This window comes from Mustela putorius, unplaced genomic scaffold (genome assembly GCF_011764305.1).
Source record: "Mustela putorius furo isolate JIRA1106 unplaced genomic scaffold, ASM1176430v1.1 tig00000585_pilon_pilon_pilon, whole genome shotgun sequence".
In the NCBI taxonomy this organism is placed as follows: domain Eukaryota; kingdom Metazoa; phylum Chordata; class Mammalia; order Carnivora; family Mustelidae; genus Mustela; species Mustela putorius.
Genome location: NW_025421424.1, coordinates 5,674,823 through 5,746,911, shown reverse-complemented (window position 1 = coordinate 5,746,911; position 72,089 = coordinate 5,674,823). Strand labels below are relative to the sequence as shown.

General features: G+C 43.7%; 1 protein-coding gene across 1 annotated transcript; it reads left to right on the top strand.

Moving 5' to 3' along the window:
* Positions 1–29,787: 29,787 nt before the first annotated feature.
* On the top strand, positions 29,788–57,294 carry MAB21L3 (mab-21 like 3). The gene is made up of 7 exons (XM_004771081.3): positions 29,788–30,769; positions 31,368–31,613; positions 40,446–40,586; positions 43,300–43,591; positions 46,591–46,769; positions 47,249–47,443; positions 52,782–57,294. Exons 2-7 carry the CDS (start codon positions 31,566–31,568, stop codon positions 53,013–53,015), a joined length of 1,089 nt encoding a protein of 362 aa, XP_004771138.1. The 5' UTR covers positions 29,788–30,769; positions 31,368–31,565; the 3' UTR covers positions 53,016–57,294.
* Positions 57,295–72,089: the final 14,795 nt, after the last annotated feature.

The window sequence follows — 72,089 nt, the reverse complement described above, 5'->3', positions numbered from 1 at the left end:
GGTTGTTTTTCTCCATCCTAGATGCTGGTAGAATTCTTTGCTTATCATTTTAATTACAGAGATTTTCTTGGGCATGCCTAAATAATCCTGACTCTTCATTTATGTTGTAGGGAACATGAGTCCTTTATTCCCTGGAGGAAAGTTGTTATGCCTTCAGGTTTTATTTTTTTGATTGAGATATTCATGTACAATAAAAATCCACTCTTTTTTAAAATGTACAATTCAGTGTTTTGTTTGTTGGTTTGTTTGCTTTTTAAGATTTTATTTATTTGTCAGAGAAAGAGAGAGAGAACGAACATGTGCAAGCACAAGCAGGGGGAGTGGCAGGCAGAGGGAGAAGCAGACTTCCTGCCAAGCAGGGAGCCCGGTGCAGGGTTTGATCCCAGGACCCTGGATCATGACCTGAGCTGAAGGCAGAGGCTTAACCCACTGAGCCACGCAGGCGTCACAAGTCAGTGGTTTTTTAAAAAAGCATATACATAAAGGGTGTAAACATCATGACTGTATGGGGTGAATATTTTCATCACCCCAAAAGAAACCTTGTACCCGTTAGCAGTCACTCCCCATTTCCACCTGCCCCAGCCACTGCCAATTACTAATTTACTTTCTGTCTGTATGGATTTACTTAATTATAGATACTTCATTGTGACTTCTTTTGGGTCTGGCTTCTTTTGCTTAGGTTCATTCATGTTGGAGCATGAATGTAACAGCATTTAATCCTTTTTTATTGCCAAATAATATTTCACTTTGCCATTGCCAATCAATATCCCTTACAAATAATATACCACATTTTATTTATTCATTCATCACACAGTAGATAACTGCGTTGTTTGTACTTTTTGGCTATTATGAATACTGCTGCTATGAACATTTATGGACAATTTTGTGAGAATGTAAGTTTTCACTTATCTTGGGTATATATCTAGGAGTGGAGCTGCTGGGTCATATGGTAACTCTAAATTTTTGAAGTATTGCCTGGGTAGCTCAGTCAGGAGAACATTTGACTCTTGATCTCAGGATTGTAAATTCAAGCCCCATGTTGGGTATAGACATTACTAAAAAATAAACAATTTTTTGAGGTACTGCAAAAGTGTTTTGCAGTGTGGGTGTACCACATCACACTTCTGCTAGCAATATATGAGATTTCTATCTTCACATCCCCCCAATATTTGTTATTGTCTATCTTTTTTATTATAGCCATCCTAGTGGATGTGAAGGGTCATCTCATTGTTCTTGATTTGCATTTTCCTGTTGACTAATAATATTGAGCATCTTTTCATGTGCTTATCTGTCTTCTTTACTGAGATGAGTATTCATATCCTTTGCCCCTTTCTTAATTGAGTTAATTGTCTTTTACTGTTGAATTTTTTTTTTAAAGATTTCATTCATTCACTTGATAGAAGACACAGGGAAAGAGGGAATACAAGCAGGAGGAGTGGGAGAGGGAGAAGCAGGGTTCCCGCTGAGCAGGGAGCCCGATGCGGGGTTCGATCCCAGGACCCTGGGATCATGACCTGAGCTGAAGCCGGACACTTAATAACTGAGCCATGCAGGTGCCCCTACTGTTGAATTTTAAGAGTGCTTTATATACTCTGGATACCAGACCTATCAGAAATATAATTTTTAATTATCCTTTCCCATTTTGTGGGTTGTCTTGATAGTGATCTTTAAAGCACAATCACTTTTAATTTTTGTGAAGTCTAATTTATCTATTTTTCTTTAGTTCCTTGTGTTCTGAAGTGTCACATCTAAGAAATCAGTGCTATTCTTAGGTCATGAAGATTTACACCTAGACATTCTTCTAAGAGGTTTATAGTTTGAGCTCTTATGTTTCGGTCAGTGTTCCATTTTTAGTTCATTTGTACATGGTATAAGGTAGGGATCCAAATGCTTTCTTTTGAGTATGACCATCCATTGTCCCAGCACCATTTCTGAAAGGACTATTCTTTTTCATCTGATTGTCTTGACATTCTTGACCAAAATTAATTGGCCATAAATGTATGGAAATTTTTCTCCCTGAGCTCTGAATTTTATTCTATTGTTCTATATGTTCATACCTATGCCAGTATCACAGTCACGATTACAGTTGCTTTGTAGTAAGCTTTGATTAGGAAGCATGAATTCTTCAATTTTGTTTTTCTTTCTCAAGATTTTTTGGACTATTCTTCGTCCCTTGCATTTGCATATAGATTTTTGAATTAGCTGGTCGGTTTTTGCCCCAAAAGGTAGCTGGAATTTTTATAGAAATTGTGTTGAATTTGTAGATAAATTTGGGGAGTATTGCCATCTTTTTTTTTTTTTAAGATTTTATTTATTTATTTGACAGAGAGAGATCACAGTAGGAGAGCGGAAGGGAAGAGATCACAGAGAGAGGAAGGGAAGCAGACTCCCTGCTGAGCAGAGAGCCCGATGTGGGACTCGATCCCAGGACCCTGAGATCATGACCTGAGCCGAAGGCAGCAGCTTAACCCACTGAGCCACCCAGGCGCCCCGTGCCATCTTAATAGTGGTAAGTCTGCCATCCAATGAAAGTGAGATATCTTCTCACTTACTTAAATCATATTTAATTTCTGTCAGTGTTTTACAATTTTCAGTGTATGAGTCTTACACTTCTTATGTTAAATTTAGTCCAAAGTATTTTTAAAATTCTTGATGCTGCTATATATGGAATTATTTTCTTAATTTCATTTTCAGGTTGTTCAGTGCTAGTGTATAGTAATGAAAATGACTTTACTGATTTTTGTGAATTGATCTTTATCTTGTATATACCAACTTTGCTGAACTTGTTTATTAGCACTATTATGTTTTTGTTGATTCCTCATGATTTTCTATATATAAAATCATATCATCTGCAAATAGAGATCATTCCTTTCCAGTCTGGATGGCTTTTATGTTTTTTTCTTGCCTAATTACCCTGGCTAGGACCTCCAAAACAATGCTAAATAGAAATGGTGAGAGTAAACATCCTTGTCTTGTTCTAATCCTAGGGAGAAAGCTTTCAGTCTTCACCATCAGGTATAATGTTAGCTGTGGGTTTTTAGTAGATGGTCATTTACATATGGCCTAACAAACTTCACAGTTTGTTGATTATTTTCTTTTCTTATCATGAAAGGTGTTGGATTTTTGTCAAATGCTTTTACTGCCTCTACTGAGTTTATCATGTGGGCTCTGTTCTTTATACTGTTAATGTGATGTCTTACATTATTTGGTTTTTATATGTTAAAACCACCTTGCATTCTTGCAGTAAATGAGTACCATTTACTCATCATATGTGTCTGGTCCTTATATATGTTGCTGAATTTGGTTTGCTAGTATTTTGAGGATTTTTCAGTCTATACTCATAAGGGCTATTGGTCTATAATTTTCTTTTCTTATGATGTCTTTGTCACGTTTTTGTATTAGATTAATAATGACCTCATAAAATAAGTTGTAAAGTATTTCCTCCTCTTCTATTTTTTTGAAGAATTTATAAATAATTGTTATAAATTCTTTTTTAATTATTTGGTAGAATTCACCTGTGAAGCCATCTGGTCTGAGGTGATTTTTTTTTCTGGGAAGTTTTTTGATTCCTAATTAAAACTCTTTGTTTTAGGTCTATTCAAATGTTCTAGTTCTTCTGGGATCAGTTTTGGCAGCTTGTGTCTTTTACAGAAATTTGCTCATTTAGGTTATCTAATTATTAGCTACAAATGGTCATAGTGTTCTCATATTATTTCCTCTGTACTTCTATAGAATCACTGCCCCCTCTTTCATTCTTGATTTTGGTATTTAGAGACTTCTCCCTTTTTTTCTTGATTATTCTAACTAAAAGTTTGTCAATTTCATCGATCTTTTCAAACAACCAAGTTTTGGTTTCATTGATTTTTCTCTGTTACTTTTCTATTTTCTGTTTCATTTAATTCCATTCTCACCTCCATTACTTACTATTTATAGCTTTTCTTGAGTTTAGTTTGCTCTTCTATTTTTAGTTTCTTCATGTAGAAGTTCACATTATTGACTAGAAATTTTTCTTTGTTTTTAATGTAGGCATTTACAGACATAAATTTCCTGCTAATCAATGTTTTTACCTGCAGTCTGTATGTATGTTATGTTTTCATTTCTGTTTTTACCTGCAGCCTGTGTTTATGTTATGTTTTGTATGTTATGTTTTCATTTCTACTCATTTCAAAGTATTTTAAATTTTTCCTTGTGATTTCATTTTTGGCCTGTTTGTTATTCAGGAGTGTGTATCTTAATTTTTACTTCTGCTTTTTAAAAAAAAAAATTATTCATTTATTTGAGAGAGAAAGCATGAGTCATGGGAGAGGGGCAGAGGGAGAGGGAAAAGCAGACTCCCCACCAATCAGGGAGCCTGACATGGGCCTTGGTCCCAGGACCCTGAGATCATGACTTGAGCCAAAGGCAGACACTTAACTGGACTGTGTCACCCAGGTGCCCTTTTACTATTTTTGAATTTCCCAAATTTCTTACTGTTACAGATCTTTCTTTCTTTCTTCTTTTATTTCTTTCATAGGCTCCACACCCAGCATGGATCCCAATGTGGGGCTTGAACTCACAACCCTGAGACCAACACCTGAGCTGAGATCAAGAGATGGATGATCAACTGACTGAGACACCCAGGTGCCCACTGTTACAGATTTCTAATTTAATTCTTTTTTGATTCAAGAACATACATCAAAAAATATTGATATTTTATTTTTGGCCATACATATAGTCTCTTCTGGAGAATGTTCCGTGTACTCTTGTGAAGAAAGTATATTTTGCTGTAGATAGGTGAGTGTTTTATAGATGTCTATCAGATCTAGTTTCTTTATAGTGTTGTCCAAGTCTTCGGTCTGCTTTTTGATCTTTTGTCTACTTCTTCTATCCATTATCAAAAGTGGGGTATTGGAGTTTTCAACTATTATTGTTTAATTGTCTTTTTCTCTCTGTGTCAGTTATTGTTTCATTTATATTAGGTCTTTGTTGTTAGGTTTAGAATATGTTTATAATTGTTATATCTTTTTGATGAATTGACCCCTTATTACTTCAAACTATCTCTGTCTCTAGTAGCAATTAAAAAAAAATTTTTTTATAAACATTTAATATATTATTAGCCCCAGGGATACAGGTCTGTGAATCACCAGGTTTACACACTTCACAGCGCTCACCATATCATATACCCTCCCCAATGTCCATATCTAGATTGATATAACCACTCCAGCTCTATTTTTGGTTACTGTCTTTTGTTTTGTTTTGTTTTCACATTCTTTTACTTTCAGCCTATTTATGTCTTTGAATTAAAGGTATGTCTCTTATAAATGCTATGGAGTTGGATCATATTGGCTTTTATGAATTGGTTTTAAAATGTATTTTGTCATTCTCTGCCTTTTCATTAGTGCTCTTAATCCATTTACATTTAATGTAATCATTGATAAGTTAGGATTTACACTTGCCGTTTTTCTATCTGTTGCTGTATATTATGTCTTTTTTGTTCCTCTGTTCCTCCACTACTGCCTTCTTTGTGTTAGGTAGGTATTCTGTAGTATACCATTTTATAAATTTTTTGTCATCTCATTTACTATATACTTTTGACTTATTTTCTCTGTGATTTCCTTGAGGGTTGCAATTAACATCTTAGCTCATAATAATCTAATACAGATTGATGCCAAATTAACTTGAGTAGTATACAAAAACTTTGCTTCTATATAGTTCTATTCCTTACCTTCTCCCTTTGTGCTCTTATTGATGTATAAATGATGCCTTTATAGTTTATGTACCCATCAATACAGATTTATAATTATTGCTTTATGAAGTTATCTTCTAAATCAGATAGGAGAAAAAATAGTTAGAAACTAAAAACATATTTATATTTTATTTTTCCTTACCTGTGTAGGTACATTTACCATTGTTCCTTATTTTTAATATGGATTCAACCTACTGTCTAGTGTCCTTTTATTTTAGCTTGGAGAGCTCTTTTTAGTATTTCTTTAGGACCAGTCTGATAATGATAACTTCTCTCACTTGTTGATTATCTGTGAATATCATTACTTTGGAAGGATAACATTATTTGATTTAGATTCTTTGTTGACAGGCTGGTTCTTTCTTTCTTTCTTTCTTTCTTCCTTTCTTTATTTCTTTAAGATTTTATTTATTCACTTGGCAAAGAGAGAGATCACAAGCAGGCAGAGAGGCAGGCAGAGAGAGAGGGGGAAGCTGGCTCTCCGCTGAGCAGAGAGCCCAATGTGGGGCTCCATCCCAGGATGCTGAGACCATGAACTGAGCCAAAGGCAGAGGCTTTAACCCACTGAGCCACTGAGCCACCCAGTGGCTGGTTGGTTTTTTTCTTTTCCTTTTAATATCTCACATATGTCATTCCACTACTTACTGGCCTCCATGGCTTCTGATGAGGTGTCAGTAGTTAATCCTATTGAGAATCCTTTGTACATGATTTATTACTTCTCTCTTGAGGTTTTCAAGATTCTTTGTCTTTCAGCATTATGATATGTCTAGGTGTGAATCTCTGTGTTTTTCCTACCTGGAATTTATTGGGCTTCTAGGATATGTAGAATAAGGTTTTTCATCAAATTGGAATTCTTCAAATATTCTTTCTGCCTTCTTTTTTCTCCTCTTCTTCTGGGATTCCTATAATGCATTTGTTGGTATATTTGATTTCCCCACAGGTCTCTGAGGCTCTTTTGATTTTTCATAACTGACCTATCTTCAACTTTGCTGATTCTTTCTTCTTCCTGTTCAAATTTAATATTGATCTTGTCTAGTGAATTTTTCATTTTAATTATTATGCATTTAAACTCCAGAATTTCTATTTGGTTTCTTTTCATATATCGTCTTTATTGATATTTTCTATTTGGTAGACATTGTTTGCATACTCTCCTTTAGTTCTTTAGACATGGTTCCTTTAGTTCTCTGAACATATTTAAGATCATGGACTTAAAGTCTTTGTCTAATAAATCTAATGTCTGGGTTTCCTCAGGGACAGTTTCTATTAATTGCTTTTTTTTCTTGTGTATGTGCCATCATTTCTTTTTTCTTTGACTGTTTCATATTTTTTGTTGTTGTTGAAAACTAGACCTCTTAAATATATAACATGACAACTGTGGAAATCAGCTTCCTCCCTTCTCCGGTGTTTACTGTTGTTTCTACTTGTTATGATTATTGTTGTTTGTTTAGTGATTTTTCTGGACTAATTATGTAATCTGTGTAGTATGTAGTATGTGGCCACTGAAGTCTTTACCCATTTAACTCAGTGGTCAGCTGGTGATTTGATAGAGATTTTCTTAATCACCTGGAACCAATATAATTCCCATTCTTTGCCAAGGGACTCTTGTGTGTTGGGGTATTCCTTCAACAGTCAGGCAGTTTACAACTTTGCCTTAGCAAGCATTTCTTGCTTATACAGAGCCGCAAGTCAGCCAGAGGTGAGAACATAGGGGCTTCACAGCTCTTTTCTGAGCATTTTTACAGTCATGGGAATGTGCACAACCCTGTGTATAAGCATAGCCTTTTAGATTCCCAAAAATACACAGGATCTTTCAAAGCTTCTATGAACATCTCATTCACCAGCTTTTCTTTTTAAGTTCTTGGTTAGTCCATTGTTTGCTCCAACTATTATTCACCTTTTCAGACAGCCCTGAAGTTAAACAATTGATTATAATTATTTTGACAAAGGTGCTTAGGGAAAAGTCTGTTTGTACTGGAAGAATCTAGAGTGGCAGTCAGGTCAAATATAGACAGCAAATGAGGTCAGATATTGACAGCAAGGACAGGAACTACTAGCCAGATGAAATAATGATAATTCTCTGGGAATGAGGCTTTGGAGGAACTCCAGCCCCGTTCTGTTTCCTCTGGTGGCTGCAGTCTGCTAGTTTTCACCATGAATAGAGTATGTTAATTTTCAAGGCTACTATAGAGTTGGTAAGTGAAATACAGGAAAAGTTAAAACATCACAAAATTCTATCTTCTTAATGAAATTTAGCAGGTGTTCTTGAATAAATCCTGCCCAGTTTGCTGCAAGGCTTTTGTTAATTTACTGATTCCTGAAAAAGTTGATTCTGCACAACATTATTTTTCTGGAGGAGAGAATTTTTGAAGATCTTTACTCTGCCATTTTCACTGGCACCACTTGCTTCCATGCTTTTGAGGCTGTTGTTTTCCTTTCATGAACATCCTTCCCTTCCTAAACACCCTCATGAAAACTTTTCACCTTTAAGACTCAATCAAAATGTTCCTTCTTCAATGAAGTTTTCCCTAATCTGTCAGACAACATTGCTTTTATTTACTTTAACACCATCAGTTGTCTTGTGTGTATTTATCTCTGTTGTACTTATTATCATGCTGTGTTACAAATAAGTGTCTGTATTTCTCTCATCATTAAAATAGGTCCCTTTCATCTCTCTTCAGTGAGTTTGCAACTTTTCAGTGTGATGCCATGTTTAATGTAAAGAAAAGTGTTATCAGTGTCCTATAGCGTAACTTAAATATACACAACTATTCTACAGACTTTACTTAAGACTTTAAGGTAAGAAATGCAAAATTAACTTATCAAGAGGTTAAAATCAAGTTATTGATAGGCACTCAAATTGCAGACAGATTTGTCAATTATGTATTTTTCTGTCTACTTTACCAAGCAGTCTTTCTAGAAGTAGTTGGCTTCTACCAAGTTCAGGGTTATCAACTATATGAAGAATAATTACTGTGTCCCACAGCTTGTGGAGAAAAACTATTAAAATTCCCCAGTAATTACAGCCATGGTTTGTTATATTTAACTGGATCACCTCAATTAACCTGAAATATTTATAACAGATATTTTGGTTTAGGAAGCTTCTAGAGATTGTTAATCAAAAGAAGTTATGGTGAACTGTTCTAGGCCCTCAAGCTGGAATACAGAAAACTCCAGATGTGGTTGACCTATATGCTGTTTTTTTCCTGTCCTTTTTGACAGGGCTTTTGTATAATTTATTTGTTGCATGATGTCATTCAGCACTGCCATTTATCTTAGATCCTAAAAGTTTCATTTAATGATTGAGGTATAATTAGATTGAGCTGGAAAGCTGAAGATTTATATAATCTTTTTCTTAACTGGATATTGAAGAGGAAACCAGAATCTAAGCAGTCCTTGGTGCCAAGAGCCCAAGAATCTTTGGATCTCCCCAGTGCTAATGACTGACTACTCAAGGTTGGAATAAGGTAAGAATTTACAGAGAAACAAGATTATTATTTGAAACAAAGCCACATGAGCTGGAGATAAAGGTTTAGTCTTTACTTCCTGGTTGTTCTGGCTGCTTATGACTGATGAGGGTTGTCATGGTAATGGGAGAGAATGAATTGGGAGGTGGCTATGATAGGCATTGCAGTGCAGAGGGGGGATTTAATGTACATATCCTTTGTTAATAGGACTTTGTTGTAGTCTTCCTCTGCGTAGGGCTTGAAATACCACATCGACTCTCCTGATGCTAGAGTGCAAAATGAAGACAGTAAAAATACACTAAGTTCCGCAAATCAGACTTGTCTCTGTCTTCACTCCATTATCCCATGACCCCAAGGAAGCTTAGCTATGAGGCAGAAAATTGGTAATGAAAAATTTTTAGTGTTTGTATGATAAGTTTAGGAACTATAGTCAAATAGAAAAGAGTTATTTCAATGGGTACTAGTCATTTGGCATTCTGTTCCACCAGGTTTTTTTAAAATGAAATGTTTAATAATTAAAGACTCGTTGATGTTTAGGTATCAGACTTCATTAATTGTTTTCTATTTTTATTGTTGTTATTGTTTTTTATAGACGGTTTGACCTTGATCATTATTTTTATTTTTAGGGGCCCAAAAGGCCAAATTTTATTTTCTCAATACCAACTGTAGATTATAAACTTCCATAAACCTATGGTAAAAAGCTACGATTTCCTTGACATTTGGTTTCCTTAATCATGTTTCACTAACAAATATTGTGGTTTCTGAGTAGTGAAAGAGAAGTGGAGTCTGAGTGTTCCTTTCGGTGATGATGCCTCCAGTATGTACTTTGAGAGGTTCTTCCTTTCTCAGAGGAAGGATAAGGTATTTTCTCCTATGTAGCCTTTGTGGACTTTCTTCATTTCTTAAAGTCCTGAGGGAAAGCTCAGAAGGAAAATTTTACCTTAGTAGATTCCTGATTTGGATGCCTCCATCAAGAACTCTGTGTTGCCAAGACAAATCATCAGGAAATTCATTTGAAGAGTATCTTCTGAAGAGAAATAATAAAGGGGTAAGTAGGGTGGTGGTAATAGTGAGCTTCCTGTGGTTCTATCTAAGATTGAAACTCCTGAGTAGAGAGGAATGGTAATGCTCTCCCCAACTTCTGGGAGAGGTGGGAAGAGTATCAGAAACCTGTTGCAGAAAAGCAAACACACATGCACACGCGCACACACACACCTCACCCTTCAGAAGGCATTAGCTGAAAGGTTGTTCCACCTTCCTGGGGCAACTGGTTGACTGATGGATGGAGGGGACAACAAAGAGTGGTGTCGCTAAGATGTTTCTCTCCAGCTCTGGGAAACCCAAGCGAGTGTGCTAGTCTGCTAGAGCTGCTATAACAAAATACCACTGACTGGGTGGTTTAACCAAAGAAACTGATTTTCTCACAGTTCTTTTTTAAAATTTTTATTTTTAAAAGATTTTATTTATCCATTTGATGAGAGAGAGAGAGAGAACACAGGAGGGGGAGCAGCAGGCAGAGGGAGAGAGAGAAGCAAACTCCTGAGCAGGGAGCCCAACTGGGGGCTCAATCCTAGGACCCTTGGGTCATGACCTGAGCTGAAGGTAGATGCTTAACCAACTGAGCCACCCAGGTGCCCCAATTTTCTCACAGTTCTGGAGGATAGAAGTCCAAGGTCAAGGTGCCAGTAGGGTTGGTTTCTCTTGAGGCTCCTTCCAGATGACAGCCTTCTTGTGTGTTCTCACATGACCTTTTCTTCATGTAGACATCCTGGTTTCTATCCTTTGCTGCAAAGGACACCAGTCAGATTGGATTAGAGCCCACTCAGAAAGTCTCATTTTAGTTTTATTACCTCTTGAAAGGTCTTGCCTCCAGTACAGTCACATTCTGAAGCACTGGGAGTTAGGAATTTAACAAATAAATTTGGGAGGGACATAATTCAGTTCATACCAAGATGGGATGGGAAACTCTACCACTGGGGAGCTGGGGAGAGGGAAGCTCACAAAGAAAGGGAACTGTAATCTACATGGCAACTAATGATCATCTAGTTATAATCAAAGTTGCTGAAGTATAGTTGAAAGAATTGAAACCTCTGGGATGGTTGGGATCCTCATCCCAATTTGTCTTTCTCCTAGAGCAACAGGAGAAGGTGGCAGCAGCAGTGGGCATGATATAAAGGAAAATGGTGATGCTCCTGAGCGAAACAAGGATCAGCAACATATCCAATCAGCCATAGATAGATCTACTGAGCAGTCAAGAGAATAAAAAGGTGTAAGACACAGTCCCAGACATTAAAAACTACAAAATATTATTCAAGCACAAGGTAGGAGCATGTGGAAAGTTATTAAAGAGAAATGATCCAAGCTGTTACCAAGATTTTTGGAGACTCCTATGTGCCCAACACTGGGCATGACCCAAAGAATTCAGCGCAGAGCAAACAGAGCTGGTCCCTGACCTCTTGTGGCTTCTACTAGAGAGAGACTAGCAGCTACACAAATAATTTCAAACTGTGATAAGTGCTTTAGAAGCAAAGGGCAGTGGGACAGGATTGAGTGTGAGACAGAACAAATCCAACTCAAGCAAATTCTGAGGAACTGACATGGAAGCCGAGGCCTCCAAGGTAAGAGTTAGCCAGGCAAATAATCAAAGGGAACTTGTTCCAGCAGAGAGCATTATGTGAGCTAAAAGCAACACATCACTTAAAGAAAATAATAATGTGAAACTTTTTTCTAATTATAAAAATGATGTAGGGTTATAGAAAATATATTTAATACAGCTAAGTATTTAAAAAATTACCTGAAACCGCATTCCTTGAGATAACTACTATGAGAATATGTGTTGTTTTATATGGTAAACTGCAGCTGAGAGCCTCTTTCTCTGTTTCAGTTTCTCTCCATCCTGTCTCTTCCTCCCTCTCTGTCCCCCCGTGTGAGCCATTTGTATCCCATTTCTTAACTAATGACCACATCTGTATATTTCCATACTTTTTCCAGGTTATTATATATATACTACCTATATATACTACCCTCAGATGCTGGTTTAATTGGTTTAGGGGAGGGTCTACACACCTATGTTTTTTAAAAGCTCTCCAGATGATTCTATGTGTAGCCAGGGTTGAGAACCACTAATTCTAATTATGCTTTCAAATAGGTGCACACTGTCGTATGATGTGGATGGTCACATTTTATTCGGCTGTTCCACCATTGATAGGCAATCCTTTTGTCTCCATCATAAATAATGCTCTAATAGTCATTCTTATACTTTTATTTTCTAGCTCACTTGTAAAATGGAAATAATGATAGCACTTATCTCTCTATTGGCTTGTTGTGTAAATAAAGTGGCTTAATATTTGTAAAATATTTAAAACAGTACCTGATATGAAATGTGTCTAAGATATGTTAACTATTATTATTGATGATATCATCATTATTACTTGTATCTGATACGATTATATATGATTATTTATTGGGGGGGTTGAATTCTGAAGGGTGAGATTTCTGGGATATATTTTTTTATAAAATTTTGATAGATATTGCCAGAATACTTTCCAGAAAGGTAACAATGATTCATACTTATACTAACAGTGTTTCAGAAGGATAATTCCCCCTAATCCTTGTCAGCAACAGAATTTTCTACTCTTCTTAGCATTTGCCAGTCAGATTGGTAAAAAGTGATATTACTTCTTTAATTCCTTACTTTATTTTACATTTCCTGCACTATAAGATGATCTTAATGTCTTTCCTGTTTTATTGGTCATTTTGATTTATTGTTGGTGGTGGTGATTGTGTGTGTATGTGTGTGTGTGTGTGTGTGTGTGTGAGAGAGAGAGAGAGAGCACATGCAGAAGAGAGATTCTCCTTTTATTTTGCTTTGCCTATATTTTCTATTGGAATATTTGTCTTTTTCTTATCATTTGTGAGAGCTCTCTGTTGACACATATAGTGACCTTTTTTCTTCATTTACCTTGTGGAATATTTTATCCCGAACCATTATTTACCTTCTTAGTTTTTTGTGGTGCCTTTGTTCACGTAATCAGTTTTAATGTTTGTATCATTAAATATATCTATATTTTCAAAATGCCCTCTGGGTTTCTTGATTGAAACCCAATTCCCAGATTTTAAATATATTCTTTTAAAATTTATTTCAAGATTTAAGGAATTTGAATTTATTTTACTTTAAAAATGTGGTGTGAGGTAGGATGAAGGAAACTTAATTTTTTTTAGGGTAGAGAGCCAGTTTTTACACCAGCATTTTTAAAATAAGGCATCCTTTCTAGCTTGGTGCTTTTAGAGAAATACAAAAGATAATTGGAGCTAAAATGTTATGGGAATGGAGGAGAGCAGTGGCGAGAAATGAGAGCTGAGAAGTAGTCGGGCTTCAGGTCACAAAAGATGGTAGGCATAAAAAGGACTTTGGAACTTACCACAAAAATGCGATTCCAAGGGTGCCCAGCAGTTCAGCATCTGACTGTTGATTTCAGCTTGGGTCACGATTTCGGGAGTGTGGGGTTGAGTCCCGCATCAGGCTCTGTGTTTTGCCAGGAGTCTGCTTGTCCCTCTCCTTCTGCTCTTCCCTCCACTCATGTGCATGTGTTCTTTCTCTCTCTCAAATAAATAAATATCATCATTTAAAAAATTATTTAAAAAGTACAATTCCATTTAAGAGTTTGAGCAGGAGAGTGATGTGGTCCAATGAAAATTTTAAGATTCCTCACCCCAGGAGTCTCATATCTCTTTGGGGCTCCCATCCATATATATGTAATAAAAATCAGGTTTCCCCCCCTTCTATTAAAAAAAAAAATCTTGCTCATCCCAGTGTGGAAGTGGTGCTAAGGTACAAGTAAGGAAGAAGAGGGATGGTTTATATTGGTGTAGTCCGGGGGATATGTGATGATGATGTCGAAAAGCTGTGGACTGGTGGTCAGGGTTGGATGAATAGACCCAAGAGCTATTCTGGAGGCAGACAGGGTTGATGGGAAGATTGAATGTGGAAGGCGAAGGATGGGAAAGAGTCAAAGATGACTTCAACTTGGGGATGATGACGGGTCCTTTTTCTGATCTCCATAAAACGGGATGGAGAACAGATTTGAGAGAAATATCAAGAATTTAGTATGAAAGAAGTGAAAACAATCATAAAAGAACATTATTATGTAAAGTCTGTGGCAGTCAACTTGAGAATTTCGAGGAAATAGATGGTTTTTGAGTCAATGTAAACTGCCAACACTGACCCTAGAAGGGGTAGAAAAATTAAACGTACCAGTAGCATTGGGAGATATTTTAAAATGGAGATTTTTCACTTTTCAAAGGAACAGACCTGGCCAGAATGCTTTGGCAGCTAAACTGTATCTAAAGCTTTGAAAAAAAAAATTTCTTATATTACTTAAGCCACTCTAGACTACTGAAGATATAGATGAGTTGCAGTATTGTTTCCAGGCAGAAACCTTGAAACAAAGGGAATGCCCATCAGAAGTGGAGTAAGTTGTGACACTTATACCATGGACTACTATATAGCTATTTAAAGAGTGAATTCTGTCTATAGCAGCAAACATGGTAGAGCAAGGGTTCAGGAGGCTGTATATACTACATTGTTAGGGGGCAAGATGCCGAGAAAATGTGTATAATACTATCCTATTTTTCTGAAAAGAAACAGCAAAGCAAAACCTAAATGGTATGTGTATACAAATGTAGAGGCAATGTAGAATTCTTACTTTTTCTTTGTATATTTCAAATGGCTTCACTTGTTACCATGAGAATATATTACTTTCATGATAAAAGATGAAAACTAATCAATTAGATTTTAGATATATTGATTTTGAGAAATCAAAATATCTAGAAGGAAATGCCAAATGGTCAAGATACCATAAGATCTGGTGTTTGGAATAGAGGTGTGAGCTGGAGATCATCAGTGAGAGAGTCATGGCAGTGGGACATTTGAAATCATGGGTGTGAGTAGGACTGCTAAATGGGTATGTAAAGTAAGTGAAACATAAAACAGAAGGCCACACTAGAAGGAACTCTGGCAAAGAAATGTCCAGTGAAAGAGGAAGGACCAATGAAAGAGACCAAGATGGAGCACACAGAAATGCCACCAGGCAAACAAGTGTTTCTGGGACAGTAGACATTGAGTGGTGTGAGGTTCAGAGGGACCTCACTTTGATAGAAGTGGTCTTCACAGATAACCCAGAAACCCATGAGAAATAATCTCTCTCGCCACCCCTACCATTTCCTTTTCACCACCAGAATATTATTGACAACCAATTGTTTCACATCCTTCACAGTTTCTTTCTAAATAGCACAAGGACAGGTTTTTACAAGTACTGTTGACTCAAAGAAACAAAGCTTCCTTGAGTAAGCTCTCATGCTTGAACACCATCAAATGGGGTTAGAGGAAACTGGGCTGATCTATGGAGAAACCAATGCCTTCAGACAAGGCTTTGAAAACAAAATTTTCTACTAGAGGGATGAATGAGGAGCTGAATGGACCAAATTTGTAGGAAAGGCCTGTGACTGTGGTAGACCCTACCCAAGGACCTCTCAGAGCAGCCATTCCGGTCAAAGTTCTAGAGACTTTATGTATTGCTCAGATCTCTCTTCTTCTTTCTAACCCTACTAATCTTACCTTGGTTCACTGCTTAGTGGGATCACCTCTGAACCAGTCTCCTGTGTGTGGCTTCTCAGGTTTTCCACGTAATGGTTCTCCACGTAATGGTAGGTTGTGCACTGCACAAGGATCCCTATGTTAGGGCTGAGCAGGGCTAACATCTAATGTGCTCTACTTACCAACCCATGAGACTCTGTGTGGACTGCTTCATTCTGGAAGGTCTTGCTCACACTGGTGTGGTCAGCTCAGCAAACATTAGCCTTGTAGTATTGGGAAAGGGGCCACCCTTCTCTGGTTTGCACACTGGTGTTGAAGTGTCTAGTATCAGTTCTGAGTCCCATGACAACAACGAACCAGACACATTCTTTGCCTGCAAGGCTGACAGGCCATTTGAGATGGATAATCCCATACACAAGTAGCTGCAAAGTAAGTTACTTGATTTTTTAATATTGCTTTAAAAGATTTTATTTATTTATTTGACAGAGAGCAAATACAAGCAGGGAAAGTGGCAGGCTCCTGCTGAGCAAGCAACCTGATGTGGGACTCGATCCCAGGACCCTGGGATCATGACCTGAGCTGAAGGCAGATGCTTAACCCACTGAGCCACCCATAAAGTAAGTTACTTTAAAGAACAGTTTCTAACATATCAGTGTATTGTTCAAAATTCTTCAAAGACTTCTCCACTGCCTACAAGGAAAAATAAAAATATCTTAGCCTGGAATTCAGTGTCTTGTGATTTCTCTGAACTAGTCAGGCATCCTCTAGGTGGTCTGCTGGTACCACAGTCCCTGACAGTGCCTATATGCCTGTCCAGATGGTATCCCTGGCTTCAGATACTCCCTCCCACCCATCTCTCATAGCATTCACCTCAGTGTGCTCTCAGTGTACTATCAGCCTTCCCCTCCATGATTCCCTGCAGCAATTTGTCTGGGCCAGCTGGAGAGCACCCATCAGTACAGGACTGATGGTACCATTCTTTATATTTTGGCCTTGACTCTCTAATTTTACCAAAAGAAGGAAGCTGTGGAATTGGTAGGATCTTTGCGTTGTTGGCACCCAGCACAGAACTTGTATAAAGCAAGAGGGTGGTGAGTTTGGTTGTGTAGTCTGAAGTTTCTTTTAAAATTTCCCAAAGTACTTGCAAATATTTCTGTCAAATGCTTGCCCCTGAAGTTATATAGCTATCTTGAAAAGATAGACATGTACTGCAAAATGATTTATGAATGTTCTCTTACTGCCTCTGACCTATATTTTTGTTTTCTTCTGTTTATGTCTTTCCTGCATCAGCATGATACATCTTAATAAAGAAAACCAGCACAGACATAAATACTTTACAGCTGCGCTAATAATATTTTCCTACTTTCAAACGTTTGTATTGAAACTGTTCTCTAATTATGCAGAATAATATTGGCAAAACTAGAAAGCAAATATAAGAGAAGCATCAAGAAATGAGCTTTTTAAAATTTTAATGACAATTTGTAGCATTTATACCTTTTGCTGATTATAAAATAGCATATTTTCATTATAGAAAATGTATTAAAAATGCACCCCAAAAAGCCTATAATTATTCTACCATTGCAAAATAACAACGATTAACTTCATTTTATATTTTTCTTCCCCCTCCTTTTTCCTACATCCTCTTAAAAATTTCCAGAATACCTGGTTATTAAAATGTATCATTCAGAAAGGTTACTGTCCAAGGCAGTAATAGGACATTCACATGTCCAAAATGACCCTCCTGATCTTTCTCTCATAATATTAGACTTAATTATTTCAATCTGACTTATTAGCCTTCTGATTTTGAAGTTTAAAACCATGACTAGCATTTTAATAAATAGCAGTACATGAGCTCAAATAACAAGAGTTCAAAACAGACACTACTGGATGTCTGATCTCTGATTCCACATGTAAGTAGCTTGGGAGTCCTTACTAAATGTTAGTAAATGTTAGTCATTTACTACAAGTAAAATGCTGAACATACCCAAAACATCAACTACTCTTCTTGGATTTATAAGAGAGAAGATGCCACAAGGCAGACCAGTTCCCTCCAAACTGAAGAGACAGACAGGTGAATACAGAGAGTCCCAGCTTCCCAGAGCAGAAATGTGGAGAAAGAAACCTCCCTGGGAACCAGCAGCAGGACAGGAAAACCTGAACTATGGTTGACACACTGTTGGAGGCTCAGTGCAGACAACTCTGAGATAAAAACTCCAGTGACCCAGTCATGAGGGGCCCCCACAATTTTGTGAGATTTACCTTTAGGATCACTACCAGATCCTTACAGTAATTACCAGGAAAAAAGTCCTCATGCTTCCTGCAGGGAAGGGAAAAGGAACCATTTTTAAATACACCAGAACAATCTGTTCTTTTTATCAAGGCCTGCCTTTAGCAGAAACTCATTAACCAAAGCCTATACTGCTGGGGTATTACCAAGAATTAACCTGGAAGAAGGGAAAGACCCAACTCCAATAAGCTTTAGCCCTCTGTAGGAAAAAACAAAATAGCCAACTCCTGCCCACTCTAACCATCCTGTCCCACTTCAGGAGGGGAAGAAAAAACTAAGAAACTAATGAAGGTCACAGTCTAGAGGCATAGGCTCACTGAGAGTCTGCAACGTAATCATAGAACTGGAGAAGGCTTCCCCTCCCCTTGGACCTCAGCACCACCTTACTAAAGGCCTATTTACAGCAGTTCCTTTGATCCAGAATGTCCAGCTATCACGAAAAATTACAAGCACATGAAAAGACAAAAGTCACAATCAGAATCAGACATTACAGGAATATTGAAAGTATCAGATAGGAAATTTAAAACAGTGATGCTTAATATGTGAAGGGCTCTCATGGGTAAAGTAGACCACATATAAGAACAGATAAGCATTGTAGGCAGAGAGATGGAAATCCTAAGAAAGAACCAAAAGGAAATGCTGGAGATAAAAACCACTGGAAGAGAAATGAAGAATGCTTTTGATGTGCTCATGACCGGATGCACTGAGGAAAGAATCGGTGAACTGCAGACTATCTCAATAGAAATCTCCAAAACTGAAAAGCAAAGAGGACAAAGATTGTAAAGAGCAGAATAAAACATCTAAGGACTGTGGGACAACCACGAAGAGTGTAACATACATGTAATGAGAACACAGGAAGAAACAGTGAAATAAGAAGAAGAAATATTTGAAACAATAATGACTGAGAATGTCCCCAATCAAATGGCATATACCACACCACAGATCCAAGAAGCTCAGAGAACACTGAGTCCACTTAGTGCCAAATGAGTCAAACAAAACAACAAAAATAAAACAAAACAAAACAAAAACTAAATCTAGCCATGTCATATTCAAATTACAGAAAATTTAAAAAATGAAAAAATCTTTGGAAATTTTTTGGAAGAAGGGAGAAAACACCTATCTATAAAGAATAAAGGTAAGAATTATCTCTCACTTTTCCAAAATGATGCAAACAAAAAGCAGGTGGAGTGAAATATTGAAAGTGTTGAAAGAATAAAAACCACCAATATAGTATTCTGTACCCTGTGAAATTGTCCTTCAAAAGTGAAGGAGAATAGCAATCAGACAACAAAAAGAAATAAAAGGTATTCAAATCGGAAAAGTAGTCAAGCTCTCTCTTTTCACAGATGACATGATACTCTGTGGAAAACCCAAAAGACTCCACTCCCAAATTATTAGAATTCATACAGCAATTTAGTAATGTGGCAGGATACAAAATCAATGCACAGAAACCAGTTGCTTTTTATTTACTAGCAATGTAGAGAAAGAGAAATTAGAGAATAGAAAGAGAAATTAGAGAATCAGTTCCATTTACAATAGCACCAAAACCCACAAAAATCATAAGATACCTTGAAATAAATTTAACCAAAAAGGTAAGGATCTGTACTCTAGGAACTATAAAACACTCATGAAAGAAGTTGAAGAAGATGCAAAAAGATGGAAAAACATTCCATGCTCATGGATCAGAAGAATAAACATTGTTAAAATGTCTGTGCTGCCCAGAGCAACCTATACTTTCTATGCCATCTGGATGAAAATATGAATGGCATTTTTTAAAGGGCTGGAACAAACAATTCTAAAATTTGTATGGAACCAGAAAAGACCCCTAATTACAAGGAGATGTTGAAAAAGAAAAAGCTGAGGGCATTGCTTTGCCTGATTTCAAGCTTTACTACAAAGCTGTGATCACCAAGACAGTATAGTACTGGCACAAAAACAGACACATAGAACAATGGAACAGAATAGAAAGCGCAGATATGGGCTCTCAACTCTGGCCAACTAATCTTCGACGAAGCAGGAAAAAATATCCAATGGAAAAAAGACAGTCTCTTCAATAAATGGTGCTGGGAAAATTGGACAGCTATATACAAAAGAATGAAACTAGACCATTTTCTTACACCACACACAAAGATAAACTCAAAATGGATGAAAGACCTCAACATGTGACAGGAATCTATCAAAATCCTAGAGGAGAACATAGGCAGTTACCTCTTCAACATCAGCCACAGCAACTTCTTTCAAGACACATCTCCAAAGATAAGGGAAAGAAAATAAAAAATGAAGTTTTGGGACTTCATCAAGATAAAAATCTTCTACATAGCAAAGGAAACAGTCAATGAATCAAAGAGGTAACTCAAGGAATGGGAGAATATATTTGTAAATGACACTATAGACAAATGGCTGATATCCAAGATCTATAAAGAGCTTCTTAAACTCAACACCCAAAAAAACAATTAATCAAGCCAAAAAATGGGAAGAAGACATGAACAGACACTTCTCCAAAGAAGACATACAAATGGCTAACAGACACATAAAAAATGTCCATCATCATTATCCATCAGGGAAATTCAAGTCAAAACTACATTGAGGGGCACCTGAGTGGTTCAGTTGTTATGCATCTGCCTTTGACTTGGCTCACAATCCCGGCATCCTGGGATCAAGCTCCACATCTGGCTCCCTGCTCAGTGGGGAGCCTGCTTCTCCCTCTCCAGCTTACCCTGCTTGCGTTCCTTCTATTGCTGTCTCTCTCTATCAAATAAATAAATAAAATCTCTAAAATAAAAAACCACATTGAGCTACCACCTTACACCAGTTAGAATGGCAAAATTTGACAAGGCAAGAAACAACCACCATTGGAGAAGTTGTAGAAAAAGGGAAACCCTCTTACACTGTTGGTGGGAATGCAAGCTAATACAGTCACTTCGGAAAACAGTGCAGAGATTCCCCCCAAAATTAAAAATAGAGCTACCCTATAACCAATCAATTGCACTAGTGGGTATTTACCCCAAAGATACAGATGTAGCAAAAAGAAGGGCCATTTGTACCCCAGTATTCATAGCAGGAATGGCCACAGTCACCAAACTGTGGAAAGAGCCCAAATGCCCTTCAACCATATCAATGGATAAAGAAGATGTTGTCCATATACACAGTGGAATATTATTCACCCATCAGAAAGGAGGAATACCCAACTTCTGCATCAACGTGGATGGGAGTGGCAGAAATTATGCTGAGTGACATAAGTCAAACAGAGAAAATCAATTATCATATTGTTTCACTTATTTGTAGAACATAAGGAATAGCATGGAGGACATTAGGAGAAGGAAGGGAAAAATGAAGAGGGAGAAATCAGAGTGGGAGAGGAACCATGAGAGACTATGGACTCCAGGAAACAAACTGAGGGTTTTAGGAGGGAGGGGGGTGAGAGGATGGGTGAGCCTAGTGATGGGTATTAAGTAGGGCATGTATTGCATGGAGTACCGTGTGTTATATGCAAACAATGGATGATGGAACACTACATCAAAAACTAATGATGTACTGTATCGTAACTAACATAAAAAAAGAAAGAAAGAAAGAAAGAAGAAACACACACGCACAAATCCAAAAAACAAAGGTGAGGGAGAAAGGAAGACTTTCTCAGACAAAAATTGAGAGATTATGTTGCCAGGTAGACTTGCCTGGAAAGAAACATTAAAAGAAGTTCTTCAGAGAAGGAAAATAACATAGGTCAGAAGCTTGGATTTACATACAGAAAAAAAAAAGCACTGAAGATTATAAAATGAACAACTTTTTTTTCTCTAAATTTTTATTTAAATTTCAGTTACCTAACATACAGTGTAATATTAGTTTTAGGTGTACAATTTAGTGATTCAGCACTTTCATACTTTACCCAGTGCTCATCACAAGTGCACTACTTAATCCCCATCACCTATTTCAACAATGCCCCTCCCTTCTCCTCTGGGAACCATCAGTGTATTCTCTATAGTTACGCCTGGGTGGCTCAGTTGGTTAAGTAGCTGCCTTCGGCTCAGGTCATGATCCCAGCGTCCTGGGATCGAGTCCCACATCGGGCTCCTTGCTCAGCAGGGAGCCTGCTTCTGCCTCTGCCTGCCATTCTGTCTGCCTGTGCTCGCTCTCTCCCACTCTCTCTGATAAATAAATAAAATCTTAAAAAAAAAAAAAAAGAGTATGTTTCTCGGTTTGTCTCTTTTTTTCCTCCCTATGATCAGTTGTTTTGTTTCTTAAATTCCACATATGAGTAAAATCATATGGTATTTGTTTTTCTCTGACTGACTTATTTTACTAACATAATACTCTCTAGCTCCATCCATCTTGTTGCAAATGATAAGATTTGATTCTTTTTAGTGGCTGAATAATATTCCATTGTGATATAGACAGACAGATATAGATACAGATAGATATAGCACATATCTTTATCCATATGTCAATTGATGGATACTGGGGCTATTTCCATAATTTAGCTATTGTAAATAATGCTGTTATATACATGGGGGGTACATATATCCCTCTGAATCAGTATTTTTGTATTCTTCGAGTAAATACCTAGTAGTGTATTTGTTGGGTTGTAGGGTAGTTCTATTTTTAACGTTTTGAGGATCCTCCATACTGTTTTCCAGAGTGGCTACACCAGTTTGCATTCCCACCAACAGTCTCAGAGGGCTCCCCTTTCTCCACACCCTCACTAACACCTGTTGTTCCTTGTGTTGTGGTTTTATCTATTCTGACAGGCGTGAAGTGATATCTCATTGTAATGAGCATTTCGCTGTGGTAAGTGATGGTGAACATCTTTTTGTGTGTCTGTTGGCCATCAGTCTATCTTCTTTAGAGACCTGTCTGTTTATGTCCTCTGCCCTTATTTTAAGTGGATTATTTGTTTTGGGGTGTTGGATTTTACAAGTTCTTTATATATTTTGGATACCAATCCTTTCCAGATATGTCACTTGTAAATATCTCCTCCCATTCCAAGGGTTGCCTTTTAGTGTTATTGATTGTTTCCTTCACGTTGAAGAAGCTTTTTATTTTGATGTAGTCCCAGTAGTTTGTTTTTGTTTCCTTTTCCTCAGGAGACCTATCTAGAAAAAAGTTGCTATGGCTAATGTCAGAGAAATTACTGCCTGTGTTTTCTTCAAGAACTTTTATGGTTTTGGGTCTTACATTTAGGTCTTTAATCCATTTTGAGTTTGTCTTTATGTATGGTGGAAGAGAATGGTCCATTTTCATTCTTTTACATATTTCTGTCCAATTTTCCCAACACCATTTATTGAAGAGAGTGTCTTTTATCCATTAGATATTCTTTCCTGCTTTGTCAAAGATCAATTGACTATATAATTGTGGGTTCATTTCTGGGTTTCCTATTCCGTTCTTTTGATCTATGTGTCTATCTTTGTGCCATCACCCTACTGTTTTGATTACTACAGCTTTGTGATGTAATTTAAAGTCCAGAATTATGATGTTTTCAGCTTTTCTTTGCTTTGCTTTTTAAGATTGTTTTGGCAATTGAGGGTCTTTTGTGGTTGCATACAAATTTTAAAATTGTTTGTTCTAGTTCTGTGAAAGATGCTGTTGGTATTTTGGTAGGGATAGCATTAAATGTGTAAATTGCTTTGGGTAGTATAGATATTTTAACAGCATTTGTTAAAAATTTTATTATTTTATTCTTAACTGAGCTAACAGAAAACAGTTTGTTCAAAATAATAACAACAATGTATTCAATTGGGGCATCTGGGTGGCCCTGTCGGTTAAGTGTCTGCCTTAGGCTCAGGTCATGATCCCAGGGTCCTGGGAATGAGCCTCATGTCAGGCTCCCTGCTCAACCAGGAGTCTGCTTCTTCCTTCTCTCTCCTTTCTCCTGCTCATACTATCTGTTTCTTTTTAATAAATAAATTTTAAAAATCTTTAAAAAAAACCAATGTATTCAATTATGTATGCTTATGTATATTCTATGTGTATGTATTATTTATGTGTCCTTATATACAAGTAAAATAAATGATAGCAATGATACCAGGGAGAGATGGGATGGGAGGAAGGAATTAGGATAATTTTGTTGTTATAAGGTATTCATACCACCCATAAAGTGGTATAGTGTTATTTGAAGGTAGACTTGGATTAGTTGTAAGTGTATATTGCAAACCCTAGCTCAACAATTAAAAAAATTTTTAAATGAGCAAATCAAATCTAACAACACTGAAGATACAATACCAAGAGTGAAACATAATATAAACTATGGACTTTGGGTGATAATGACGTTCATCAGCTGCCCAAATCTCTACTCTGGTGGCAGATGTTGGTGATGGGGGTGAATGTGAGGGGAGTGGGGAGGGATCTATAGGAAATTTCTGCACCTTCTCTCAATTTTTCTGTGAACCTAAAACTGCTCTAAAAAAAAAAAAAGTCTTTTTAAAGAAAGGCACTATTTGGTTACTTTACAGAATATTTATATATTTTCAATAAAATAACAGAACATATTATGAGGAATCTGGTAAGTTGATTTTATTTCCATTATGATCAATATGGTTGGGTTTCTGTATTTTAAAAATTATCAATGTAATACTTTTTTGGTGAAAATTTCTATGAATTTTAACATATATTTGATTCAAGAAAACTCCACCCAAATTGGGATACAGAACAGTTCCACCAGCCCAAAAGTTCCCTCAGCTATCTGCTTGTAGTCACATCCTCACCTCACCCCAAACACCCTGACAACCACTGATCTGTCCTCCATCATTATAGCTTGATTTTTTTTTTGAGAATTTTGCAGAATGTCAAATAAATGGAATCATACAGTATATAACATTTTGACACTGGGTTCTTTCACTCAGCATGGTATATTTCAGTCACTCATGTTCTGTTTATCAGTAGTTTGTTGCTTTTTGTTGTTGCACAGTAGTTTGGTGGGCAAGTTCCAGTTTATTTATCCATTTACCTGTTGAGGAACTTTGGGGGGATATCCAGCTTTTGACTATCACAAATAAAGCTGCTGCAAATGTTTGCATACAGGTTTTCATATAATCCAAGTTTTCATTTCCCCCAGCTATAAACCTCACTGTGGGATTGCTGGGGCTAAATTTATATTTAACTTTTTGAGAAATCACCATGCCATTTTCCAGAGTAGCTGTACAATTTCACATTCTGAGCAGAACTGTATTGTGTTCTAGTTGCCCTGTATACGTGTCAGCACTTGGTATTGTCAGATTTTAGCCATTCAAAAGTATGTAAGAAATGGTATCTTATTGTGTTTTTAATTTGTATTCTTCTAATGGTCAATGATTTTGATTATCTTTTCATGTGCTTATTTGCCATTCTTATATCCTCTTTGGTGAAATGTCTATTTCAGTTCTTTCCCCATATTTTTTTTTAAAGATTTTATTTTTTTGACAGAGAGAGATCACAAGTAAGCAGAGAGGCAGGCAGAGAGAGAGAGAGAGGAGGAAGCAGGCTCCCTGCCCAGCAGAGAGCCGGATGCGGGACTTGATCCCAGCACCCCGAGATCATGACCTGAGCTGAAGGCAAAGGCTTAACCCACTGAGCCACCCAGGCACGCCCCCCCCCCATATTTTAATTGTGCTATTTGTTTCTTGCTCTTGAGTTTGAGAATCCTTTGTATATTCTGGATACAAGTCCATTATGGAGTATGCAGTTTTCAGATATATTTCTCCTAGTCCTTAGCTTGTCTCTTCATTCTCATAACAGTATCTTTGGAAGAACAAAAGTTTTTAAGTTTGATGAAGTCCAGTTTATCAGTTGTTGGTTTTTTTTTTATTGTTGTTGTTGTTCTTTTTTTTTTTTTTTTTAAATGGATCATCTGTTTGGTGTTATTCCTAAGACCTCTTTGCCTAACCCCAATCACAAGGATTTATCCTGTGTTTCTTCTAAAACCTTTAATGTTTTATGTTTTTCATTTAGACCTATGATCTATTTTGAGTTAATCTTTATGCAAGGTGTGAATTTTATACTAAGGTTTCTTTCTTTCCTTAAAGATAACTTATTGCTCCAATACCCATTCGTTGAAAAGAACATCTTTCCTCCACTGACCTGTGTTTTTACACTTTGTCAAAGATCAAATGTTGTATTTGTATAAGTCTATTTCTGGAGTTTCTATTTTGTTCCATTGATCTCCATGTCTGTATCTTCTATCTGTATCTTTTAACTAAAAAAATTTTAAAAACCCAAAAAACCCAAGCCAGAAATATTTGTCATGTGTCATGAGCAGTAGAGGGTGGATGAGGGACAAGGCAGTCCCCTGTGTGCCTGAGAACTAGCAGTGACTGAGCCCTCCTGTCCTACCTTTGTCCTGCCACCTCCTGGCTCAGACATGATGGAAACTGAGCGGGGCGGATCAGTAAAGTTATCAGTTAAGTTCACGGTATAACTGGTTAACAAAACTAAATGTCTTCTTCCTTAGAGACTCTTCCTCGCAGTGTGTCCATTGTGCTGTCAACAGAAAAATAGGCCAGACTCACATAACTCAGCGCAGAGGGAAGGAAGCTATACCCTGACTTAAGGAAAAGTTTCAGATGAAAATACCACTCTGCTTCCCAGGCAGGATAATAGGAAAATGGAAACATGTTTTACGATTTTATTTGAAAATAAATTGTCATGTAAGGCATAGCAGGAGTTTTATTACATCAACAACTGGTATCTGTTAAAAATACATTTCTGGGTTGCCTTTCAGCATGGGCCCTTTGAATGAGGAAAATCATTCCTTTGAATGAGGAAAATCTAGAATGACATTCCAGTGCACAGAAATATAGATGGATGGACACACAGAGAGATGGAAACATTTCTAGATAGCCTTCTTTCCTCTCCCCTGGCCCAAGCGGGGACCGTTTAATATATATGCCATTCTGTAACGAAAATAGGTTGTCTTTGCTGCACAGAAAGCTGGGGTTGATAGCACTAATGATTTCTTTTGATCACATTTCTTTTTGATCATATTTCTTTTGATACAAGTGGTAGAGTCATGGGTGTTAAGTAAACATGTTTTCTCCCTTCAGGCTGATGTTGGAGGACTTCTCTTTCTGGATGTATTAGGATAACACTTGCAGCTAAGAAATAATGTACTTTTTATTGACATGGCCAGATGGACTCATTACTTGTCCGAAGACACATGGGTGTTTGGATTCCAAGATCCACATGGCATCTTCTAATTATTGAACACTTTTTCAGCCATCCGGACAGTTTTAGGTTATGAATAGTGGCTTCTTTAGTTATGTGTGCTGCCAAAGGGAGCTCGAATAGTGACTTCTTTCATATCTTGTCCTTTTGCCCTGCTCTTTCTGAGTCGAAGTCAGCATTTAAAAGGGACATTATCTGGGGAGGTATGGGTGGCACAATCAGTTAAGTGGCTTCCTGCAGCTCAGGTCAGAATCCCAGCCTCGAGTCCCATTTCAGCCTCCTTGCTCAGCAGGGAGTCTGCTTCTCCTTCTGCCTGCTGCAACCCCTGCTTGTGCTCTATCTTTGTCTCTGTCCCTCTCTTGGACAAATAATATTTATTTATTTATTTATTAATAAAATATTTTATTTATTCATTGGGCAGACAGAGATCACAAGTAGGCAGAGAAGCAGGCAGAGAGAGGAGGAAGCAGGCTCCCTGCTGAGCAGAGAGCCCGATGCGGGGCTCGATCCCAGGAACCTAAGATCATGACCTGAGCGGAAGGCAGCGGCTTAACCCACTGAGCCACCCAGGCGTCCCTAAACTCTTTTTTTTTTTTTAAAGTGACCTTATCTGATTCCCTTTCTACTATGATTAATGGTCCTCCCAAATTGAATGAATGAGCATTCACTCATTATTTACCTTTTACTTTTCTCACTTTATCTTCTGCCTCTAGGTAGGATGAGACTGAAGAATGAGGAAAGGGTACACAGTACAACTGGTGATAGATACAAGTAAACCAGCAAGTGGTCTAGGAGCACTGACATAGAGTCCCCTACTCAGCCTGGAGAATCAGAGAAGGTCTGTATATGAGTTGGCCTAGTGAAGGGGGAAGGAGATAGGGGAGAGTAGGAGAGTACCCAAGCAGAGAGCTTTGCCTACGAAAGGGCCAGGGAAGATGTCCATGATTTTCCAGAGGACTGCAATGATATTAGTATTTCAGGAGTACAAAGTGCAGAGGTGGGTTTTGTATTGTCCAGTATTTGTTAGTACAGTGTTGTTTCAGTACACACACACACACACACACACACAACCCCCTAGACCATCCTCCCTACCTCCCTAGATAGGGAATATATTCTCGCATCCGCCATCAGCCCCACCCCTTTCCATTGTTCTACTCTATCCTGATTATTTTATTACCTTCCCCACCCACGTAGGCATTTGAGTTGGGACCATCGGCCTCTGAACTTAGATTAGACAAAGATCAAGCTCAAACTATCTCAGTTGCCATTTCTGGTATGCCGGAAAGGAGACTAGCTTTTCGATGGGAATCTGAAGACCAATACAGTGAAAGATCTTACCCCTGAGATAAGACCAGGATGGTTACTCACATCCCCTTCCTGGGAGGAGAATGGAGTATGGAAACAGATATTTATTGAGATCCTATCATGTGCAAGATACTATGCTAAATTCTTTTATAATAGGCCTCTATAAAAGATGATAGTAATTTAAAAGGTCACAGGTGCATATATGAAATTAAACATATAATTTATAAAGTGATCTCATGCATCTCCAAATATCTTATATATGAGGTCACTTTCATGTATAATGCAATCATATTTTCATCACTACTGAGGATCAATCATGTGTTAGGCACTGGACCGCGGTGCGGATCCAGAACAGACGGGATCACTGCCTTCACTGCTGGGGGCTTCCTCGTGGCATGGACAGTTTTCTCTGTTGGGTTCTTGGATCTGTTAGCTTTGAGTCACCCTAGGATTAAAGGAAATTTTTGAAAAATATGTCAGAGTTTGTAAACTTTAACATATTTGTGTTAACTTTAACATATTTGTGAACTTTAACATATTTGTGTATTTAACATATTTGGTGAACTTTAACATATTTGTGTATTTAAGGTTGATTTGGATCAAGCCAACCCTTCACCTTGGAATGAAAACTGTAGCCATTGTAAGTCAAGAGTAAACACTTCTGTTGGTGAATCAGGGCTGACATTATCTTCCTAGGACTTTCATATTGTTCGTTTAGGGTTTTGAATACCTCACTAAACTGACTTTAAAAAATAATTTCTCAGTCCTCACAACAGAAATGGAGCCAAAGCTGGTTTACAGGTTCGTACTGGCATTTGGTATGAGTCATGAGAAATGAGAATATTTATTTCCCCAGAAAGGAGGAGAATCTGAGTTGACTGAATCCCGCTCTGTGGCCCAACATAGTGCCTTCGGCAGCCTGTTGCTCAATAAATATTTGCTAATCCAAAAGCCATTTAGCCAGAGATCTCTATCTACAAAGAAAGGTCTTCTTCGCCAATCTGTCAGAGGGCCTCCACTGTGGGACTGTCCTCCTGTTGGAAACTTTGCCCATGAGGAACTCAATCAGGGAGTAGAGAACTGGTTGGGTTTATATAACCTTCTGATTGCCAGGTATGGCATCCAGGTAAAATTAAAATGCCGTGAGCCAGCCTGAGCACAGACTTCTTCCTTCTCCCAGGATCTACAGGTGGCCTGCCGGTGGGTTTCCCTGTTCACACCCCGGAAGCACCACTGAGCCCTAGCGAGAGAAGAATCGCAGTTTCAGCATTCCCATCAGTGGCAGGGCTGGGGCCATGGAGGAGGGAGGGCCCCAGGCACAGAATGATGCAAGTTTGTGTATCTGATGACAGGTGTCTGGGGGGAAGCTGAGAGCTGTAGGAAAGCCCCCCCAGAGGACCGGGAATCTCGAGTTAATGATTACAGTGAAGCGGCAGTAAAGGACAAAACCCCAGAGCGCGGGGTGGGGGTGGAGGGGACGACCAGCAGGACTTTGGTGAAGCTGAAAATGAGGTGGAGAGAGGATTCTGGATTGCAGGAAATTCCAAGAGGCAGGCTCTGTGTTCCGTTTGTGAAAAACCGGAGTTTGGAATGACTGACCAGTGATAAGCCTAGAGAGGAAGATTCTGAAATATTCGGGAGCATCTGCTATCAAATGAAGGAGACTGGGTTACAAAGAGAAGGAGATGGAAAATCAAGGCAGTTTTGAGGAGGGGAGCTTCACAATATTTACATAGACGATTTCAACTGACTGCAGTATGTCACAGAAGGGATCTATAGCAGCAGGTGTGAAGGCTGGGATTAATGAGGTGGGTGGAGCAGGGAGCTCTGGTGTGGCTTTCAACCCGGGGCACAGCGTGGAGATATGCAAATATAGTGGCTACCAAAAGCGAAGTGTCTGAGGCACCTAGGCTGAGCTCTCAGAGGTGGGTTTGGAAAAGACCTTTGCTCGGAACAGTGCTTAGAAGTGAGCAGGGCTCCCGGAAGTGCCGCAATTTCTTTAGATCATCCGACAGCATTCTCCGATGTTTACCAGCTTCAGGGAGATCAGGCCATTGTGAAATTTTTTTTTTTTTTTCTTTAATAAAACTGGCCCCAGCCAGTCAGACTGGGAACTTACTGCCTGAGCTGTTTTCCAACATGGTTTTGCTGGCAAAAGCAGACAAGAGTGTTTCCTTGACTCTCAAGGGGCCTGTTTACACTGACTTTATTTTTACTGCCAGCTTTCAAGTGGGAAGAGGGAGATTATATTTAAAGGTCAGCAGGTGAGCTGAAGGATTCCTGTCCTGCTGTTCCTGGGTGTGTGTGCCTCTCTCTATCTGTGCCTGTGTGCCTGTGTGCGTGTGTATGCGTGTGTGTGTGTGTGTGTGTGTCTGTGTCTGTGTGTGTGTGTGTTTTCCTCCTGCAAATTATTGTGCCTGGATCTGATTGATGAGACCTAATCACTTGTTTGTAGGCCAATGGCGAGTGCCTGGCTGGTAGTTTGGCAGTTCCCTATTTGTTTATTGTAAAGAAGGTAAATCAGTCTGGGGGATTTTCTGGATTGGAGAGCAAGGAATATTTACTGTCAACAGCATAAGAACAAGGAGTTATAAGATACTGGGCTTCAAGGTGCATCTCGTGTTGGGACAAGAACCTTAAAAGGCGGGGAAGAAGCCAACTACAGAGCTTTATCTTGAATGAAGCTTTTAAGTATTTGAGTGGGAAATACAACTTGGGAAATTGCCCTTCGGTCAAAGCATCCGTCAGTAGAGCTAAATCGAGTCAAATTAGGTTGGACTCAAATTCAGTTTCAATTTCATCAGCTCTTCTTTTTAAATTCCTTTTCTTTAAAAAATATATATATATATATATTCCCAAAAGATGACAGAGAGATGCTCCCAGTGTGGAAGTGAGAGCTGGAGGGAAGACCTGGGAAGGCCAGCCTCTGGTCCATGTACACCTTCTCAAAGAAACTTAGCACTGAGACTAACATTCTTGGGAAACCAACCTGCAAGTGTTGTCCTCCACTAACGGAAAAACCAAGATGTTGCTGCTCCACTGAGGACTGAACAAGAAGCCATGAAATCCCCGACTGCAGGAGACTTGGAAGACTGCCTCCTGGCTAAGGTAAGGACAGGTGCGGGTTTCTCCCATGCCCCCCGCCCCCACCCCCACCCCTTCTGTCCCACCAACCTGAATTAAGAAGGGAAGTCAGGCTGCTTTCAAAGATCCATGAAGTGGTCCTCAGGAACCCAAGACCATCACCCATAAGAGTGTTTAGGGCTTACATCATTTCCGTCCTCTCTCTGAGGTTCTAGTGCCAGAAGCCATTGGGTGCAGAGTGTGGAACAGAAAGTTAGAACGTGGGTTGGACTCCAGCTCTGTAGCTGAACTGGGCAGAGTCATGAGCAAGGCCCCGAACCAGCCTGAGCCTCAGCTTTCTTCTCTGAGGGGTCATTGAAATAATAGGGTCATTAAAAATGAGTAAATGAAATTAAGAACACCTTTTAGAAACTATAAAACTGCTGTATTTAAAAATGTATAGCATATTTTTAGTACAGACCCTTTAAGAGTTAATTGACATTCTTCTAGACTCTTAGACTGTTAGAACTGGAAGGCACCTTAAATATTATCTGACTTAATTCAGCCTTTCCATTTACTGATGAAGTTTTTAAGGCACAGAGCCACCACTAAAGCTAAAGCATTTAAACTAAGATTAGGGACTGGTCTAAATTACAGACATGCCTTCACAAGTAAACAAAGCGGAGTTCATTATCACAGTGATAAGTAAAGTTGATTTCTTAGGCAAACTACTTAGATGAATAGGAGAAACGTGGGATGATAAAAATTACACCCAACAAAGTAACTTCCCATTGTTTTCCCTTTGGGGACTCTTTTAAGTGGAAGGGGTGCTGGCATTTTCCCATGGTCCTCTGTTTTCTGGAAAAAGTCCAAGTGTTTTTAGCCTGGCATCCAAGTAGTAACACTGTATCTTTCCACGCTGTTTCCCAGCATCTCCAATAGCAGAAATTCTCAACAGTGCTCTATACATTGATTCCAGCCTGCGCACAGGATTTCTTTGGCCCGCAGAGTGTTGTTAAATTTTTTTCATATTTGTTACAAACATTTCATAATAGCAGGATTTTGCATAGAAACTGAGATTTCCATCTTCTCCAGAAAAAGGAAAACATCAGGCTATCTGGCAACCACAGGTCCCAGTTTCTTGCCTAGTAACTGTGGGCTGGGGCTGAGTGTCAGTTCAACAGAGCATGTGCTTGAGGCTTCTTGGGGGGGCGGGGGGCTGTGGCATTCCTGCGCCCCCCTCAGCGCTCCTTCTCAGGTGTATCCCCCTTCTGTCCCCGAAGGTGGTCAGTCTGTTAATCCTGTCCACAGATACTGTGCCCTGAGAAGGTCTAAGCCCGAGCTTCCCCTCTCTCCTTTGCCAGGGGAGACATCCTCTCTCCCCTCCATTTCCATTTCTCTGGCTCATATTCATCCTTCAGACTCCACTCAGAGCCAGCCTTATCTTGAAAGATTTCCTTGACACCCTAGCACAGAATGTTTTGGTTTCCCTGTGAACTCGTCGTAATTATTACTGACAATATTTATTTGGCAATCGGTTGTATATTGACTCTTGACACCTTTCCTGTTACTCTCTTGGGTGGACACTTAAATATTATCTCCTTTTACTGTTTATGAGTTTCTGGAGGGGGCGGTAGTGTCTCGGGTATCTTCATTCCCCTTGATGTTCACACAGTATCTTCACACATATGTGGTCAGAATAGCTTTAGAATTCAGTGAAGATAATACAAGAATAGTGTAAAAGGTGCTGGCAGGTTGAGGCCCAGGCAGTATCTCATTGGACCTATCATCCACTAGGTGACACGTGCACATACCTCCAAAAACTTGTCCAAGGTGACACAGCTAGATAGTGAGAGTGTTGAGGTATCAGTAAGAAAATTCTGTTTTACTCCAAAGCCATATTTTCTCTGTTAAATCCCTCTGTATCTCCACAAACACACACTGAGCACCTGCTGTGTGCAAAACACCGTGCCCTAAACCCAGGTCCAGGATGTGGTATGTGAACTGAGAGGTAAAGTGTGTCTGGAATATCTTTAAGGATGGCCCTCTCCTGCCTGCAGATTTCGCACAGAACTCCAAGGGTAAAAGGAGGCTGTTCTTGTGCAGACAGGGAAGTGCTTGGTACAGTACATGGCTGACCACAGGGCTACACCGAGATTTCTACAGGGTGCTGGAGTAGAACCAAGGAGTGTTGGCTCTCAGCGGGGAGGCGTGGCCCAGCGAGAGGAGTGGAGACTAAGCCTGAGAGCACGCACTGGGTTTTAAGTGGAGGAGTAACGGAGAGGCCTTTCTGGCTGAGGGAGCTCCATTCAAGCAGTCAGTGTGGGTTTCAGGCCCTGCAGCTTGTCCCTGGGGAGGCTGAGCAGTGCAGTGGTTACGAATGTGGTCTGCCAGGTGTGACAGTGCACAGCGTGGATCACCGTTCCGAGAATTAAACTGTCTCAGGCGGGACCCAGCGCAAATTCCTAGACACTCTGAACTTGGCATTTCGTCCTCTGTAAAATGGGGATAATCCTAGTCGCCACCTTCCAGTATTATGGGGCAGCTCCAGGGAGCTAGCTCTCAGGGAGGGTCTCATACACGGGAGGGCCTCCCGTCCCTGCTCTGTGGTGCTGGTGTTGGTCTGGTTTTTGCACAATGTATGGAACCTGTAGGGCCCCTACATGTCGCTCGGGGAAGAATGGGTCTGAGAAAACGGGGATATGATGGTTCAGGGCCTCATTTCATCCGGAGATAGCACCTTCCTTCTTCATCCTTTCAGACTTTTCTTCCAGTTTTAGTATATGTGCTAGACTTTTCTGTCATTAACCCAGGATGACAGAGATGGTGCTCGTCCTGCTTTTTTGTTTTTGTCTTTAAAGATCCTGTTTATTGGATTTAATGCAGCTCCAGAATTAAAATGTCTGGCAGGAAGTTCTCAGCCTTTTATCCCCAGGAGCACTCACAGTGGGTGACAGTGACACAGGCCACATGCTCACGTAGCCAGACCTGTGTGACATTCCTGGCATGCTGCTTAGTGTTGCCCCTCTGCCTGTCTCAAGAAAGCGTGTTGGAATGCAATGAGTCAGAATGCTGTTATGATAGGCAATAACCTTGAATTCTCACTCATTTATATTTGAAATAGTAAATTGTTCCACACTCGAGCTATTAATAGTAGCAGACGATGTGTGGGGCAACAGTGAGCCAGACACCGGGCTGGGGGTGTGTACGTGTGTGGGGGCAGGTACACAGAAACCGCAGGGCATCCTTCAAGGGGGCCTCTCATGACTCTTCTTACGGAAACTCTGCTTCATTCGAGTTCCCGAATCTGCTGGCTAACAGGTGTGGTGTAACTTTCTGGGGTCATTGGGATGGAGGGGAGGCTGAGAGAGGGTAACCGCGTCTGCGTCATGGGCCCGGCTAATGTCACCCACTTCATTTCTGCTCATGCTCCGTCCCACCCACAAATGCAGCCTTTTAAAAAGAAAAGCACACCTTTTTTCACTGAACTAATCCCTGGGGGAGGCGAGTGAAACTCAGGCCTGCACTGACATCATGTTTGAACTGCACGTGCCTTGATTCCTTCTTCTGAAATGACCGTGGGTTTCCCAGCTGCGCTGTGGAATGGGTCTGGTGATGGGTATATATACCAGGCTGCACCTGGTATCTCCCTGAAGTTGGACCCACTTGAAAGGGCTTCTGGGCTCTGGCCGGTGACAGGTCTCTGTGGTGGCACGTCCTTCTTCCCTCAAGATCAGTCCCCGTAGAGCCGCCTCGGGCCCCATTCCTTGCTTTTCCACACCCTGAAATGGAATCTTCTTGCTCCACCTAATGAGGCTGTGCTCCGGAGGAGTCAGGGAAACTGCCTGGGGTGTCTGGGTTGTGAGTGACACCAAGAGAGTGACAAATGGTCTGTGGGATGGAGCCTGGGAAGCCTTCAGCCTAAGTCCCTCTGGGGCTGCTGAAGGGTGTGGTCCGTAGAGGTGCAGAACCTAGGGTAGGAAGTGGAGCGGGTTGGGGCAGGGGTCGCGACCCATCACCTCCTGCAGGGAACAGGCTGCTGCCTGACTTGGGGGGCTTGAGCACTGGGTGGGAGAGTGGGGGAGGGAGGCCTGTCAGAAGCAGGGCTCTTCCCCCCAGTCCTGGTGGAGCCCCACACTCAGGACCCTACTGTGCTGCCCTGGGGTGCCTGTGGGTGTCAGAACAGTCAGTGATGCCCAAAGAAATGGAGACTTTGGATCTGTTACTTCATGAGACTTGACTTCAGTTCAAATGGAGGGCGTGGTTAGGTTCAGGAAGAGGCTAAAGGTAGGTATGACTCTGGGACCGTCCACTCGGAGGTAAGGCACAGAGGGACAGAAAGAGCAGTGAGGGACCCTGGGCTTAGGGCCAGTCCTGCTGCCAACTGCCAATGTGACATCAGGAGAGCCACCCATCACTGTGGACTCCTATATGTTGACACCAGACAAGGTGATTTCTGAGGTCTCTTCCAGTTCTAAGATCCCAAGTCAAAATGGCGGCAGCAGTAATGGAAGAAGGAAATCAAAACCAGAGTTTGTGGCTCTAGGCTCTAGAACCTACTCTGATTTTGACTTTCAGAAATCAAAACAGGTCATAAAGATGTATAATGAATGAGGGAATATAGGTGTCTTCCAGGGAGTGTGTGAACTGCCTCATTCTTCCCAGTAAGAAAATTCTACCATCCAGTGAGGGCAGAATTTGTAGGAAGAGATTCACAGTGGAGAACTTTGTCCAGTAGACCACTCATTGTGTGTGTATGTGCACGCGCACACACACACACACACACTCTTTGTCTCTCAAGCTTAAATCAGTTAAAAATTATTTGACAGTGTCAGGGTGCCTGGGTGGCTCGGAGGGGTAAGCATCTAACTCTTGATTTTGGCTCAGGTCATGATCTCAGGGTCCTGAGATCAAGCCCTGCATTGGGTCCTGTGCTGAGTTTAGAGCCTGCTTCAGGTTCTCTCCCTCCGCCTCTCTTCTCCTGCTTAATCTCTCTAAAAAAAAAAAAAAAAAAAAAAAAAAAAATTATTTGACAGTGTCGATATGGTGATGAATCTTTCATTAGTTTATCAACTCGGGAAATAAAATATACTTGCCCATACAGAGTTAACCACTGTGTTGCTGACATTTGAGTTCTATGAACTCCCATCAGTGGACTTGGAGGATTTGTGGCTGAGCCTTAGTCCTCAACACAATCTAAGGAATTAGGTATTTGGGAAGACTATTTCCCAACCACTCTGACTATGGGGTTCTATCTAGTTAGCCTTGTATGACTTTCTCCTGCTATTCTTGATCAGACTTGGAGCCCCTGAACTTGTCCAGTGTTCCATCATCTACTAAATGGCTTTGTCCATTCTCTTTCCCCAGCTAGAAGACGTGGCCCACCATAGAAACCTTCCCTTGGTCCTTTATCCTTTTCCAGATCTTGCCCATGAAGCCCTCGCCTTAGCACCTCCGTTGTTACCTTTGGAGGGCTGAGCCATGGAGACCATCTCACAGCTGAATCCCCGATATGCCATAGCCCCATGGACCCCCCCCCCCCATAACTGAGTCGGGAGTGCCTGGCAGTCTTCACATAGGTGCCTGAACAGCGCCCATTCCTCAGAGATGTGATTTCCACATCAAAGTCTGTCAGTCTGCAGTCCCCTGTGTTCCCCTCTCCACCTCACACATAGCACATTGCCTTGGCTCCTGCTCTGTAAAGAAAACAGTCCTCAGACAGGAAATCTCTCAGATTCCTGCACGCCTACCCTTTTATGTGTGTTTATGCCTGTCTCTTTCCTTGTGACGTGCCAAGGTGAATTGCTTACCAGGTTTCTGGACTTGCAAGATGCTCTGGCTGGGAAACCCTGACTCAGTGGTTTTGCTCCCTGCTGAGTCTTCCTTCCTTGCCGGCCCCTTTCTCTCAGCATTTAAACATGTTAAAACCTGTGTGTCATTTTGAAAAAACCTGTTGGTGTCCCTATTTGGTTTTTCCCCTTCCCTGGCCCCACTTCCTGGAGGAGTTGCTGACCTCTGTGTTCCCTTGCTCGCCTCCCACTTACCCTTTAGCCACCGCAGTCTGGCTTCAGTGCCCGCCCCTTCCCTGGGCACATCAATCCTGTTCTAGTTGCCAAACACTGTGGACATTTTTGGGGGCCCTATTCATCGGGCCACTTACTATTGACTTTGTTCTTGAACAACTTCTTCCTTGATTTTCAAGACCTCTTGCTGCTTATTCTCCCACTTCACCATCCTCCTCCAAGGCACTCTTTTCTCTGGCAAAATGGAAACCATTGCTATCTCCCCTATGCTCCTCGTACTAGATGCCTGCCATTTGCTCTTTCTAGAACAACCCTCACACTCTTCTCTTTCTCGCTAACTCTTACTAATCTTTCAAGATATAACCCCCCCCCCCCATGCTGTGCCTCCAGGAAGGACCCCTAGCTTCCAGACTAGATGAAATTTCCCTTTTCTGTATACCCATAGCATCCCATATAAACCTCTGCCCAGCACCAGATGGCTGTGACTTTAATTTCCAGTTTCCTTGTCTTGTTCTGTCATACAGGCACATATACACAGCATCTGGCATTTTATGATCAAATGGAGTTGAATCACAACACACAGAAGAGTCTGGCCCTGCAGGGGACCCTTTAAAATGGGCTACTAAAAGCATTCCCCTTTATGTTTGGCATGGCAAAGGATCTGCCCCCTCCCTGACTGCCTTTCCTCTTCCATTGGACACTCTAGAAGATGCAGGATCTTGATAGTTTACAAATGCTTAAGAAAGGTGCCCCCCACCCTGTGATGAATGTAGTGGGTAGACATATAAGAGCAGTGGTGGGTGCTGATGGCAAAAAGATGGTATTAAAAATCTGCATGGGGGCACCTGGGTGGCTCAGTGGGTTAAAGCCTCTGCCTCTGGCTCGGGTCATGGTCTCGGGGTCCTGGGATCGAGTCCCACATCAGGCTCTTCGCTCAGAGGGGAGCCTGTTTCCTCCTCTCTCTCTGCCTGCCTCTCAGCCTACTTGTGATCTCTGTCTGTCGAATAAATAAATAAGATATTTTTTAAAAAAACACATAGATATGATCATCATCCCTAAGGTCAGGCAAGGTCAAGACCTTTGACCCTTAGGTCAAAATATGGGGTTTTGAAAAGACTATTTTATGTATATCATGTATTTCCAGGGAGATTTAAGCTCCTTAAGATCAGGAGCCTTGTCTTATGTTTCTTGTTACTCCTAGGCATCTGGAAAGTACTAGTTTTTCAAAGATGGTCCCCTGTGTGGGGATAGGAATCTTTAAAGCAGGTCTTGGGCTTCAGATGAAGCCACCTGCCCTGTTGAACCCAGGAGTACCCTTCTGGTAATTCCCTATCGTGGGCCCCATGCTTATTCAGACCCGATACCTGTCTTACCCACTACTGCAGACCATGGCAATTTCTGTGTCACTCTTTGTTGTGCCCCTGAATGTCACAGAGTGCCTGGCACACAGAGGTGCTAAATAAATGTTTATTAATGAACTAATTTATATATGTGACACACTTTATACACGTGACATAGAGCATGTGTACATGAGCACTTTTGTGTACTGTGTCCATATATGGTTGTTGGGTTTATTGGTGAGAGGTATGAGGTCTCAGATGACTGGACCAGCTGATGAGTTCATTTAGAAAAATAGCTAGAAATCTCCTAGACTTAGACATTTTCCTTGACTAATTAATGGGTGTCTTAAATGACTGGAGAATACATAGAAACAGCCATGACATTGCATTTAGATATATCAGATACTGCTTCCTGTCAGTTCCTGGCCCCGGTCAGCCGCCTCTTCCCCCCCCACCACCACCACGTCAGGGCACCAGCACGAGCAACAGAATGGAACCCCCCCCCTCCATTCCAGAAAACACAAATGGGCTCTTCCCATTTCTTCTTCATTTGGATCTTCCTAATTCCCTGGAGTTTACTAAAAGTGCCGTGTATTCCCCACAAGCACCTATTTCCCTAGACCTTGAGTACCTGTGAGGGTTTGTAGCATGAGTACTCAACTTTCTGATGGTAATTCCTGTTCTTGGGAACTTGCAGTGTGAATCTGAGGGAATATAAATGTGTGCCTTTTCTGGCAGGTCTGGTAGCAAGAGTACCAGGGCCAAGAGAGTCACCATTTATGGACAACAGAAGGCTAGAAAGCGTCTGTGCTGTGATTACACACATTGAACCTTTCATTTCACCAGCCTGGACAGCAACCACTCTTACCCCCATGGTAGAGCCTCAGCACGGCACACAAAGCCCCGCAGGATGGGCTGGCCACGCCAGCCTTTTCGCATTCATCTCCTGTCACGCTCCTTTCCCTTTTCCAGGCTCCAACCACAGGGGCCCCCTTGCCGGCCCTTGAGCCTTCCAGGCACGCTCCTGCTTAGGGGATCCGCCGGCGCCTCCTCAGAGAAGCCTTCTGTGGCCACCTGATCTAAATGAGCAGCCCTTTTACTCTCTAGTCCCTTATCCTATTTTATTTGCCTCATGGGATTTATCATTCCCAATATTAGATACTACGTATGTGTGTGTGTATGCGTGTGTATATATACACATATGTACATATATCCTGTATGTATGAGGACTTGTCTGTCTTCTTTGCTCTTCTCTCGTTCACTGCTGTGCCCCAGCACCCACTGCACACAGGCACTTGGTCAATGCTGATGACTGCTTCTATTTCAGAGGAGAGCACTGAGCATCAGCAAGTGCCACCACGCCTAGGTGCATGTCCCCTGGGGTTCTTGGGCGCGTAGGTTTGCTTGCCTGTGCTGCTATGGTCGCCCACCGCTGGGCCTGTATGTCACATCCTCATGCCAGTGTCCGGGCCCTGCCCCCGGAGCGACTGCTGTGCTCATCCCTTCCCATCCAGGTGCATGAGAGGCGCCAGCAGGTCTCCCAGATTGTGGAGGAGGTGCAGAGGGTCGTCCACCACCTGACCGCCGAAATCAGCCACCAAGACCTTCGATTCCAGGCTGTCCCTTACTCTGACACGTATAATGGGAACATCAAGGTAAGCAGGTCTCACTTACTCTCTAAGCACCACCCAGGGAGTCAGGTGCACGGGTGGGCAGGTCTCGGTGCAGCAGGTGTCACCCAGCTGAGGGTACCAGTGATCCTTTGTGTTCTGCAGGTCCTTTTAGTATTTGCCACTTACACACAGACTCCAGAGTTGCTGTGTCTTGTGAGTCCCCCTTCTGAGGCTCTGAGAAGTCAGATGGCCTGATGTCCTGTTAGGCACTACAGCCAGAACTCAGCCCGGGGCTTCGGACTCCAAACACACTGGGCTGTAACAGCTGAAATTTAGTTAAGCGCACATCCTTGTAGGCAGTGCCTGCCCAATAGAGGGGGCCTGGGGAGAGGAACTGGAGGCACCTGTGAGAAAAGGGTTGAAAGTTAAGAGTCTGGGTTGCAGAGGTGGGGGAGGAGGCAGACCTTAGAAACTGCAGGGGTGGCCTCACAACTTCTGTCCCCGCTGCAGACAGGACTCTAAGCCACCAGGGCCCATGTGTGAAGGCAGCCTTCCGGCAGCACCGAACCATTCTCTCAGAAATGGCCTCCCTCACACTTGCAAACAGCCTCGAGGAACAGACATGGCTCATTGCCTTTCAGAGATGAGGGAAGTGGGCTTCTGAGTCCTTTTCAGTCCCTGTGCTGCTTTATCTTGGTTTTTCTTTATGGCTCCTAAGAACCCCTTTTGCGTGTATTAAATTATGTGTATTCATGCCCTATCTCTCACACAAGACGATAAGCTCCTTGATCGTAAAGATCATGTTTAGTGATCGCTCCATTACTAACACCCAACATGGTGTGTGGCCCATGCAGACACTCAGCTTCAGTGAATGAATGAATGAATGAATGAATAAAAGAAATAGGGCCTGAACTGAAGACCCTTGCGGGTCCAGAACATTCCAAGGTTGTCAGGCACAAGGATCTGGGACCTGTGTATTTGGGGACAGAGTAGAGATTTGGGGAAATTTACCCCAGGATAAAAATTCTAATACTAGATTGGATCCCAACATAACATCATTTGCCCACTTCTGTCGCCCTTCCAACCTGCAGTAGATCATTAGAGACCAGTGACTAGGAGTAGAAACACAACACCACTTTTTTTTTTTTTAAGATTTTATTTTATTTATTTGAGAGAGAGTGTATGAACAGGGGGATTTGCTGAGCAGGGAGCCTGATGCAGGACTTGACCCCAGGACCCCGGGGATCATGACCTGAGCTGAAGGCAGATGCTCAACCAACCGAGCCACCCAGGCACCCCACAACAACACTTTCCCTAGAATTATATCGGAGGAAATTTCCTTCTGTGGTCTCACTTAGAATTCATAGGTTAAAATGGATCTTGCATTTATATACATCGTGTCCTGCATATTAAATTTCAAAAATAGTTGGAGTGGAGCATATGAAATTGATTTTATTTTATCTTGGAACAAATGTGGCGAGTATTAATTAAGCATCATTTATGTGACTATTAACACAATAGTGGTGTTCTCGAATTCCCGTGAAGGGGGGTTCAAAGTATGCCAGAGTTTCGATGTGTTCCCTTTTGAAATCCCATCACCTTTCTGTGGGCACCAGAAGTCACATGGATCCGTTATCTAAAGCATCACACTGTTGTTGTCTGAGAACGAGGCAGAGTTTGGTGTTCACCCATGAACTGGCCGATGACAGGGCCCTGAGCAAAGATTAACCAAATACTATGGTCAGAACTTTCTACAAGAAGGAGGAGGCCCTTGAAGTGCACAGCTGACTGATGGGAAGAGGTGCGGTGTGGAGTAGGCTGCCACGTGTTGTGGCCAGAGGTCAGGCTCCTTCTGGGGGTACCACACTTCTGGGCAATCTGTTTGACCCTTTGGACTGTTGGGCCTGACCACTTTGACCCCGACCTCTACTTCACTGATACCTGTAGAAATGGAATAGGTAGATTCTGATTGTTTGCTTTATTCTAAGTTTTATGAAACTTAGAATCATCTCAATAGCTCACATGGTCTCAGAAATTGCCTTGCATTCACCTGTGGTTTTGTAAGGACCAATCATTAATACTGGCCATGGGCCATCAGTACGGGCAAAAAGATAGGGAGACGTTTTGCAGAATCCTTTTGCTTCCTTCCAACCCTTCCCATTACCAGACCTTTAAGCCAGCCCAGGTCATTCCTCCCTGACTGAGAGCCAGCCCAACATAGATGACAAGCCCTGAACAAGCCGTCAGAGGGCTTATGCTTACATTCTGGCTCTCCCACTTAACTGGCTGTGTGTCCCCAGGGAGATGTCAGAGCCTCTCTGAGCCTTAAATTCCTCATCTGGGAAATGTTAACAAAGCCCACCTCATCGTGGAACTGGGAAGATCACCTCGTCTAATGCCTGGGCTTGCAGTGCTTAGTATGTGCAGAGCTCAGTGTATACTGTTTCCTTTCCCTGCTTTCTCTTCTCCCCCTTGGGTACTTCTTAGAGTTCCAGGTCAGGGGCACTCTTTTCCTTGCAGATTCCTTACACCAAGGACTCGGTGAATTAACTCATCTGCCTGATACCGTGGTTAGTGGCAGGACAAAGATGGAACCCTCCTGCAGTGGGCAGGTGCAGCCCTCTGTCTGTCTCAGCACATTGCCAAGCGTTGAGTGGTTCGTTGAGCTCCCCAGTTCGACAGGTTGGTGCCCCGGAGATTGCTGTTACCGCTGAAGTCCGTGAACTCACACTCCTGTCTCTTTTCTTGACCCCAGGTTTTGGCCCCCAGCCAGTTCCTGGTCACCATCCCAGTGAAGGGCCTGGCCGGGTACAGGGAGGCCAGGGAGCAACGCTGGCGTTACTACACGCTGCAGGGCACGAGGCTGTCCTGCCCCTTGCAGGACCCAGAGGGCCTGCAGCAGTGGCTAGAGGTGGAGCAGTTTATGAAGAGCCTGTGGCAGTGGCATGAGGCGGATGTGAACATTGAGGGCGATATTGTGCCCGCCAAGGTCCTCCAGGTGTTCCGGAAGCTGGTAGAAAATGCGATTGGAACCTGTCATCTTTCAGGTGAGCTGATCAAGAACAGGACAAAGGGCAGTTTCTGGCATTTCCTTTTAGCTTTATAAAACCTCTGCTTAGGGACGCCTGGGTGACACAGTCCGTTGAGCGTCTGACTCTTGGTTTTAGCTCGGGTCACAGTCCCGGAGTCCTGGAATTGTGCCCTGCATCAGGCTCCACACTCAGCATGGAGTCTGCTTGGGAGTCTCTCTCTCTCCATCTCTCTCTGCCCCTCACACTCATGCTGTCTCACACTCTCGCTCTCACTATAAAATAAACAAAATCTTTAAAAAAATTAAAAAACAAAAAACCTGTGCTTAAGTGTTACCTGAAACTCGTGCCCTAAACGGAGACAATAACCATGTGCTCCTTACATCTGTTCACTCCCCGAAATGTGAATTAGCTCTTTTTTCTGCTTTGACACCCAAGAGTCGGATGCTGGGATTTCCGTGGATCACTGCCCCGGCAGACATACAATGACCTTTGGCTTGCACACCCTTCCCTGGATGTGAATTTAAAACCTTGGGTATGCTTTATAAAAAGCAAATTGCAAGCCACAGATCATTGTTTCTAGCACACTTCTATCTCACCCTACAACTGACTGCAGTCCCCCAGTGTCTTAAGATGCCACATTCAGAAACCACTGACTTGTGTCAAAACACAAAAATGAGAGGCCGTGAAGAACTGATTAAATTTGACAGTCCGCAGATCTTAAACTGTATGCTACCATGTGGGCATGTGTGCACACATGCACACACACACATTTTGTTCCCACAGAATAAAAAAAGTGTATTTCACACTGGGAAAAGTGGTGAATTTCCTTAGTTATAAAAGAGTATTTGTAAACCAATAAGAAAACATACAAGTAGAGCAATAGAAATCATGACCCCCCCCCCAAAAAAAGACTCACAGAAAAAGAATATAAACAAGTAGTAGTTAATAAAAAAGTGGGAAAAGGGGGCACCTGGGGGGCTCAGTCAGTTAAGCATCTGCTATTGGCTCAGGTCATGATCTCGGGGTCCTGGGATCAAGCCCTGCATCGGGCTCTCTGCTCCGCAGGGACTCTGTTTCTCCCTCTCCCTCCACCTCTGTCCCCAACTCATACTTTTCTCTCTCTCTCGCTCTCTCAATAAAATCTTAAACAAAGAAACAGACAAACAAAACAGGGAAAAAGGCTCCACCTAATGTATGTTTCAAGCAGTGTGCATTAAATGGACAGAGGTGAAATGTGGGATCATGCTCAGAGCAAGGGTGACTGTGGTACAAAAGGCCTTTCCATGCATTGTTCTTGGAAGTGTAAATCGGTGCCTACTTCTTAAGGGTGATGAGTCTGTTTTTATTTTTATAATGTGCTTGACTTGACAGTTCAACAATTCCAGTTCTAGAAATAGATTCCTACAGATGAGAAGGAAACAGACACAAGGGTGTCTACTTCCATAGGCTCTGTAATAGAAAGGAACTAGAAATAATGTCAGAAACAAAGGGAGATGGACAAAATAAATTGTACTATCTCTGCCTTTCGTCCACTGTCCTGCCTTTAAGAATGGGGTACATGTTGTACACACTGAGTTGTGAAAGATCCATATGCTGGATAATGAAGGGAAAACCAAAGTGCTAAACAGGACGCAATTCCACATGTGTAGAAAGAAAAGGATTTCAATGTGCTTTTACTTGTCTGGACGGAACTGATCTGAAAGTTTCTGTGATGGAATTAACCCATGTTGAATGGATTCTTACCATGTATAGGATGCTTTGGTCATGGCATAGCAACCCTGGAGAGTCAGAGTTATTTTTCTGCCTGTTTTACAGACGAGAACACTGAGGTTTAGAGAGATGAGCTGACATGCAGGAGGTCACGCACCACGCAAGCAGAGCCAGGGCAGAAGTGAGGTGTGGACGGGGCAGGCTGGTTCCAGCATGTGCTGACCTCTTCACTTTGAAACAGTGGTAATAGTAAAAGTGCAAATGAGACCTTGCAAATGGGCCAGGTTGATGAGATGCTTTCAGTAAATAATGCCAGGGTGCCAGACGTCGTCCTGTTCCTGTCTGGGCAGCTCTGATGAGATGCAGACAATAACCTCTTCATCACATGCCAGCCCAAGGAGAAGAGTGTTTTCCTTTTGAATAGCGTAGCACGATTAATGAGTGAGCTTCCATTTTATTCTCTGAGCAAACAGGAGAAAAATAATAGATCCTGACCGAGACAGCTTATCCTCATCTTTAGTGAAGACAAACGAAAAAAATACTGTGCATCTTTTGAAAGAAGGGGGGACAGATCAGCAATGAATTCTAGTACAGGAGCTGGAAAATGCTCCCAGATGCATTGGTTTTTCTCTTCCTCTCATTGCCTGGTTTGAAGAGGTAGTGGGAGCTTCTTCCTACTCCTTCGATCCTTTCAACCAATGGCGATGACACACTTTGAAGCATTTTATAATTATAAGGGCTTGGGGTGACCAATGTATTGGAGGCCAGACTAGCTTGATGGATGGTGGAAACGATGCTGTCTGAGAGACTGGGAGTCGGGTAGGGAACGAACGGGTTAAGCAGAACCCCACCAGGGGCAGATGGATGAGTCGGGTGGAATGCTGTCCCCAACAAGGTCAGGACATCTGGGCACAATGGAGGGGACATACAAGAATGGCTGGATTTCATTTTTACTAGCAAATAGTCCTTCTTTCCTTTGTCTTCTGTGTCTCTTTTCTTCAGTTGAGCCTTCTGAAAAGAATCTTACTACTTTCAAAGAAAAGGAGCCGTAACAGCCTTGGGGGCGGGGAGAAAGGAAGAAGCAACAGTCACCCACCACGAGATTTGCTAGCAACGTTTCTATCCATATTCACTTAATTGTCTGGTTTAGCCATAAATACCCCAGCTTTGGAGTGCTACCAACCTGTGCCCAGCTGCCCAGGCACAGGGAGCTGCTCGCTGCCTCTGCTCCCCAGTTCCTCCTTTGAACGTTTGCAGGGAGCCGGGCTTTCTCTTCTCATTGCCTCTTTGTCATTTCCCAACAGGTAAGGTCAGCATGCTAACACACCACTCTGCAGTTTGGGTTGCCGTGGAAACAGCCACAGGGCAGGTGGAGCTAGAGCTGGTCCCTGCTGTGGAGATCCCTACTGCCTGGTCTGCGAAAGCTCGGTGGCCTCCCTGTCTGAGGCGCTGGCCTTCCCGACAGAGAGTGGAGTGCATCAAGGTATTGGGGAGCGGAGGGCCCAGCTCCCCAAAGCAGAGGCACTCACAGCTTATCCATCCGCAGCATCACTAACTGCCAGCCAGCACTGGAAGGGAAAAATGAGCTTTCCCTCGAGCAGTGGTGCTCCAGGTGGGGGCCCGACAGTCCACAGCGGCCCCTGAGAGCCTGTTAGCAATGCAGATTCCTGAGCCCTGCTCCTATCCATGGGCAGGGCCGGGCCGTCTGGGCCTTAACAAGCTCTCCAGGTGCAGGCTCGGCTTGGAGAACCAGTGCCTGTGGGAACGTGGACACAGCCTCTCCCATTCCCTGTGCACAAGGAAGTGGTTTGCCCTGAGCCTGCCTCCACGTCCCCAAGTGGGAGGTTCTGCCTGCTTAGTGGCAGGTTCCCCCCGCCACCCCGCCCCAGAGTAGTGGATAGCTTCAGAGATGGCAAGCCTCCTCCCCCTCCTCATTTTCCTGGTGTTTTTCTCTTTTCCCAGTCCTTTGGGTTTGCCTTGTTGGCCTGTTCCCATTATCACTGGCAGCTGAGTTTCCTGCAGGCCGAGCAGGTGCTGCTGGAGCAGCTGGACGAGGACGGGGGCTGCCGCAGGAAGTGTCTCCGGGCCCTGAGGCAGATGAAGGAGGACGTCTGGTGTCCAGGAAGGAGGCCGGTCATCACATCCCACCATTTGCAGGTGAGTGGGCACACCCCAGGTGTGGGTGCATCCTCTCCGGGGGCCCCACGCGCGGGCCAGAGCCACTCCCGCTGGGGGGGTGTGTATGCGTCAGATTCGAGAGGGGGCGCTGGTGTCCCGATTGGCCATCGCATGTACTGTTGCCTGGTGAGACCGCGACCCCCGGGCCATCTGTGCCCACCACAGCCCTGCCCAAGCCGAATGGCCTCCTCTTTTCCTTGGCCCTCTTGCTCTCTTTCCTTCCTTTTGGTCGGCTCCTCTTTTTCTTCTCTGTCTCTCCCCTCCACTTACTTCCGTCGCCAAACCAACACGAGTGCCCACTGTGTGCCAGAAAACATGCTGAGGTTCAGCGCTGTTTACATGGTATGGCCCCTGCCCCTGAGAAGCCAACAGTCTGGGAACAGCTTGCAAATGGCTTGACTCGGGGCTTTAAGACTCCCTGGGTCTCCACTTCAGCCTCGTGAGGCCACGGCCACATGGGGGTGGGGGGACACCAGGAAGTGGTGATTGCCATGGGGTCATGGCTGCGGACCTGAACTTCTGGGTTCCAGATCCTCAAGCAGGGATTTCCCCTTCCTCTGCAGCACTTGCCTCCTTCCCCAAACCCAGTCATACACATTCATGACTGCCTTTAATCACTCGTTCAGCAAATGTTTATTGGGGTTACTGTGGGCCAGACACCTGTTCTGTGCGCTCTCGTGGAGGTCCCAGGTGAGCAAACACAGAAAGTGGTTCCTGCTTCCTTGGAGTCAACAGTCCAATGGGGGAGACAGGCCGTCAGGTGGTCCCCCAGGTGCACGTGGCATCACACAACATGGGGAGCACCGGGGAAAACAGACCCAGAGCAGCAGACCCCTGGCCCGGGTTGGGACATCACAGGGTATCCCTGGGGAGGGGGGCACTCCATCACACCCTGAACTCCTCTTTTGCAAATTCCCAACGGTACATGGTGAACAGGCCATTCATGGAACATGCTGTGTGGCACTCTGAGGTTGGGGGGTGGCAGGTGGACTTAGAGACAGCACAGCCTAAGCCTAGCTAGTGTGTGTCCGGGAGCTTCTCTCTGACCTTTTGCACAGGCGAGCACAGGCTGCCTGTGCGGTGCCTTCCCGCTTGTGCCCCCTCTTGTTCAGGGGACCACCATCTTCTGACCCTGGATAACTCCTCCAGCTCCAGTGTAAGCTCTTGAAGAGCAACTACTACTGCACCTTTAGTATCTCTCCCAATGCTGCGTACATAGTAGTTGCTCAATAAATATTTGTTGAGCAAATGAATGAGTGCTTTCACATCATATTCAGCTTTTTTCCCCCATGAAGGCAGTAGTCTCTGCTTTTCTTTCTCCTCTTTCCTAATATCCTGTCCTCTTTGACCTCCCCAAGAATTAGTTAAAATATCATTTGCACACCCCGGGGCCTTTCTCTGGAGTTTCAACATTCTCGGTATGTGCCCACACACATTCCCCTAAAAACACCCACCTGTTCTTGAGGGCATGTGCTTGCGGAGGATGGTCAAGTTCATTCGGCAGGTTTGGCTTCTTGCTTGCTTGCCTTCCTACAAGCCACACTAGGAAGGGTCAGAGCTGAGAAGCAAGCCACATTCTATCTTATCTGGAACCTCAAGATCTTAACCACTGACTTCACTGCCTCACAGTTAAGATGGATGGTAACATATTAAGTGACATGAACATTTTAGACAAGAGTGAATAGGGCCACAGTGGGCCTCCCATCCCTTGACTGCTGTCAACACTGTACTACACACAAGGATATACTTTGATTCCAGTGGCTTCTCCATCACTAGAGGGTTTTAGGGCAACTTCTTAAATGTGCTTTGTTTCAGTTCTCCCTAACTCAGTGATAGAGTGCAGAATCGTGCATTCTCAAGAAGGGTCAGTTGAAGGCGGGGGTACTCATGGAGAATGGCAGGACAGACAGAAGTAGTACTAGCTGCCTGTTCTTCTAGTGTTCCATCCTCGGTCCAGGATGTCCTCACCTTTAGACATAAGGATGGATGTGGCTGGTGACCGTGTGCTGTTAGACACCATCCTGGATGATGGCTTGAGTGGGCAGGATCCTTGCCAAGACTGCAGTCTGGGAAAAGTAGAAGAGCTGGGTTGAAAAACAGCCTCAGGAAGGGAGTATGAGTCGGCATCACCCTCAGTCTGACATGGTCTAAGGAGGTTCTTGCCTCCTCCCCAAAGCAGCTCTCCCCCAAAGCAACTTGGTATGAAGAAGAGCTCATCCTTCATTGGCTTGCTTCTTCCTAAAACCCCACTCAAAGGCACAGGGGTTTGATGCTAAGAAGCTTAACCACTTTGGGTTTGCTTAGGCAGATAAAAGCTTAACCACGAGAGGGATTAAAGCAGGGGTCTCTAGGTTATCTTGATAGCATGACTTTATCGCCAGCTCATTCACATTGCACAATGTGATTTAAATCAAAACACACTCGGGGGCGCCTGGGTGGCTCAGTGTTAAAGCCTCTGTCTTCGGCTCAGGTCATGATCCCAGGGTTCTGGGATCAAGCCCCACCTCGGGCTCTCTGCTCAGCGTTGAGCCTGCTTCCTCCTCTCTCTCTGCCTACTTGTGATCTCTCTCTCTCTGTCCAATAAATAAAATCTTTAAAAATACACACATACTCAGGATCTTGCTGTGAAGTTGCAACTGTTGTTTTCCTTTCTCATAGAGGCTCTTTTTAAAAAATGTTCAATATCCAGATCATAATATTAATGAATTATTTCCCTTAGTCAATAAACATTTTTGACTGCCTCCCATGGGCTAGCTCCTCTGCTGGGGCTGTGTGACATCAGAGCCATGAAATAGGTATTGATTGGCCTCTTTGTGCACAGAGCTTACAGCCTTCTAGGGGATCGCATACATAAATAACAGAGATGATGGCAACTGCCGTCATGGGCATTCTGAGAAGTACGTGGTGAAGAGAGTGTCGAATGGTCTCGTAGGGGCATTTGATCTGATGGACGAGTGTCCTGGACGAATTGGGGAAGGAAGTGTGTTCCAAGCAGAAGAAGTCAGATGTGCAGGAAGTCCCTCCGGGGTAGCAGAGAGCGATGTGAGGCCAGTGGGGCTGGAAGGAGAGCATGAGGGGGGCCGAGGGCCAGCCGAGGCTGGAAAGGAAGGCAGGGCCCCACCCTTGTGAGCCAAAACCCTCCGAAGAATTGTGGTTTTTCATTAACCAGCCAGGAGAAGGCTTGCAAGTCTTTCAGACCAGAAGAATCATGGATTTCTATTTCAAAAAGATCATGTTGGCTGCAGCATGGGTGGTGACAGGATGGGGACAAGAATGGGGACAGAGGCTCGGGGGAGGCGGAAGAGGAGGACGGCCGTGGAGACGAGCATAACGGGGGGAGATGGAAGAACCACTTCGGAGGACTGGGGGGCTTGGTGATGCTGGTGAGGGAGGGTGACCCCCGGCTTGTGTTTTGCGTGACTGGCTAGACAGCAGCCCTGGAGACGTGGGAAAGCCATGAGTTCAGTTGGGACAGGCTGATGGAGATAACCTTCAGATTTCCAAGAGATAACAAGGGAGGAAGAGGTCAGAGGAGAAGTAGGGCTTGGAGAAAGAGTGACTTCCGTGTGTTTGGTGGGGATTCAGGCCACTGAGGAAGGAAGCAAGAGAGAACAAGAGAAAGAGGGTGTGGAATCAAGCCTCCAAAACTCCAGACTGAGGCAGTCAAGGGGCTAACATGCCAAGGCATAGCTGTGGCGCCTGGAGAAATCCAGGGAGCACGTGGCTCGGAAGCCAGTGAAGAAGGATTTGAAGGAGGCTGTGAGTGGGAGAATCCGATTCCGCTGAAAGGTCAGGTAGGGCCAGGGCGGGGCAAGACCTGTTGGACTTAGCAGCATGGAGATCATTGGACCTCACAGACAGCAGCTTCTCAGGCCAGATGGCAGAAGAGTCCGTATGGCAGTGGATTAAGATGGGAATAAGAGGAGGGAAATGACGACTGATAATTGAGCGGATTGTTTCGAGAAGCCTGCACTTGAGCAGAGGAATGAGAGGTTAGGAGGGAGCTGGGACCCTGGGACAGGGGGCGGGACAGGAGAGCTGAGAATAGTTTTGTTTTGTTTTGTTTTTAAGATTTTATTTATGTATTTGACAGAGAGAGACACAGCAAGAGAGGGAACACAAGGAGGGAGAGTGGGAGAGGGAGAAGCAGGCTTCCCGCTGGGCAGGAAGCTGGATGTGGGGCTCGATCCCAGGACCCTGGGATCATGACCTGAGCTGAAAGCAGAGGCTTAACCCACTGAACCACCCAGGCGCCCCTTGTTTTTTTTTTTTTTTTAAATTAAATTAATTTATTTATTTTCAGAAAAACAGTATTCATTATTTTTTCACCACACCCAGTGCTCCATGCAATCCATGTACTCTATAATACCCACCACCTGGTACCCCAACCTCCCAACCCCCCCCGCCACTTCAGACCCCTCAGATTGTTTTTCAGAGTCCATAGTCTCTCATGGTTCACCTCCCCTTGCAATTTCCCCCAACTCCCTTCTCCTCTCTAACTCCCCATGTCCTCCATGCTATTTGTTATGTTCCACAAATAAGTGAAACCATATGATAACTGACTCTCTCTGCTTGACTTATTTCACTCAGCATAATCTCTTCCAGTCCCGTCCATGTTGCTACAAAAGTTGGGTATTCGTCCTTTCTGATGGAGGCATAATACTCCATAGTGTATATGGACCACATCTTCCTTATCCATTCATCCGTTGAAGGGCATCTTGGTTCTTTCCACAGTTTGGCGACCGTGGCCATTGCTGCTATGAACATTGGGGTACAGATGGCCCTTCTTTTCACGACATCTGTATCTTTGGGGTAAATACCCAGGAGTGCAATTGATAGTTTTGAGAGCCCATGAGAAAGAGGGAAGTCGGTCACAGCTTCTGGAAGGAGGGGCCCCAAGCCCTGCCTGGGGTTCACCCGGCTAGGTGGGACGGTCAATCAGAGAAGAGAGGAAGAGGGTGCTGAAGGCAGAGATGGCTAGAACTGTCTGGTTTGCTAGCCTGAGGGTTTCCATTTTCCCTGTAAAGTAGGAGGCAAAGCCATCTGCCCAGGGTGGGGGGGATCGCAGGTTTAACGAGAGTGCTGGTCACCGGAAATGTCAGTGGTGAGAGAAACAATGACAGGCACAGGAGACTGGCCAGATGAGGCCGAGAGCACACCTGAGGTGGGGGGCTGTGAAATCCCGGCGGAGCCTCCTTGCCCTGGGTGAGACCCCCCTTCTCCCTTCTTCCAAGGCCATGTGAGCAGGGTCACATTCCTGAGGATACCCTCCTCTGTGGCCCGGACCCATGTCTGACAGCACCTCTTCCTTCCCCAGACAGTGCTCTTTTGGACTTGTGAGAAGTACCCACGCCAGAAGGACTGGCGGGTCTTCAGCAAAGCCTTTCTGCGCCTGGTGAGGAAGCTGCACAAGTGTGTAAGCCAGCACTTTCTGAAGCACTATTTCGTGCGAAAGAGCAACCTCCTCCGGTCTGCCAACTCAGGCGACCTGGACGCTGTCGCCCAGAGGCTGGCCCTCTTTCTGAAGAACCCCCAGATCAGCCCACCCTGAAGCTGCCCCTGCCTGGGAGGCCCTTGGACACTTGATCCTGGCTTGACCTCGTTCTCCGTGGACAGAGGCACCCTACAGCATAGGAGAGTACAAGGATCCAGGAGCACCAAAGAGGGGAGCACTGTACCCCAAGATGGCTGACCCAGGCCTCCGTGGAGCCAGGATTTTGGCCCTCACTAGCTACCTCCCTTGGGGACAGCTGTCCGCAGGCTTCCCCGAGCTGCTGATTCTGAGCTGATGACAGACTGCGCTGAATGGATTCTGCCTTGCTTGGGCTCCGGTTGTCTACGGAAGAGAATGGTGACAGGACCGGTTGGAAGGCCAGGCATCAGCCTGTGGCCCAGGAGTGGGTCTCCAGCCCACTGGCCATGGTTCTTCTTGTTCCATTTGTAAAATGCAGCTGTGAAAATGCCTTTGTCAGAGCAGGGCTGTGAGCCTGGGAGACCGTGCTGGGGTCGCCTTAGGAGAAAGACACTGGAGCAACACAAAGTGTTACTCTTTGGTTGGTAGCCCGTGTTTGCCTCCGGCTGGATGGGTCCCAACACCGCTCATTGAATGACTGCGTCTGATGGCTTGGTGCGCCCGCTGCCCTCCTGTTCTCCTGAACTGTGTTTCGGGGCCTGTGGTTCTGTCTGCCTCCGGGCTGTCCTGCAAGTAGGGAGAAGGTGGTTTTGACGAGTAGTGTGGGTCAAAGATGAAAGTGCAGCTCTGTTTGCCAGGGGCTCCCGTTGTCTTGCGCCCCAAGCCAGGTGTTTTGGGAATGCACTCAGAACAATGACCTACGTGGAAGGATTTGGTGTCACCTCTCCGCACCTGCCTTTGCTCATTTCCTTCACTGCACCATAAATACGTGCTCATCAGGCACCGGGAGTATCACCAAGAATGAAACGGTCGAAGGTCGGACCTGTCGGAGCTCAGCGCCTAAGGGAGACAAGAAGTGAAGGACAGATACACAGACACAGTTATTACAAATTGTAGCAAGTTGCCCTGAAGGAAACAAACAGAATATTGATTTAGAGCCGCAGAAAGCTCTGGAAGGATGAAAATGCAAACAGCGAAAGGGGAAGGGAAGCGTGGCAAGGGCAGGCTGGGCGGGGCTGGAATAAGATCACGTGACATTGCAAAGCTGGTCTGGAATCTGTTATTCAAGTCCTGACGTTTGGCCTCTCCCAGAGCAGTAGAGTATCCTAATCTGATTTGCATTTTGTTTATTTGTTTTTCACTTGAATTTGAAATGCCCATTCTGGGGACTGCATAAAGGGGCCCACATGAGAGTTGAAGCACCAAAGGACAGTAAGCCCCCCATTTTGAATCTCACTGTCGTCCACTGGGCCATGCTTCCAGTGCAGCACATGGGCAGGAACTCTGGGGGCTTGAGCAGGTCATTGCTTTCTCCCCACATTTAGTTATGCTTCTCAGCTCAAGGGAGTCCTTTATCCCTTAGAACAATGTTTCGCAAGTATGGAACGCTGAAATTTCTAAAAAGTATGAACTACTGACCTTTTGAAATTAATTTTTTTTTTTAACAAAAGTACTGTAACCATATGCTGGGGACATAGGAAATCATGGTTTTTAAATGTTGAAAAAAAAATCCTTTCAAATGTACAATAAGTTTATAATTTTTGAAAACATCAAACAATGAGCAAACCAATGTTATCAGTATATGCATTCAAAGTCTCATATTCTGGGGCCTTGGGAAACGTCATTTTTGAGAAGGTAGCAGTTAATTTTTTTAATGATGAAAACAACGGAAGCAAGGTTCTTTTGTTACTGTTGTTTTTAGAGGAAATGGGACAGAGGGAGAGGGGGAGAGATTCTTAAGCAGACTCCATTCCCAGCCCAGAGCCCAACATGGGGCTTGGTCTCATCACCCTGAGATCTTGACCCGAGCTGAAATGAATAATACTATTAACGGAGGGAGCTCCCTAGGCGCCCTATGCAAGTTTAGAAAATAGCTGTATAGTCGCAAATGCCAAGAAGTGAAAGTTGGCTGGACCATTTATTGGAAATATGTGCATGTCTATGGAGAGGAAGGGAACTGGCATCCTCCACAGACCAGATTCTGGTAGATTCTTGCCCCTACCTTTCCCTATCCACCAGTGGTCTTTGAAGGAAGCGGGATTCCTGGAATCTGTGGATTCCTGGGTGTTCCTCCGCTGGGCAGCAGAGGGCAATAGAGGACTGCCTACAGAAAGAGCCACTTTCCCACCCATACCCCTCAGGGCCCAGTAGGTGGCGCCCTCCTCAGCCCATAAACTTAAATTTGGCTTTTGGGAGAAGGGTTTCAGTTGATGCTCAATGACGGGCCACATTGGCTAGCAATTACAGGCTTGGTGCTTAAAGCTCAGACTTTAAAATGGAGCCCACGAGAGAGGAGTCCTTCCACTCTGTTTGCAGGGACAGAGTGTCTGGCTCTGGAAAGTCTGATATTAACTCCTCTGTTCTAGGCAGTGTTTGTTTATTTATTTATTTTTTAAATTCTCCAGAAGGCCTTTTATTTTCATGTCCCATCTGGGCACAGGTGGACGGGTTGGGAGTCAGCCCCTGTCGTTGACCTGCTTGCCTTTGCATCTCAGCTCTGACACAACTGTGTGCCCTTGGCAAGTTGTTCACCCCTCTCTACGTATCCATTTCTTCATGCGTGTGGTTAGAGGCTGAATTGTGTTCCCCCTCCTCCTGCCAAAATTTGTACATGGAGGCCCTTACTGCCAGCACCTCAGAATCTGACTCTGTTTGGAGATGGGGCCTTTAAAGAGGTGACTAGATTAGAATGAGGCCGTGAGGGTGGGCCCCAATGCACCAGGACTGACATTCTTGTGGAGAAGGGGTGGAGGCACCTGGGGGCAGGGGTGCAGGGAGGAAGGGCCCTCCGGCCAGCTGAGGAGTGAGGCCTCAGGAGAAGCCAGTACTGCCAACACCCTCATCTTGGGTTTCCATTCTCCAGAACCATGAGGAAATAACGTTCTGTTGTGTAAGCCATGCGGTCTGTGGTATTTGGGGATGGTAACCCTGGGCAACAAATCTGGGCCTGAGGAGAGAGGAGCTACCTCAGGGCTCTGAGGAGGGGAATAAGCAGAAGAATGGATGCCAGAAGCTCCTCACTTCGTAACCTGGCACGTAGTAACCGTGGCATACATGCTTCTCATTTTAGACACCAACTCATCCTGGCCATTGCCTCTCAGCCAGTCCTGGTGACAACCCCCATCCCATGTGTAAATTCTTCATGAACAGATTAGAAACCATCAAAGGAAAACATGGGCAGAATTCCACCATGAATTCCACAAACCGATCTTGTCCTTTGTCCCTCTTGCTTACCAGAAGAAGGATCTCTCAGCTTCTCATGCGTTGCAGCCATGTCGCCCAGTGTCTCGGGCTTTCCATTCGGTGCCTGTCGTGTCCTCCATTTCCTCTTGCAAGTGTCGCCCCTTCTCTCCCCCCTTCACTGTCCAGCTTGCTGAGCTGTTGGCCACATGGCCCCGCTTCCTTGTCCCCACACACCTTTTTTTAGTGAAAGATACACATGTGAGAGTTGAAAATATTTGAAGAACAATAAAACAGACACCAATATATTCACCATCTAGCTGAAAAATAGCATTTGGCCAGTACTTTAGAATTCTAGGTGCTGTTCCGTCCCCTAGCCCCCTCCCTCCCAGATTTTATGTTCGTCATTCTGCTGCTTTGCTTTATAGTTCAACTACCTATTGTATTTCATTGAACCTAAGCCCCCCCACAATTGTGAGGCACATCTTTGTTTCGTGTCTAAGAAAGAAAAAGTGCTGCTAAATGTCATCACAAGACACCACTGCTTGTAAGATGCATCCTCCCCCCTTTTAGGGAGCTAGGAATGTGAAAAGTGTATTTTGGAATCAGCAGAACAGGACCTGCGTGCATCCGAATGTCTTTTTAGTTGCGCCCATGTTTTGAACTTTTTGTAAATGGAATCCTGTTGTACAAAGTCTTCGTGATTGGTGACCGGCTTTTGGACACGATGTGCTTCTGAGATTGTCCCATGTGGGTGCAGGTGGCAGTGGTGTGTTTCTTTTCACTGCTGTGGAATGTCCCACAGTGAGCTTATGCCACTGTACATATTTACATTACTGTAACTGGGCATCTGGGTGGTTTCTAGTTTTAGTGTTTTGAACCTTTTTTTGCACATTCTTGTGTGTATCTGACTAATGCACTTACTTATGTAAGGGTATATACATAAGAGTGAACTCTCAAGTTCAAAGATGTGTATATACATATATATGCTCAAGTACAAAGATGTATATATATCACATATGCCACATATAACATGTAATATATAATATATGACATAAATTACACATATATTTTAAATAATAAATACATGTTAAATATAAATATATTATAAATATTATAAATAATATTTATAAATATTTATTATATTATAAATATAAACATTTATATTATGCATTATAGATTTATATTTGTATTTGAATATATTTCATATTTCTAAATACAAAATATTATATATAATATATATAATGATATATATATTTAAATTAGTGAGGTAATATCAACATATTTTCTGACGTAGTAGCACCAGTCTAAATTCTCCCTTTTAATGTCAGTGAATTTTCAGTGACTTTCTCCATTATAATGGAATGCATTTTGTATCTTGGGTAAAAAAATTTCATTCTTTAAGGTCATGAAGGTATGCTGCTATGTGGTTCTCTATAATTTTATTGCTCTGCCTTTCACCAGAGTTAGGAAATACTCTCTCTCTCTTTTTTTTTTTTTTCTATTCAATTCTAATAAAATTAGAGTAATCTCTTTGCTTGGAAGTTTGGTAAACTCCCCTAAAAAGCTGACTGGGCCTTGTGTTTTCTTTGTTGGAAGAATTTAAGCTATTTATTTCCTTTTAGGGATATGTGATATTCAGATTTTGGACTACTTCTTGAGCTTCTTGTTAATTTATATTTTACCAGGATTTCATCTGTTTCATCTAAGTGTTCAAATTTACTGGCAAAAAATTTGTTCATAATACTGTGTTTAAATTCTGGTGTGTTTGTACTCCTCTCTCAATGAGGCTTATGAAATAATTCTTGTTTGCTCTTTCATCTTCATATGTTTTTCATTAATTTCTGCTCCTATCTTTCCCTCTACTTCTTCAGCTTTATTCTGGTATTCTTTTTTTAAAGTCATTTCTTAAATGCTTAGCTCAGAACTCCTTAGTATTTCTTCTTTTCTAAGTATATGAATTCTCTTTTAATACAATTTTAGTGGCATTCCACAGATTTTGGTAAATGGCATTTTCATCTCATTTAGTTGTATTTATTTTCAGATTTCTACCATGATTTCCTTATTAACCTGTGGGGTATTTAGAAGTTTTTTAAAAAGTATTATTTTCAAACATATCGGGTTTCCTAGTATGTTTTCATTACTGATTTATAAACAGATTACATTATAGTCAAAGACAATGTCTTGGGCCCCCTAGGTGGCCGATTGGGTTAAAAGTCAGATTCTCCATTATATGTTAATAAAAATAATTTAAAAAAAATAAGTCAGACTCAATTTTGGCCATGATCTCAGGGTTGTGAGATAGAGCCCAGGGGAGTCAGGCTCTGCACTCAGGGAGTGGGCTCTCTCTCCCTCTGCCCCTCCCCCTACTCTCACATGTGCTCATGCTCACTTGCTCGCTCTCTCTCTCTCTGTCTCTCTCAAACAAATAAATAAATAAAGTCTTAAAAGAAAAGGACAGTGGTTTGAAGGCCCCAATCCTGGGATGCCCATGGAGGCTGGCTTCTCGCCCAGTGCTGTTGCATTGGTCCCTGCATACAAGGGGGAACGAGCTTAGATGCAAGGTGCGAGGAACGTTAGGCCATGCGCTGCTCAAAGTTTGTGTGTATTTCAGGTTTCTTTCGGGCTGCACTTTCCAACATTTACCAGGAGAGTTGTTTTAAAATTTCCCATGATGAGTGTGGATTTTTGTATTTCTCCTTAGAGGGCTGACAACGTGTGCTTATACACTTTCAGACTGTATTATTAGGGACACACAGGATTAGAATGTTTGTATCTTCCCGCTAACCTGAAGAGTTCATCATTGTAAGGTCACTTTTCCTTAACTATGGTAAACATTTTGTGTAAAAATTGGTCTCGTCTGATACTACTATCAGGACACCACCACTTTTATTTGCCGTAGAATATCATTTCCATCCGTTCGCTTTCAACCTCTTTGTGTCTCTTATAAATGGCTGATTTTCTTAAAAAAAAAAAAAAAATCCCATCTGACAACTGGGGTCTTCTGACTCTGTTTCATCCATTTACATATATTCTGATGATGAATGCATTTGGATTTATTGCTACTCTTGTATTTTCTATGTGACCCATTTTCTAAACCAGATTCTTCTGTCTTTCACCCCACCATCTTTTTAAATGTATATTTTAGGGGGTTTTTTTTTTCTTTTGCTACTTCTTTTTCCTTCTTACTAGTGTGTAAGGTCCATATGCTAACTCTCTGTCCTTTTAATGGTTACCAAGGCTATTTGTACACATAGACTCATTCTGTAGGCTGAAGTCAAAAGTTAACCAATACCCCCTTTTTCCTCTCAACAAAGACTACACGCAGGGGTTTGGCTCCTGTCACTCCCCTCCCCATGTTATCTGCTATTATGACCCCAGATTTGGATTCTAGCGCGCTTGCCAGTCCACACACACACACACACACACACACACAGCTTGTCTTTTGTCCCACAGTATGCCCAGTGTGCGGCACACAGCAGGCAACCAGTAACCCTGCAGGGCACTACTGATTGGAGCTTCCAGCAGCGATGGGACAGGCTTCTCATGAGGATTTCGGTTTGAGCATTTGGTGGAACATTTTGTTTGAACATTTAGAGCTTCAAGTATCCTGATGTGGTATCTGATACCCCAGGAATTCTCTGTTCTCTGCCCAGCATTCACAATCTGGATCCGCTCCAGTTTTCAAATCATGTTACTCCTCTGCTCCCAGTCCTCCAATCCCTTCTCATTCCTCTCATCCAAAAACTCAAAGGCCCAGATGTTCTTCTGCAGCCTCCGAGCTACCTAAACCTATCTCCTCCTCTCCTTTCTCACACCCACCTCCAGTCACACCTTGCTCTTCTAGAACATTCCAAGCATGACTCCACCTTGGGACTCTTCACTTGTTCTTCCCTCTGAAGACCTTCCCTAACCTCCTTATACAAACTACTATCACCCCAGTCTTGATATGTTCCCCCTCCTGCTTGGCTTTATTTCTCTCCGTGGCACTCAGCACCACCTGAACAGTCTTTCCTTTCTTCCTTTCTTCTGTCTGTCTGTCAGTCAATCTAGTGATCTATTTATCTATCATCTCCCACCTGAATGAAACCTCTGTGAGAAAGGAACTTCATGTGTATTTTCAGGATTATGTCTTTACGACCCTGGGCACATACCAAATGCCCAATAAATATGTTGAGTGAAAATGTTTGCAGAACCCCTTCAGAAGCTGTCCATTCGGTCTCAAACTTCTTGGACTTCTACGTGCATTTGGTTTTTTTTTTTTTCTCTCTCCTTCAAAACGATGGAATCATAGAATGTTCTCACTTGAAGAGATGGTAGAGGTCTTTACATTTAGAGTGGACCTACGTGGGGGTTCAGACAGGTTGAACTGTGGGGCTCAGATCATAAACTTGGCACTGGTTGGTAACTGAAAGTCTAAAATGCTCCCCATCCTCTCAGAAGCCCCTGAAACTTCTCAAGTGCCAACCTAAGCAACGTAGGAATTGATCCAGATCAGTCTCTGGCCAGTCAGACATTTATGACTCTTCCTCATCTGAGCCCTGTGGGCTGACTCGCCCCCCTCATCCTGCACCTTGGTTCCACTCTCATGGTTGTTAGGACATCAGCATGGGCAGGACCCTTGTGGGACATGGGGACCTGCTTTTGTGGGGCCTTTCTCCCTCTCACTCTCCCCAAAAGAGAATCAAAAGGGCACTGCTGCTTCTTTTCTCTGAATTCAGAATCTGTTCGTGGGTTTAAAAGACATGGGAATGGTGCAAAAATAATTAATACTGTTACACTGAAAAAAAAATAATTAAAAAATTCGTTTATAAAATAAAAATGGAATACTCTGCATTGTGCTGACTGATCCTGACATTTTTGTGCATTGTGTATTGATTGTAATTATGATATAATTTTAAGAATAAACAGAATTTTCATAGAAAAAAATAAAAATAAAAGGCGTGGGAATGTGGGAGAATTAGGGAAAGTAGCCCTAATCACCACGGAGGAGTTCCTGGTGACCCACTGGTGACCTGTACCACTTTTTGTGGTAGAGGTGAGAAGGGAGAGGCCAGAAGAGAGACAAGAAAACAACCTGCTCACATTTACAACGTCCCCAACTGAACTCTTGATGTCTCTTCTCCAGCCTGCCCCCACTCAGTAAAGAGAGTCACTGTGCAACCATTTCCTTTGACCACAGCCCACGTGTTTGTCCTGGAGCCTGTCCTTCCATCACCCACACCTTCAGCCCCCCTGGTGGATCCTCTTGGCTGAGTGTGCATCCCCACACCCTGCACACTGCTCCCGCTGCAGGCCAAGCACCCCCCTCCTCTCTAGATTGCTACAGGGACGTCCTCATTCTCACTTTTGCCACCCACCCCACCCCACCCCAGTCTCCCCCACAAGACCCATTGTCATCTCTTTGACATGCAAATCAATTCCTATTTCCCTGCTCCAAGCTTCTCATCCCTCTTAGAAAAAAAAACCCCTGAGGGGCGCCTGGGTGGCTCAGTGGGTTAAAGTCTCAGCCTTCGGCTCAGGTCCTGATCCCAGGGTCTTGGGAACCAGCCCCAAATCGGGCTCTCTGCTCAGCGGGGAGCCTGCTTTCCACACACCGCTCCCCACCCCTCCATCCCCCCGCTGCCTCTCTGCTTACCTGTGATCTCTGTCTGTCAAATAAATAATAAATAAAATCTTAAAAAACAAACCCTGAAACTCCTCTCTGCCCATGTGATCTGCCCACTGCCCCTCTCTCTGACTTCGCCCCCCTGCCCCCCACCTCTCACCTCCATGCCATTTGGGCCACAGGACACTACCTCCCTTGCCTTGTTTCAAACACAAGCTCATTCCCGCCCCAGGCCTTCTACCTGTTTGTTCCTGTGTTCAGGAATCCCTTGGCCTGCACACAGACATAGCCCCCTCCTTCCTAACCAAACAGATAACACCCCTTGTCTCTGCGCCCTCACCCTGCTTTACTCTCCCCATAGTGGGTTGCCTGTTCCTTACCAGAATGTAAGCTTCTCATGGGCACAGTCATCTTTTTTTTTTTTTTTAAAGATTTTATGTATTTATTTGACAGAGAGAAATCACAAGTAGATGGAGAGGCAGGCAGAGAGAGAAAGGGAAGAGAGCCTGATGCGGGACTCGATCCCAGGACTCTGAGATCATGACCTGAGCCGAAGGCAGCGGCTTAACCCACTAAGCCACCCAGGCGCCCCCATTTCTGCTGTTTTTAATTTCCAAGAATTTCATTTTGGCCTCAGAATGCTCCTTTTTTGTTTCTCCCGGTTCTTTCTTCTTGGATGCAGTATCTTCTCCCTGTAAAGATATAATAAATATACACTTTAATTCTTCTCTTCTCCCATGTTCTCAGTTCTCTCCACTTGCTACTTTGTTTGTTTGTTGTTTTGGTGTTTATCTTCCACATAATTGGCTCTCCTCAGATGTTTGGTAGCATTGGGATATCCCATCATGATTAAGAGTGTGGATCTGGGGCACCTGGGTGGCCCACTGAGCCACCCAGGCGCCCTGGGCACAGTCGTCTTGATCACTGCTGCCTCTCTTGCACTGAGCACCGTGCCTGGTGCTTGGCATGTGCTCAGTGAACATTTGTTAAATGGATAGTTAGGGGAAGGGATGAACGAATGATTTTGCCCTGCCGTAGACTTCACTTCCTGGCAGGGCTGGACTCGAACCCAGGTCTTTGGATGCTCAGGCCAGGCTCTTCCCTGCCATGAAGTAACACTTCAGAGGGTTGAGGAATCACATCCTTGGCTTTAGAGAAGGAAGAGCTGCTTCCGAGCTGTGGATGCCTTTCTTCAGGAGGGGCCAGACCCCTCTCATAGTGCATAGCCCAGTGTGGTGCGGGAGAGTACACTTACCCGTCAGGGGGGCCTGTTCCGCATCTCAGCCTCCCCTCCCTACCTAGGGGAACGCTGATGTGTTCTTGCTGCAGCCAGCTCAGCCAGGATCCAACACAGGTGTTCTGTGGACTGTGTGAGTAACACACACACACACACTCACACACACACACACACACACACACACAATTTGCATTTAAACAAAACACATCTGAGAGGGGTTCAAGCCTTCACCCTCCCTTCCTGCCAAGTATGGGGATAAACAGTAGGGCTCTTGGCAGGTCTCTGTCCCATTCTCTTTGTCTCTGGGTCTAGAACCATTCATGTCCTCTCATTGGTCATGTGACTTTTGTGAGCTTCCATCTTCTGTCCACAGGCTTTGTAACCTGTGCGTCTTCTGTCAGGACTAAATACAAAAGACGGAGGGAGCTTTGCTCCTGCGAGAGTGGCGTTGTGAAGGAACAAAACACTTTCACGGTAATGCAGACTCTTGCATTCCACATAAAACGTGCCCTCTTCGGGGCGCGGAGGGATATTAGAATAATAGGCAGAGCACCCAGCCCAGGTGACAGTGTAGTTTCACATCTGAGAGACCAGGTGAGCAAGCCGCCAGCCCCTCTCTCAGGAAATCCACGGTGTGAGCCGTTTGGTGGCCAGGGATCAAAGACAGCCGGGTTCTGCGCTCCTGCGCTGCTGGGATCCTGACAGCTCTGGGACCCGCCTTCTCCGCTTGCCTGTCCCTCCCCTCTCCCGCCTCCCTCCCAAAGGTGGTTCTTTGTGCCCACGGTGGATCAAGGGACGTCAGGAAAGCTCTCCGCCCTTGACCCTCTCTGTCCAGGGGCTTCCATTCGTGACTTGTGGCCTTGGTGAGCAGGACACGGTTTCTTGCAGGAGTGAGGAGGAGCAGTGGGGGCGGGGCTCGGCTGCACCCCTCACCCTGCGGGCGGTGGAGGGCGGAAGGTCCCGGCCCTGCGTTGGGGGGAGAGGTCGGCGGCCGCGCTCGGTGCTGTATGACTGCAAAGCGGCAGGGGGCGCCCGCGGCTTCTCTCCTGCGGACCCCGCGCACCCGCAATGCCGCCGGCCTAGAGCCCGCCCGCCCGCCGCCAACCCGCCTCCGCCCCCTCCGCAGAGCCCTGCGTCTTTGGGGGGGTCTCCGTCGCTTCACCTGGCGCCTGGAGAGGCCTTTCTGGCCCACCGAGCTGACCGCGTGCTCCCGGGGGCTCCTCTTTTCTTACCGCAGCACGGGAGACCAGGCCACCCAGCGCATGGTGGTACAGCCCTGCGCCGCAGGGGCTCAGCGCCTCCCCAGACCCACAGACCCTTACAGTCTTGAACGACAAGAACAGGCAAAAGGAGAAGCCCCGAGGCACCTGGGAAGGAGGGCTAAGGGGGAGGGCGATGCTCCAGAAAAGGAAAGGACTCCAAGGTGTGCGGATGCTTCCCACTCACCAAGCGCATTTTTGTGTGCTTTCTGCTTTATCTTATGTCCTCCCCTCAACAACCCCTTGGTCGATAGGCATCATAAGCCCATTTTGTTGATGGGCATCTGGAGGCTCAGAGAGAAAAACGAGTTCCCTCAAGATAACCCCGCTGGATGCCGGGAAGCCATGTTTTGTGCCTTTGTCCTAGTGAATTTTTTGCAGTACAGCGACCGGGAGAGATGCATGGAGACAAGCCGCCGGGGCTTTTGGGTAGAAGCTTCCCCCTTCCTGTCCGCCCTGCAGTCGGATGAGGCCTCAGGGGCCAAGGGAGAGGGAATGCCCCACACCTTCTGCCCTTGGCAGGGTTCATTCCTCACGTGGACACAGGTCATGGTCTTTGAGGGAAAGGGAATGGGTGGAGCACATGGGATGGGGGAAGGAGCTATCTTAGAATTTGCCCTGGGCTGACATTTTCAAGTTGTACCTTTGAACGCTGTTAAAAAAAAAAAAAAAAAAATCCTCAAAACTCACTTTCACAGGAGTTAATCATTCATTCTCACCGCAGGCGGGATGACCTTTGGCATGCAGTTGGGATTTTGTTTGCTTTTCTTGAAAGTCCTGGAGTTTGTAGCTGGAACAGTGTCATTTAGATGGAAGAAAGGAATTTGAGGCGCAGTATAAGGCTTGGTTTTCTTTCCTCCACCTCCTGGGAGTCCGGAAGTTTGAGAGGTTTTGGATTCAGAACTCAAGCAAGTTGATCACCTGTGACTGTGGCTCTTATGGGTACTGAATGCCGGAGACCCAAGGAGACAAAAACATACCAAAAACAAAAAACAAAACAAAACAAAACAACAACAACAAAAATCTAAGCCACCACCCATACTGCACCTGATTCCTTTAGGGTCATTCTCTTACCTGGGTGGCAGCTAAGTTCACCAACAGAGATCATTTGTTTTATTTCATTACTGTAGTACCCTAATTAGCTTTGCACATAGAGAGATGCAACTTAGGAACTTTTCAGTTTTAGTTTTTGAATCATTTAAAAGTTAATTGACCTCCTATAAGAATTAGGGAGGGCCAACTGGCTGTGTGACCTTGGGCAAGTCACCCAACCTCTCTGGGCCTCAGAAGAGGAGTGAGTTACAAGACTCCTTCCAAGGTCCATGTTCTACAGCCTGTAATTCTGCAGCCCAGCTCCACTGGCTATTTTTGACCCAAGGTTTAGAAGGGCTTATCAGACCACACCCATCTCTCCAACATTCTGACAGCTGGCTGGACAGTCTCACCAGTGATCCCATGGGCACTCAAGCAGGAGATGCCCCAAGCAAACAGTTGTCCCCTCGTCTCACCTAACTTCTCTTCCTGGTACCCAGGTGCCCCCCTCAGTATCCTCTTCGATTTCCCTCTGTCTTCAACCTCCACATTCATCTGCTTCCTGAGACTGGAACATTCTAGTTGTGAAGTGCCCTCTGTTCCTACTCCCCCAACTTCTGCTGAGTTCAAGTCACCTCTCACCTGGACTCTTGCCACCACCTTCAATACCCCAACAGCCTCTCTCCTGTCACTCCCGCTCTGATCGATACCAGGTCCATCACGCCAACCCACGGGTCCGGGCAGCCTCTCCACACTGTCGCCACTTGAATGGTCTCCCATAGCCAACCCAGCAAACAACTGCCATCTGGGCCCTGTGTGATATAGGCCCAACCTCACTTCTCCCCCACTTGTCCCTTAAGCACACTGAGCCCAACTCAGTGTTTCTTGCATCGCCGCAACTCTTGTCTGGCCCCACACTCTTGACACTCTGTCTGGAACACACACAGCTACCTTGCCTGCTAAAACACCTCCCTCTTCATCAAGACCTGGTACACATGCTGGCTTCTCCTTGAAACTTTCTAGGAGACCCCCATTAAGGATCAATTTCCCATGGATTCGTTCAGTCAACAGATCCTGAGCACCAGCTGTGTCCTAGGTGCTATTCCAGGCACTGAGAATTCAGTAGGGGCTAGAGATGTGTTCCTGCTCACAGGGAGCTTGCCACTGATGGCAACAGAATATAGCAAACAGACAAGGATATTATAGATTCCTGTAAGTACAGCGCAGGAGCCCTTGGCTCCACTGACTTCCTTACGGTCTGCAGTAACATGCCTATTTGCGATTAATTGTAAAGCATCTGGAGGAAGAAACTAACTCGCATTTATCTTTGTAACTTCCGTGATGCCTGACACCATGACTTGTCCGTGGCGGTGCCTCGGTATGTGTTTGTGAGGGGAGGGAACGAAGGGGGGGGCAGGGCTGGATTTCGAAAGCATTCAACACACACTCCGGGCCACCAGTGGAACACCTACTAAGGTCTTCACTTGTTAAATTCAGAGTCGAAGTAAAAGGAAATTCTCATCTGGGCAGGTGCCATTTTCACAATCCCTAGAGATGGTGTTCGGTTTGAGAGACTGGCTCCAGACAGGAGAGGCAACAGAGGACACAGAAGGGCACTGCGCACACAGACCTGGGAGTTAGTCCCTGCTCTGCCATATGATCATTGAGAGAATTGGAGCATGTTCTTTAATCTCTCTGGGCCTTGACTTCCTCATCTGTAGAACGGGGATCAGAAAACCTGCCTCATGGAATTGGAAAACCAGATGGGACCGTGTGTGCAAATTTGCTTCTTAGACTGAAATAAAGCACCCTGTAACCATAAGATGGATTTCAGATTACTTGAGGTCCTTTCCCTGCTTTGTTTGGGAAACACTAAAACAGGCTGTCTGCTCCCTAAAGAGGAAAGCTGCTGGAGATAGGGATATTTTAAAATATTATGTCAAAATCTACCATTCTGGGTCCTTAAAGAGGAAAGAATCCTAGTCTCCCAGGGTAACCTTAGGCTGCCTGGAAAGCAGGTGGGTCTTTCTTACTCTTCCCTAAAATATATTCTCCTAGGATTGTCCCTCTTCCCACCGTTGGGATTTGTTGCTGCAAACACAGGAGAGATACAGTTGCCTTCAAGGACAAGCACACCCTGATGCCTCATGCTCCAGACATAGAATGAAGTCATCGCGTGCTCTTTGCCATGATTTGTCCCTGCCCGCACGTGAAATGGGCCTTGCCTACAGTCTCTACTCACCGAACCTAGACTGCAGAGGCATTACAACTTCTCCCATAGCCCACTGTTCCTTCGCAGAAGGGTCTCGGAGTCCGTTCTACACCTTCAGTGCCTTCCAGAACTCACTCATCCCTGCAGCCCCCAGGCCAGACTCACTCCAGTGGGGTTGGAATGGGAGAGAACGACTCAGCCTCAGGGTGTTGCCGCCAGAACCAAGCTTTGGAAGCAGACTGTCACTCCAAAATGATGGAATTCCAGTAGGGGAGGGTCTGCGCTGGTGGCCAGCGCCACCAGCGGGAGATACACTCGCCCCTTGCCTGTCCAAATCTCCTGAGGGGTTCCAGAGTTTTGGCAGAAGTTGCCGCAGCATCTTAAATTGAGTCCTCTCAGAATGGCTCTTGACCATGGAGCCCTACTCTGAGGAAGAGAGGATATAAGAAATTACATGGACACATACACCCCTTCAGATCTTTGATACATGTTAACTGAACTGAAAGCAGGGGAGTCATATACAAGTATGTAACAGTCTGTCCTTAGCACATTTTTCATTAGTGTGTTCTTGGTTCCTCCCTCACTCCTCCTGACCCCCTCAATCAATTAGGGCCCCAGTGGGCATCTCCCCCAGTTTTTCTGCTCTCTCCTTCTCTCTTAACATACGTGTGCTTTTTAGGGTAGAGCAGGGATGGGGAGTAGAGAGCATCTCAGATAAGTGTCTTAGAATTTCAGGAACTGGAGAAAATGGAACAGAATCCTCTAGCGGTCTCCATTCTTGCCCTTCCCCCCACTTCCCGTTTATGTGGAGCCCGGTGGGATACCTGGCCCTCATGGGATTACAGAAGGAAAAGAAAGCCTCTGGAGAGCAGGCGCTTAGAGAGTGGGGGGAGTCTCTGCTGCTGCGGCAGACAGAACACCATGCTTTCTGCAGGTTAGCTGCCGTAGCCAGGAGCTTGCTTGCCATAGCTTCCCTGTGCTGTGAGTTCCCACGCGTGAAAACCTTTTGCAGTGAGGTTCTGGCGGCCCCTGGCCTTGGGCACAATTGCTTCTGTATTTGCTTTCCATGAGGGGGTGCAGCATGGTGGGGGGGGACACAGGATTTCCCTGCCACCACCATTTGGGGTGAAAACAGAGAGCCAAAGGGAGCTCGCAGGAACCCTGCTGACAGGGACTTTCCACTGAGGACCTCGACCTGTCGCTTGACTTGCTCCTTAGTATGTGTGAAGACATTCCCCCCTCTAAGACTCAGTTTCCCCATCTGTAAAATGAGACCAGTAACACACATCTCGTGTGACTGCTGGTGAGAAAATTATGTGAAACGTATCTGAAAGCACTTTGGTGAAAGTATAGTACAAAGCTAGTGCCCATCACCAGAGACCTAACACACACACAGAACACACCTATTTTTTTACACTTCTAGAAATTGACGTACAGTAAAATCACCTGGTATGTGTGTGTGTGTGTGTACAGTTCTGTGCATTTTAACACATGTACAGATTTGTGTAACCATCACCAGAGTGAGAATATGGAGTATCATTGCCCCATTCAGTCACTGAAGGATGTTTAGTCACGACGCATTACTATTTTCATATTTTGCTGGCTCAATCTGCTAATATTTTGTTGAGGATTTTTGCATCTATGTTCACGAGGGATATGGATATGAAGTTTTCTGTTGTCACTATGTGGCTTTGGTCTTAGGATAATGCCGGCTGCTGAAACAAGTTGGGGAGTGCTCTTATTTATTTGCCCTTCTACTTTTTTTTTTTTTAATTTTTTAAAGATTTTATTTATTTATTTGACAGAGAGAACAAGCAGGGGGAACTGCAGGCAGAGGGAGAGGGAGAAGCAGGCTCCCTGCCGAGCGGAGAGCCCAATGCAAGGCCCCATTCTGGGACTCCATCCCAGGACCCTGGGATCATGACCTGAGCCGAAGGCAGATGCTTAATCGACTGAGCCACCCAGGCGCCCCTTGCTCTTACTTCTTGAAATGTTTGTGAGTATTCACTCGTGAGACCATGCAGGCCTGGAGATTTCTCTTTTAAAAGGTTTTTAAACTGTGAATTCAAAGTCTTTAATCATTATAAGACTATTCAGATAACCCTTGTCATCATGACTGAATTGGTAGTTTGTGGTTTTCAAGAAATTAGTCCATTAGTCCATTCCATCTAAATTGTCAGATTTGTGTTTGTAGAGTCGTTCTCAGTAATTCTCTTATTACCTCATTAATGTCTACAACACCTGTAGGCTTTCATACCTAATATCAGTGATTTGTGCTTTTTCTCCTTTTTTATTAGCCGTTTATCAATTTTTTTGATCTTTTCAAAAAACCACCTTTTGGATTCATTGATTTTTCTCTGTTGTTCTATTTATCATTTCATTGGTATCAGCTCTTCTTTTGTACTCCCCCCCTTTTTTTCTTGCTTTGTCCTAATTTTGCTCTTCCTGTTCTAGTCTCTTTTTTTTTCTTCTCTCTCTCTTTTTTTAAAGATTTTATTCATTTATTTGACAGAGAGAGACACAGTGAGAGAGGGAACACAAGCAGGGGGAGTGGGAGAGGGAGAAGCAGGCTCCCTGCTAAATGGGGAGCCCAATGTGAGACCCGATTCCAGGACCCTGGGATCATGACCTGAGCCGAAAGCAGATGCTTAATGACTGAGCCACCCAGGTGCCCCCCATTCTAGTTTCTTAAGGTATAAGCTTAGATGATCAATCTGACACCTTTCTTTTCTAATATAAGCATTTATGTTTTCTTCTAAGAACTGCTTTAGGTAAATCCCATAAATTTTGATGTTTGGGGTTTTTATTTTCATTGAGTTGAAAATATTTTCTAATTTTCTTCAAGACTTTCTTTCTTTTTCTTTTTTTTTTTTTAAGATTTTATTTATTTATTTGACAGACAGAGATCACAAGTAGGTAGAGAGGCAGGCCGAGAGAGAGAGGAGGAAGCAGGCTCCCTGCTGGGCAGAGAGCCCAATGCGGGACTCGATCCCAGGACCCTGAGATCATGACCTGAGCTGAAGTCAGAGGCTTAACCCACTGAGCCACCAGGCACCCTCTTCAAGACTTTCTAATGGATTGTTTGTAAATGCTTTAATTTTAAAGTGTTTAGACGTTTCCCCACATATGTTTTTAAAATCATTAAACTTGGGAAAGCTGTAAAAATCTAAAGCCATTATTTTAGAAATGAATTAATTTATTGAGCCCCTCATGTAAAGCTGCATGAGACTTAGATCCAGCTTCCTTCAAGGAACTAATTGTTCAGGAGGAAAACGAAGACTCTTATGTAAACAAATGGGATGCATGGTGTTCAATGATAAGAAGTTTCTACTGATGAAGAGAAGGGCTGCCGGCAGCGGGCAAAGAGGGGCGGTCAGTCTCTTCCAGCCCAGTAGATCAAGGTCAAGGGTGTGAACTGGGCTTTGAGAATAGGTAGCAGTTCCATAGTGAAGATCTTAGGGTAGAACCATGTTGGTTAGAGGGAACTTTGCCTGGCAGTGGCAGTACACCCTGCCCTTGGGCACTTTCCCATGATGCCCCACTGAGCCTGCTAACAGTTGGTGCACTTGGCCTACTTAATTCACACATGTCTTCCAGAAACTGAAAGTAGCTCCTAAAGCCTGTAGAGAAATAAGTGGCATTTTCTGGGCCAGGAGAAGGGAAGGTGGGTGACAAAGATAAAGCTAATAGCAAAAAAGTATTCTACTTCCTTCATATCTTGCCACCTCACAGATATGATCTGTCCTTCTGCCTTGTCAGAAATTGAGCTGACCTTGGAAGTTAAGGACTCAAAACACTAGAGCTACTCGTTGGCCAGCCCTGGAGCATGCTGCCGGGTTGTGGACATGAGTGGAATTAGCCCTAGGATTTGGGCCTCTTGGGCCTACAGAAGTCAGGGGAATGCTAGAGTCATTGAAGCCAACGCAGAGTGGAATAGCAAGTGGTTGGAGAAAAGTATTTGCTCCTGTCCTAAGGGCTTGGGCTCACAGCATCAAGGAAGAGAGGGGTTCATGTGAGAATAAAATAGCTTCCATCCTCTTGAGACACAGGACAGCTCAACCACAGAGAAAGAATTCCAGGGGATCCATAATCACATCTTCTTCATTCTTTCTGGGGTTGTCAGTCATATTTCACCTTCTTTCCCATTTTTCTGCACAACCTGGTTTGCAGGGTCTGCTTTTAGCCTGCAAGAAAACAGACTAAAAGCAATGCTTCTGAGATTTTTGAATTTGCATTTTTCCCGTCAATTTACTTTTCACTTGCATATTTTGGTTTTTACTGAAGACTGATTGTGCATATGTTGGTGATTTAACAAGAAGGAAATATGCTTTAAGTCTCCTAGCAAAGATTAAAATAACTAGATTTAATTTTATAGGAAAAAATTTTAAGAAAATGGTTGACTTCTCATTGAATTTTGGGGAGCAAGTTACATAAACTCTCTTGGGGTGGCCACAACATGGGGAAG

Excerpts from the sequence above, each read along its gene's own strand:
- MAB21L3 (XM_004771081.3), top strand. The coding sequence starts at position 31,566 with ATGAAATCCCCGACTGCAGGAGACTTGGAAGACTGCCTCCTGGCTAAG. Across the intron at positions 31,614-40,445 it reads AAGACTGCCTCCTGGCTAAG|GTGCATGAGAGGCGCCAGCA; the intron begins GTAAGGACAGGT and ends CTTCCCATCCAG. Across the intron at positions 47,444-52,781 it reads TCACATCCCACCATTTGCAG|ACAGTGCTCTTTTGGACTTG; the intron begins GTGAGTGGGCAC and ends TTCCTTCCCCAG.